This window comes from Dipodomys merriami, unplaced genomic scaffold, assembly GCF_024711535.1.
Source record: "Dipodomys merriami isolate MVZ:Mamm:240054 unplaced genomic scaffold, mDipMer1.0.p SCAF_403, whole genome shotgun sequence".
NCBI lineage: Eukaryota > Metazoa > Chordata > Mammalia > Rodentia > Heteromyidae > Dipodomys > Dipodomys merriami.
Genome location: NW_027205638.1, coordinates 1 through 72,089, shown reverse-complemented (window position 1 = coordinate 72,089; position 72,089 = coordinate 1). Strand labels below are relative to the sequence as shown.

At 37.1% G+C, this 72,089-nt stretch overlaps 1 protein-coding gene across 1 annotated transcript; it reads right to left on the bottom strand.

Annotated features, from left to right (window-relative positions):
- Positions 1-41,883: 41,883 nt before the first annotated feature.
- LOC138806660 (zinc finger protein 182-like) lies at positions 41,884-66,704 on the bottom strand. The gene is made up of 6 exons (XM_069992080.1): positions 66,602-66,704; positions 65,884-66,053; positions 64,342-64,443; positions 58,438-58,621; positions 46,017-46,106; positions 41,884-43,847 (listed from the first exon to the last, which is right to left on the bottom strand). Exons 1-6 carry the CDS (start codon positions 66,702-66,704, stop codon positions 41,884-41,886), a joined length of 2,613 nt encoding a protein of 870 aa, XP_069848181.1.
- Between the last annotated feature and the right edge of the window lie 5,385 nt (positions 66,705-72,089).

Here is a 72,089-nt window from a genome sequence, read left to right as displayed (position 1 = left end):
TTTTCTAGCTATTTGTCAAGTAAAGGACTATACTTTAAAAAAATTCAAAAAAAACTGAAAACTGAAGAAAAGAATCCAGTTTGTATCTGGACAAAATAAATGACCAGACAATTCTCAATGAAGCATATGTCGCCCATGGATGATTTTTGTTGTCGTTGTTGTTGTTGCTTTGTGTGTCCCTCCCCCTCGGTATAACCCCTGTTTTCACTGTAGTTGATGTTGATATAATTTGTGGAGGGGAAGGGAAAAAACAAATTGTTTAAATAGGAATACTGGTGGACCCATTTCAACAATGAAATGTACAAGACATTAAATTGAAAAATGATTTTTACAACTTGAGGGTGTGGGGGACTAGATGTGGTGGAGGAGGAATCGCGACAGGGATGGTAATGGGACAGAAAGGAGGAGGCAACACTGCTTGATAAGAAATGTCCTCATTACCTTGCTCATGTAATTGTAACCCTTCTGTACAGTATTTTCACAATAATAAAACTTAATAATAAAAAATAAAACTGTCCAAGCCACAAATAATTTTTAAAATATCTCTATGGAAACCTAACCATCTTTTTAATCCTTTCACAAGTTCTCTAAACTGAATGATGTATTTTAAATGTTACTCTGATACCCCTACATATATTTTATTGTCCTAAGGAAACTGTCTTTAGCACATAGTCTATTGATTGATATTTTGTGTGTCAAATTCCCAAAATATGTTCTGCTCTCATATCCAACTAAAAAACTCTCATCTTCATCTTCCTTTTTGAAAAGTAAACACCTGTCATTTAGATAAGAATCAATACATGATTGCATTCACCAGATATTCAAACTGTCATCTCAGTTGTCAGGAATAATAGAGTTCATTCTATATACTCATTTATTCTAGATCAAACTCTTTGATACATTCTCATGGCATTGATAACAAAACCAAGCATCAATATACATGACTTTATTTCATCTCATGTTCACTCTGGAATGTTTAGAAAATTGTCTCTTAAATGTACAGCCACAGAGTAGCTATATTTAGTTGATTAATAAATTATTTTATTTACTAATCTAATTATTCCAGTAATGGGGCTTGAACTCAGGGACTCAGTGCTATTGTTCCTTAGATTTTATGCTCGCAGCCATATCTCTATATGGTAGCCATATCTCTACTTCCTGATTTCATTTTTGTTACTGTTGTGTAACTGAAGATAAGAGTCTTACAGATTTACTTGCCTGTGTGGGAATCTGAGTTCTCAGCCTCCTGAGTAGCTAGGACTATAGGTATGATGCCCAGTTTCATACTTAGTTAATTTTAAATTATATTTACTCAGAAAGGCATCTAAGCAAAAATGCTATTTTTAATATTTTAAGATCCTAACAAACTCTATAGTCCTCTCCTCATTGTTGATGGACTCTTTTGTCCAGAGATGACTATTATATGGGTCCTTATAAGAAATTTATGACAATATGTGAAAAGAAACAAATTTGTAATTGTATACTGGAAAAGCAGAGTCTTATTTGCAGGACTACACCTGGTGAATACTCTCCAGCTGTGAACTCGTGAAAACTATAGACAAGGATGATCAAGAATGGCCTAATTAGGCTAGGATTCTAACCAGTGAATTTGAGGTGAGTAACCAGGGCAAATACAAGGCTTCATGGTTCAAATTTGATCATGAGACTCTAAGGGGAGCAACTGACAATCAGCCTCATCTAAAAGATTAGCTGGGAATGGGATTCTGGAGAAGAAAGTGTTGGTCATGAGTTTTTCCAACCTAATTGGGATTAAGATTTGTTTACACATGATTTCTCCAGGAGAGGTCACCATGACTGTCCATTCATTGAATTGTGTCACACTAAATAATGCCATTTCATCAAAAGTGATTTAGAATTACCGAGATCATCTTGGAAGACATTGAAGAAGATTCCTTTCTTTGTTCCTTCTGAAGAACTTTGATGGATGAAACTGGAAAGATGAAGGACAAAATTCACTCACTTTTGTGGCTGGGAAGGTGGCTCAGAGTGGAAGAGTGCTTGCATCGAATGCATGAGGCCCTGTGTTGGATTCCTCAGCACCACATAAACAGTTTAAAAAAATGCCAGAAGTGGCACTTTGTGTTCTAGCTCAGTAACAGTAACCAGGCCTAGAGTTCAAGCCCCACGACTGACAAAAAAAATAAATCACTTTTTTTTGTTATTATTCTTGTATGCCCGACAATGTTTTCTTCTCATAATAATTTTTTTGAATAACAAATTCTAAACTTGTCTGTTTCTGTTTTAGTTTTGCTCTATTTTGTTATGTCTTTCTTCCATACTTTAAATATTCTCCTCCATTTAATTGTTGCTTGCAAAAATTTAGAATATTTTGATAAAATCTTTATCTGTGTCCTTCTGAAGTAAGGCTCCACTGTGTGAAATTTTCTTTCTTTTTTAAATTTAATTTAATTTTATTGTAAAGGTGATGCACAGAGGCTTCATAGTTCCATAAGTAAGGTAGTGAGTTCATTTCTCGTCAAACCTTTTTACTGCTCCCTCATTTTTTCTTCCACTTCTCCTCTGACTCTCCCCAACTGAGAGACATTGTATTGGTACCAGACAGTCTTTCTTTGTCTCTTAAAAATAGATTTTATTGGGCTGGGAAGGTGGCTCAGTGGTAGAGTGCTTGCCTTGCATGCATGAGGCCCTGGGTTTGATTCCTCAGCAACACATAAGCAAAAAGAAAAAAGCCAGAAGTGGCGCTGTGGCTCATGTGGTAGAGCGCTAGACTTGAGCTGAAGAGCTGAGGGACAGCGGCCAGACCCACAGTTCAGGCCTCACAACTGGACCAAAAACAAAAAACAAAAAACAAAAAACCAAATAAAACCCCAAAAAACAAAAAAAATATATTTTATTATTTCTGTACAGCTAATACACAGATGTATTGTACAGGTAATGTTATAATTATGTAAGTCAGATAATAAATGTATTTCTTTTTCAACTCTGCCACCTTTTCCTTTGGTCTCTCCCAGTTTTTCTTTCCCATCCCTACTCACAGAATTAGTTTAATTTAAATTTAAATTTTATTGTCCAGGTTTTGTACCTAGGGGTTACAGTCACATAAGTAAGGTAGTGAGTACATTTCTTGCTAACTTTTTACCCCTGCCTTCATTTTTCTCCTGCTTTCTTTTCCCCCAAGTCCTCCCCCAAAGTTGTACAGAACATTTCCAACATATGGTTTTTTGAGTATCACTGTTGCATTGGTTCCCAACTTTGTCCTTTGACTCACCATTTTTTGTTACCCTTCCCTCCCCTAATTGAGATAATCATTTATACAAAACCCAGGGTACTAAAATCAAATACAGTGACAACAGGATACTATAGGGCAAAGAACATGCACAAAAACACATAGTACATAAAAACCACATAGTACATTAAAAAACACCACCAACAAAGAAAAACCTCTTGTGTCCATGTCTTGGGATTCATTTTTCTTAGCATGATCTTATATGATCATATATACATAGCTATTGAGCTATTCTGCTCATCTGCTAAGATTATCCTAGATGTATACTATTTATTACACATAAGGGAAAGGATGGGACCTATGTTTCTTTAGGTCTGGCTTACTTCACTTAATATGATTTTTTCCAAGTCCTTCCAAATGGGACAGTGTCATTCTTTCTGATAGAAGTATAGAATTCATATATATTTTTTTTTGGTCGGTCATGGGGTTTGAACTCTGGGCCTGAGCACTGTCCCTTAGTTCTTGAGCTGAAAGCTAGAGCTCTACCACTTGACCTACATGCCACTTCTGGTTTTTCTGGTGGTTTATTGGAGATAAGAGTGTCAAGTGCCCAGGCTGGCTTTGAACCACAATCCTCAAATCTCAGCTGAGTAGCTAGGATTATAGGCATGAGCCACTGGCACCCAGCATATATCACATTTTCTTGATCTATTCATCTACTGAGGGGCAGTTCATTTTCTATATACTGTCTAATGAATACCACTGCTGCATTTGTTCTCCCTTTGTCCCACCTTTTCTGTGCCCCCCCATCCTTCTAATGACAAATAACCTACCAAGAAACACTAAAGGAAAAAACAAAAACAGCAGCAGCAACAACAAAAATCTTATTTCCATCTCTTGGAGTTCATTTCTTTAAATATTATTTTATACGATCATATGCATGTAGCGATTGTTCCTTTTTGATCTGCTGCTATTAATATCTGCCTATAGTCTCACTGTGTGGTAGGTGACTTTTTTATTTCTGCTGTTGGTGTTCTGCCATTAAAATATGATTTTTTTAAACATTTTGCTTTGTTTTCTGTAAGCTTCTGGAATTTCATATAAATTTTGTTTAATTTTCCACTATTATCATTTGAACAGTTTTTCTGGCCTTTGTATTCTTGCTTCTCTGGTATTCATTATACATACATTATACCTTCAATAATTATCACATAGATGCTGTATATTATATTTATTTTAATTCATTCCTTTTCCCATCCCAATTTCAGGTTGGTAACTGTCTATTGAAAGGGCTTTAAGCTCACTGATTCTTCATATGTATTTTTTCCCACTACACTAATGAGTTCATCAAAGCCTTTTGTTTTCTATTTTATACTAATATCGTCAGTGATATTTTAAAAATTCTTTCTAATGTTGCTGTCTCTCTCCTTACCTGTATGTTTAATTCATGATGTCCAATTTGTTCACTACAGCACTCCATGAAGTAATTATGATTATATAATTCTTTGAAATTGTCAGTCTGATAATTGTTATATTGGATTAAAAATTCATACATATTTTCTGAACCTGGCTCTTAGTGTCTCTTAAATTTTTGTGAAAAGACAAATACATCAAGTACATAGAATACAAGTAAAAAATGCCAGTACTATGAGGATTTATATTTATCTGCCCAGGCATTAAGATCTATTTCAACTTTGCTGTACTTGTAGGAATTAAAAGTTCTTTACTTTTAATATTCTTCTTTTATTTATTCCGCCCTGCTGGATTTGGGGAAAATAAAACACCTTGCTGTTATATAGCATTTGTTATATCACCATCAATCACTTATACCCAAACCCTGTGGTAGGTTGGAAAGGTATCTGTGAAGATAATTGCTTTGTATTTTATACCTAAGTTTCTCTTGCTTTCCGTTTCCCTCTGTTTTCTCCATCTTGGGACCATCAGCCCAGTCTCTCTTTTTCTCTTTCTCTCTCTTCCTCTCTGTCTTCCTTTCTCCCTCTCCAAAATTTTTGGGCTTTGACTTTCCTAATACATGACAGAAAGGCAAGAAGAGGGTGGGGTTTCAAACAATCCTTCCCCTATTTCAAATCACACAATAGTGACACCGTTTTTCTTAACCAGAAGCCTATTGTTGCCAAGAACAAGATATTTTGGGACCATCTCTTTTCCTCGGATGTCAGAAATTATTAAACTCTGAACGTTATAATGGGAACTTGTTAAAACTCTTACAGGTAAATTTCATAGAAATATATCCTCATTACTCCCACTAAAGAAGGTTCTCACCAAGTTGTAACTGAACCTACTTCTCACCCAGTGTCTAGCAACTTAAAGATGTTATTGTGTGTGAGAGGAAACTGAGTGGATTTGAACATGGGTTACCCCAACCTATCTTTGTGTTAACAAAGATAGGCAGTCTCTCATTTTAAGTGATGTAAAAGAGGAGAAATTATTCTAGTGGAGAAATTGTAACTTGTCAAGAAGAGATAAAGTGGAGAATATCGATGCTAGTAACATTTTAAACTAGGAAAATCAGTAGGAAGTGAAAGGGATAAAAGGGATCAAAATGTTTCACTAAGATATTTTTGTTTTATTGTGAAAATATCCTATAGAGAGGTTACAATTACATGGGCAAGATAATGAGTACATTTCTTATCAAACATTGTTGCCTTCTCTTTGTTTCCCCTTCCCATCCCTGCCCATCTCCCTCCCCACCCGTCCACGCCCCCGCCAAAGTTGTAAAGTTCCTTTTTTGACAAAATGACTTGTACATATCATTGTTGCAATGGGTCCACCTGTATCCCTATTTAAATGATTTGTTTTTTCCCTTCCCCTCCACAAATTATACCAATATCAAATACTGTGAAAGCAGGAGTTATACCGTGGGGGAGGGACATAATCACTAAGATATTTTAAAGGAATGTTCAAGCTTCATTGACTTCAATTCCCACGAAGAATTTCTTAAGTGAAATAATACTTCTTTGACCAGATTGAGACAATATGTAGAACACTAACTAAAACTTCGTTATACATTACATCAAAAAAACATACCACTTTGAGCAAGACCCAGTACCTTAATTTCCTTCTGTAACACTCCTTGACCAACACATTCTGAACTGTAGGTAAAAACCAACGATGTCCTTTTCTGGTTGACTCAGACATATACTAGATATTGCAAAAAAGGGAAACCATGGGACCTATGTTAATTTGGGCCTTACTTCACTTAATATAATTTTTTCCAAGCCTTTCCATTTCCTAACAAATGGGGCAATGTCATTCTTTCTGATGGAGGCATAGAATTCCATTGTGTATATATATACCACATTCATCTGGGTTGGTTCCATATCTTAGCTATAGTAAATAATGCTGCAATAAACATAGTCGTGCTGGTAGCTTTAGTGTGGTCTTGTTTGTAAACATTTGGGTAATTGCCCAAAAGTGGGTCATAGAGGAGCTCTATGTGGAGTCTTTTGAGGAACCTCCATACTGCTTTCCAAAGTGGTTGAACAAGTTTACACTCGCACCAACAATGCAGTAAGGTTCCCTTCTCTCCACATCCCCCTAAGATATGTATTCAAAGGTTTTTTTTTTCTTTCATGTGATTGGTTCTAACACATTTATAAGATTATTTCTTTGTTTCTATGTATGTCCTTCCCCCACAGTATAACCCCTGCTTTCATTGTATTTGATGTCAGTATAATTTGTGGAGGGGAAGGGGAAAAACAAATGGTTTAAATAGGGATACAGGTGGACCCATTGCAACAATGAGGTGTACAAGTTGTTATGTCGGAAACAAGCTTTACAACATTGGTACCGGGGAGGGTGGAGGGAGGGCGGGGAGGATTGGGTGGAGGGGCAGGGGGAGAATGGGAAGGGATGGGAAGGGAAAATAAAGAAGGCTACAATGCTTAATAAGAAATGTACTAACTACAATGAGAAGTACAAGGTCATGTCGAAAACGAGCTTTACAACGTTGGTGGGGGTGGTGGGGGTTGGGAGGGGGAAGGTTTGGGTGGGGGGGAGTAGGGGGGAGGTAGGGCAGGGATGTGAAGGGTAAACAAAGGAGGAGGCTGCAATGCTTGATAAGGAATGTACGCATTATCCTGCCCATGTAATTGTAAACCCTCTGTACAGTATGTTCACACACAAAAAAAATTAAATTAAAAAAAAGAAATGTACTATCTTGCCCATGTAATTGTAACCCCTCTGTACACTATTTTCACAATAAAATAAAATAAAATAAAAACCCAGAGCTGTAAGGCTACTATCAGTATGTCCATAGGTGAAACATTTGAGAGATCATGTATTAGAATTAATACAGTGAAGAGGCTGAATAAATTAGTAAGAACAGTGATAGATACTTTCAGTTGTGACAATAATTCCTAATCCACAAACCACAGCCCCATGTCCCTTCTGAGAACTATGCTCTGTCTGATTCCTCAGGCAAGTTCATTTCCCCTCCTAGTAGTTACCATTAACCTTCCAACAGCACCTAGTGATTGGGACTGTTTAGAGGAATGAGTACAACCAGAGTCTTGTGATCTAGGAAGTAGAACGAATCTTTGCTTAAGGCAAGGAAGCTGAAAACATGTTGTTCTTCTTTGCCTTTCTGCCTCTGCTCTGTAGGGCTTGTCAGAGTTGACAAGGTATCCTCCTTCAAGCATTGCTACCCTTCATTGCTTAACAGAAAGAAAAAAAAACAGGACCATCACACACTACTGTAATATCTCATGTAGACCTGTTCCTAGAAAGGTCGTGTACAAACACATGTGAAGTAAAGGCAGGAGTGCTAAGAAATCTAACAAGGGAGGAACAGAACAGAAACACTTCTAGGTAAACAACACAGAAACCCAAAATACAAGTGTAATATAAATGGAGTCAAAGCAGGCCCACACTTCACAATTTCACTATAATTGTTACCATGCTCATTTTACACCTGGGGAAAGTTTAATAAACTCACATGGGTTAAGAGCATTGTTTCTTAGTCATGGAAATATAAAGGCATAGTTCCCTGTTTTTCCTATTCGGGAGAAATACCCAACTTGCTGTCAGAGCTTTGTGAGCCAGTTTCTGGCACCTGGAGGCAAAAGTGCTTTGGAAGCACAAACTCTTGAACCCTGAATAAATCATCAGTCCAATACTGGAGTAACATGTGTAGGATAGACTCCTTCTTGGGTTCTGCATCCAGCTCGCAGTTCCTACCTGACATTGGTTCTGCAGCCTGAGATCCCTTCATGTTACACCTCCCAAGCTCCACTGAAGAGAAAATTTCCAGCAGCAAGGCAACTGGAAAGGAACTGGAACTTGCAGGCTGAAAATACCCACAGGGGGTGGGGAGGTACATGCTCAGAAGGATCTTTACCTTGCTTTTTAAAAAGAAAAAAAGAAAAACTAAACAACAAACAAACAAACTAACTAACTCTTCACTTTCAAAGGATCTGTGCTGCAATGCAGTCTAAAATTTCCACAATGCACTGTGCCACTCTGGAAGAAGTGGGGTTCCACAAGTGCAAGACTCTAGGTCCCAGGATTGTGCTAATGCAAGGGGACTTTTCTCTCCCAACTGTGGGAACATAGGTGATGTTTTGTTTTGCTTTGTTTTGTTTTGTTTTTTTTTCATGAAAAGCACTGTGTGCCTCCTGAAACATTGTTAGACCACTCAAAAAACTGAAATATATTGGGAGCATGAGATAAGTTGGCTTTTTAATTCTTAGTTCTTTTAATATAATTGAGGGTTGTGAGATTTTCTTGTGTTAATTTTTAACAGATAAGTTCTGTTGAATATAAATTATGTCTGTTCTTTACATTTTGTAATGGCCCTCTGGTCATTATAAAAAAGTATTCACAGCCATTGAACGGATTCTTGAATAATTTTCCATACTCTAATATATACACAGCAATAAAGTTGCAGAGTTGCTTGATACATATACAGCATAATCCTTACACCAATTTAGATTTTTAAAAAATCTAAACATTTCCCAGAAATGCCCAAATCCCATCTCTGAAATCTTCAGGAGTTTTTGGCTATTTCCAAAGTTTTCCCTTTTAAAAAGTTTTTTCATTTCTTTTCGTTGTTGGTTGTGTGGCTTGAACTTGAGGTGTCAATATGACCTTTTCTCTAACAATATTTTCAGCTAAGTAGTGAAAAGGATCCTTTGGGTGGGAGGAGGTCTTAGAGCATATTATATCACCATCATTGCTGTTCAAAGACATGGTGGTTTGGGGAGATCCAGGGGAATGTGGGTGGTGTGCAAGATTGAAGTGAAGAGTAGGTCTATGTGAAGCTTGATGGCTTGCCATCTGTTTTGCATGCCCTACTTTGGTTTGAATTCCTACCTCCTCTCTGATCTCAAGAGTTCCTTGCAGTAACTCTAAGTTACCTCAGAGTTGTCTGCCCATGGGGTTGGAAGGTGGCTCAGTGGTAGAGCGCTTGCCTTGCATCCCTGAGGCCCTGGGTTCGATTCCTCAGCACCACATAAGCAAAAAGAAAAAAAAAGAGTTGTGTGCCCAGATGTTACCCATTAGACTTTTGATTAAATCTTTATTATCTCAGGTCCTGCGTGTGGTAGCATTCAGGGGCCACTTCTAGAAATCAGGGTTGTGCCATGACCTTTGGCATTTGCCTCACAGTCAGGAATAGACAGGCATCATTGGGACAATAGTGTTCCTTTACTGATAATGCAGCTTCAACAGAGAATTCCTAAATTCCTCATGAAAAGTTCTCTCAAAATAAATGTGTAAGTTTAATCTATAAAGGCACAGTGGTACACCTATAATCCAGCAACATGTAAGGCTGAGCAGGGAGGATCATTTAAGCTCAGGAGATGAAGGCCATTCTGGGTAACAGGAAGATTGAGTCTCAAAGCAACACAAGTGCATTTCTTTATCAGAGGCTCCTGGTTTGATCCCCAGTACTAGAAAAAAAAACTAACCCAATGCATAGCATTTTTCACTAATAATACATCACTTTTAACAATGAGTGTACAATTGCTAATTTTTCTTTCTAATGATCAAATGTGAATCTTCAATTTCATGAAACTGCTAAATGAATGTAGAGGAAGTACATGCTTCATTTCGTAGCTTTGGGTAGAACCATGGGAGTAGAAAACAATTTTCAGGCATTTCTTACCTCATTCCAATGACATCGAGAATATGTTGCCAGTGTTCATTGATCTTGGTAAGCTTGTCATCATCTTGACAAGTCTCATATTGCTGCTGGCCATACCAACTGCTATCCCATTTACTTCAACTGGGACTGGATTGTACTGAGGAAGATTCTTTCCTTCATGCAGTCTTGCAAGAAAAAGTTAAATCAGGAAACACCATTATTATCCCATTTACTGTTTTCTTTTTTTTTTTTTTCAATTCCAGCCCCCAAAGGCATTTCTTCTTTACGAAAAATATATGCATGCCTCTTAATATTTTTTGTAATTGAAAAATTCTCATCATATTGTGACTAATCTCAATTTTACAGGGAAAGGCTAAAAACTCAAGCAAGACCACCTAAGCATATTCACAAGTTTTGTTACTTGTCACTTTCTTAAGGCAACAGCCTCTCTAATTTCTCTACATTCTAACTTGAGATGCTACAGATGGATGGAATTCAGTTGGATTAACTATAGGAACAACAGTCTTGTTACTTACACCACATCTGGGGCCTAGTGACCACATAAAATTACCAAATTCCTTGAAATTGACCTCTGCCCTTTGGTAGTAACTAGAATCCGTCACAGGTCTGAGACAGCAAGATACTTCAGGAGACACAATTCCCCTGCTCCTACCAGATTTCCCAACCCAGAGAAAACAACTGCTCTCACTATGTGAATACCTACAAGGAGTTCACACTTTTCACCTCTTTGGACTCTTTTCTTTTCCCTCAGATAGATGAAAAGTAGTTCTAAAAATTCCTCAGTTGTTATAGGAAACAGCTATGTAACTGATTCTCACCAGTGGGAAGAGGGTTCTAACTATGTCCACCTGAGAATGCCTGCTGGCTCACCTTCTGAAATGTCACAACCTCTTCTTCAATGCTGAGGTCTGTTGTCTGTAGAACTGATTTCCATCAGGTATTCACATAGCTCCTCGTTTTCATCATTTAATTGAATCCATATATTGAGTCTGTCTTCAATCTCTACTTCCCTGATAGTCATCTGCTTATAAAGATGCATTTGGTTGCTAAACATACTCAACATACCATTCCCTCCTAAGAAAGGGCTGTGAATTTCATTCATTTTAGTCAGCATCATTAGGGATTTAAATACCTGTTTTTTCTGTCATGAGCCTTGAGCATTCTCAAGGATTGGTGATGTGATACCAGTAGCAGTGCAACAAAACTAACTTTTACTCATGGAAGATCTATTACCATCACGTTATATCAAACATGACAACAAGAAAGGCTGAATATATTAAATACCACATGAATTTCTTCTGTTTTCATTCCTTTGGATATTCAGTTATGAATGTTGATAATCTGCGAATTTAATTCTGACTCAAACCTTTCCCTTTTCCAAAACTATTCAAAAACTTACATTGTTAAAACCAATTTTCCTCTCATTTGATTTATGTATAATCCCCATCATGCTATATATAATCCATTTATAATACAGTGCACCAGGAATAATAAAGCCATAGTTAGAGCATTGAAAGAAAAGAATGAAAAAGCTAAACCAATGTCCACCAATCACTTGATCCCACACTTCACATGATACAGTATAGCTTTTGTTTGGAAATCATAGAAATGTCAACCTAATCTAGTCTACTCTACACAGGGAGATGCAAAATATCCTATGTGTCTTTGCTTACAAGCAATTCTAGCAAGCAGGCTTCAGCATAGAATCATTCTCCTCATAAGTTTAAATGGGTTACTGTAATAAATTTGAGAGTATATAATGCAAACCACCCTAGATAAAGGTACAAAGGAATTCTGAGGTCCTAAAAACCTTGAAATAACTTTTGTTAAAAAGGGGACACAGGAGGTCTCTCACAGGTAGTCGCACTATATGTCTCTGACCAAAAGAATATCTAGAGGCACAGCCACACTTTACCTGAAGAGATCCACTCCAATAAGACCCTAAATATGTTGACTTTTCCTACTACAAGAGGACTATTATAGCAGGCAAATAAGGAAAGCAAAACAAGATACAGTGAAGCGGAACCCTGTCGAGTTCCTGCACCAAAGGGCTCAGTGTGCCATGCCAGGAATTCCTAGCTTCATGCAGCCAGCCACAAGGCTGCCCACTGCCTCCCACTGTTTCTGCTGCAGACCAGCATGGACTACGCTGCCCACACCAGCCCACCAAAACAAGAGCCACCAATCCTCCCAACACCAGGACTTCCCATGCTGCAGAGGAGGCCCTTCAGCTGCTGCAGATACCACCCCCCAACCTGGACCTGCAAACACCCACACCCTCTGACAGAACCTGCCAATTCCATCCTGGCAGCCATAGCACAGGCTCTGTGGTCCAGTGCACTACCAGCTACAGACCTAGTGAGTTACCCAATTGGGTCCACTCCCTGGAGGTGGCAATTCTCTGTGGGATTCCAAAGGCCTCTGATTCAAGCCCCATTCCAAAATGGGGGATCACATCAGAGGCTAATATGGACATAGGGTCTGTTCCCAAGCCTCCCATGGCTACCTGGGAAAGCCTGAGAACATAGATCCACACCTGTGATAGCAGTCTAAAACCCTGAAACCCCCAAACTCCCTGCCACCAGGCCTGAGAGTAGGACTCTAGACAGTAGGCACACTCCCTCATCAAAAGGCCATCTTTTCACAACCAATACCCAAGGAAAGTGGACTATTGAAGGCAGACAGGTTCTATCAGGAAACAGTTTTGAGGACTACGTGGAGACTCAAGCTCCCACAAACAACCCGAAAAACTAACTTTTTAGGATTTTTCTTTGTTTTGTTTTGTGTTTTGTTTTTATGTCTTCTCATTTGCTGTTTGTTTTTATTTCTGTGCATTACTTTTGTGTATTCTGTTTTAGGATTTGCAATTTCACTTAAATCTTAGATTTTTCATTAGTATTTTATGGTTTTTTTTTCACTTTCCAATTTCCTAATTTGTATTTTTTCCTCTCACTCTCCTCTTTTTATTTCCCTCCAGATTATACTACTACTCCATCAGAACTACCCTGTTTAGTTCTATACACAAAGTAAGGTCTCCTTCTATGTGTGTAAACAATAATTAAAGGAGATATCTTAGAATAAGTGACTTTATAGTAATATCTGAATAAAACTTTTTCTAATGTCAGCAAATCTCTCAAATACACTTTTATGTAAGTTTTTTTCTTATCTTCATCTAGATCCCTAAGCTATTCTCTACATAACCTTTCTTTGAATTATTTGCTCCCTCTTACACTCGGAAACAAGGTCTCTATTCTCCTACTAATATAAATACCTCTCCTCCAAGCTGTTTTTACCCCACTACTATCATTATACTCAATTTCTCTTCTAAACTTAAATTTATATATCTCCAATCTTAGTCTTTCTCTTCTCCATGTGCTCCAGTCCATTGATCCCTGTTTAGATCTGATTCAACTTACAGTTGGTTCTTTTTAGACCATAAAACTGGTTCCAGTTGATTATTTTGAGTACAAGGGACCCATCTTGTTAACACTAAGGGCAAACCCAGATTGTCTCAAAAGTTACAATTAGGGCGCTGGGAAGGTGGCTCAGTGGTAGAGCGCTTGCTTTGCATGCATGAGGCCCTGGGTTCGATTCCTCAGCACCACATAAGGAAAAAAAACCAAAGCTGGAAGTGGCGTTGTGCCTCAATGTTAGAGCACTAGCCTTGAACTGAAGAGCTTAGGGACAGCTCCCAGGCCTAGAGTTCAGGTCCCATGACCAGACCAAAAGAAAAAAGTTACAATTAAACATAATCTCAACCCCTGAGCCACAACAGCCTTCTCCAAGGACAGAAAGAGAACTATATAGGAAAAAAACCTACACATAACTCTGAAATTTAAGATTTATACATCTACATGACACAGACACACAGTTGGCTCCAGTCCTAAAAGACTGACCTATTCTCTACCAGTGGGTCCTTGTCTCCAAATGGGTAGACATAACTGCAGAAACAAAAGAAACATTGCCAATCAACTAACCCCTACAACATCTCCACATCAACAAGCTACAGAGTAGTCCCAGAACAACCTAGAGGATAATGCTCAAGATACTTTAAAAACATGGCTGGTCTATATGCTGAATGAAAAATCGAACACCTTTCATAGGGCTATAAGAGAACATGATGAGGCCAACCAGAAGCTAATAGATGACTTCATGGCCTCCACAAATAAAAGGATAAAGTAACTCCAGAAGAGGGAAAAAATATAATGAAAAGATAGAAACCCAGATAAAGGAGTAGAAAGAGAAGTCTGAAAGCCAATTCCAGGAGGTAAGGCAATCTATCAAGAATTAAAAGAAAACAGTAAGAGCTAATCATCATTAAGAAATATCAGCAAGAAGGAAGGGAAATAAACAGTAAAGTAAAAAGCCTTAAAAGCAGAATGGAAAAGGCAGAAGAAAGACTCTCAGAGGCAAAAGATAGTTTTGATTCCATAGAGAATGAGGACACAGATATTCATAACAAAACCAAGAATCATGACAGATTATTGCAGGAAATACAGGATACATTCAGAAAGCCTAACTAGAGATAATTAGGTATACAAGTGGGCCTGGAGAAGGAAGCCAATGATCTAGGAAATATATTCAGCAGAATCTTAGCAGAGAACTTCCCAAATATACAAAAGAACAGGCCCATTCAGATACAAGAAGCTTTTAGGACCCCAAATAGAATAGACAAGAACAGGTCATCTCACCACCATATGATAATCTATACCAGATCAATATCAACTAAGGAAAGAATTCTTACAAATGCCAGAAAGAAAAGAATAATTACATATAAATGCAACTCAATCAGAATTACCTCAGACTTCTCAGCAGACACCATAAAAGCAAGGATGGCCTGGAAAGAGGTATGCCATGCCCTAAAGACAAATAACTACCAACCAAGAATAATCTACATAACTAAGTTTTCATGCACAGCAGAAGGACAATAAAAACCTTCCAGAGCAAGGAAAATCTGAAGCAATATTTTGCTACCAAATCAGCTCTACAAAAAATCCTCAAAGATGTTCTACACAAAGAAAACAAACAAGAACAGAAAACAGGCAATGAATCAGTACACAAACAGAAAGCTATATAATAACAACAAGATAAGCCAAGGCACAGCTCCCCCCCCCCAAATATTAATGGAAATAAATCTCCAATTAAATTACATAGATTGTCCAGTTGGATGAAAAATCAAGATCCTTCTATCTGCTGTCTTCAAGACACACACTTGTCCACAAAAATAAACATATTCTGAAAGTGAAAGGCTGAAAAAAAAATCTAACAAGCAAACAGCCCCTATAAACATGAGGGAGTTGCAATCCTAATATCAGGTGAAATAGACTTCAAATTGAAATCAATGAGAAGAGATAAATAAAGTCACTACATACTAATTAATAGATCTTTCCTTCAGGAGGATATTACGATTCTAAATATCTACTCACCATATAACAGAGCACCCAAATTTACCCAAGAAACACTACTTTTCCTCAAATCAAACAGAGATCCAAAAACGATCACTGTTGTGGATTTAAACACACCACTATCCCACTAGATAGATCAACCCAGCAAACCTCAACACAAAACCTCGGATCTTAACATCTGCATAAATCAAATAGACAATATTCTCCAAATATTTTACCCAGCAACATCATATTACACCTTCTTCTCAGCAGCACATGGAACTTTCTGCAAAATAGACCACATTCTAGGCCACAAAGCAAATTTGTCCAAATTCAGAAACATTGAAATTATGCCCTGCATTCTTTCAGACCACAGGGAATAAAATTAGAATTCAACACCAAAAGCCACCAAAGGAGATCCTTTCACACAAAGAGGCTGAATAACGCACTGTAGAACCACCAATGGGACATGGAAGAGATTAGAAAGAAAATTCAAATGTTCATGATACTTAACAAAAATGAACACACAAACACTCAGCTCCTCTGGGAAACAAAAAAGCAGTACTCAGAGGCAAGTTTATAGCTCTGAGTTCCTACGTTAAGAAATTGGAGAGATCTTAAACCAACAATTTAATGAGGCAATTAAAGCTCCTTGAAAAAGAGCAACAAGCTAAACCCCAACACAGTAGATGGAAACAAAGAATTAAAATTTAATCAGAATTAAATGAATTAGAATCCAAAATTACTCTATAAAAAGAATCAATAAAACAAAGAGTTGGTTCTTTGAAAAACTTAATAAAATTGAGAGACCCTTAGCAAATCTTACCAGAAAAAAGAGAACACACCCAAATAAATAAACTAAGAGATGAAAATAGAAATATCACTAGAGAAAAAACCACTATTCAGAATATAATAAGGAGATACTTCTCATAACTTTATGCTAAATGTTCAAGAATCTGAAAAATATGGACGATTTTTAGCATTTATTGACATGCCCAAATTAAACCAAGATGACTTAAACCAACTTAACAGACCCATATCAAGCATTGAAATAGAAACATCAATAAAACTCCTCCAACCCAAGAAAAGCCCAAGACCGGATGGATTTACAGTAGCATTCTACAAAGCCTTCAAAGCAGAGCTCACACAAATACCTTCAATTCAAAACATTATATCTCCCCCCAAAAAAAAAAATCCTTAAAGAAAAACTGTCCAATTAATAAGAGGGCTAAAGACTTAAAGAGAAACTTTTCTGAAGAGGAAATAAGAATGGCCAATAGACACATTAAGAAATGCACAACTTCTCTAGCCATAAAAGAAATGCAAATCTAAACAACATTGAGATTCCATCTCACCTCAGTTTGAATGGCTATAATCAAGAAATCTAGTCTGAGGATGTGCAAGACAACTATTAAGTCACATAAAGAAGAACGAAAGAGAGGAAAAGGTGAAAAGGATAAGAAAGGAAGAAAAAAGATCAGAAGTTCAATAGAGCTAAACAAAAAACAAAAAGATAATTAAAAAAGAAAAAAAAGAGAAAGAAAACAAAAAAAGAAAGAAAAACACACACTCACATATCACTAAAATAAAAATTATAAGAGGAAAAAAAGTTACTGGAAAACAATTTTTTTTCAAAAAAGGCAAAAATTAAAGATTAAAGAAAGTTTTAGAAAAGAAAAAAAATTTTATATAAGGTTCCAAAAAAAAAAAAAAAAGAAGAAGAAGAAGTTCTTTGACTTTTTGGGAGGGGTGGGAAAAATCCTGTATCTCCCTTGTGTCCGCAACTGCCCAATAAATAAGTGGGCTAAAGACTTAAAGAGAAACTTCTCTGAAGAAGAAAGAAGGATGGTCAATAGACACATGAAGAAATGCTCAACCTCTCTAGCCATAATAGAAATGCAAATCAAATCAACATTGAGATACCACCTCACAACAGTTAGAATGGCAAAAATCAAGAACTTTAACAACAACAGATGCTGGAGGGGATGTGGACAGAAAGGAACCTTACTTCATTGTTGGTGGGAGTGTAAACTTGTTCAACCACTTTGGAAAGCAATATGGAGGTTCCTCAAAAGACTTCACATAGAGCTCCCCTATGACCCAGCAATCCCACTTTTGGGCATTTACCCAAATGTTTACAAACAAGACCACACTAAAAGCTACCAGCACAACTATGTTTATTGCAGCATTATTTACCATAGTTAAGATATGGAACCAACCCAGATGCCCCTCAGTAGATGAATGGATCAAGAAAATATTGTGTATATATACACAATGGAATTCTATGCTTCCATCAGAAAAAATGACATTGCCCCATTTGTTAGGAAATGGAAAAACTTGGAAAAAAAATCTATTAAGTGAAGTTAGCCAGGCCCAAAGAAACATAGGTACCATGGTTTCCCTTATTTGCAATATCTCATATATGTATGAGTCAAGCAGAAAAGGTCAGATAATGTGATGTTAGGAAAATGAACACTTAGATATGTATGTTAATGTTTTTTTCTTTGATGCATTTGTTTCTAATGCATTTATAAGATTATTTCTTTGTTGCTTTGTATGTCCCTCCCCCACAGTATAACCCCTGCTTTCACTATATTTGATGTCAGTATAACTTGTGGAAGAGATGGGGAAAAGCAAGTCATTTGAGGATACAGGTGGACCTGTTGCAACAATGAGAAGTACAAGTTGTCATGTTGAAAAACGAGCTTTACAACGTTGGTGCTGGGGGTGGGGCGGATTGAGTGGGGAGGGGAAGGCTGGGAAGGGATGTGAAGGGTAAACAAAGGAGGAAGCTGCAATGCTTGATAAGAAATATACGCATTATCCTGCCCATGTAAATGTAACCCCTCTGTACAGTATGTTCACAATAAAATAAAATGGAAAAAAATTTAAGACCAGAGAATTTAAGAATAATTGGATAATTCCAAAATTAAAAATTCAAGATTAATAATACTCTTTCGAATTCAAATTGTAGTTTAATTGTACATCAGTAAACACAGAGAGAATTTTAAGGGCTCTGAGGGAAAGAGGATTTTATATCTCCAAATAAATACAGTAACTGAATGGATTTTCTCTTACTTTCTTTTTTCTATCTAAGAGCTGGAAGCTTTCTGAGCTCAGCATTTATTTACTCCTTTTTTGGCTTATAAAAATCCAATATTTTTACTCCAAGTGTATATTAATATAAGAAGGGAAACAATTGTTGGTTTCTATAAAGAAGGTATGTTGGAAATATTGATATATTTATTTCATTTAAAACTATGATTGGGGCAATGCCAATCTTTCTGATAAAGGCATAAAATTCCATTGTGTATATATAGCACATTTTCTTGATCCATTCATCTACTGAGGGGCATCTGGGTTGGTTCCCTATCTTAGCTATGGTAAATAAGGCTGCAATAAATATAGTCATATGGTAGCTTTAGTTTGGTCTTCTTTGTGATCATTTGTGTAAATGCTCAAAAGTGGGATTTCTGGGTCTTAGGGGAGCTCTATGTGGAGTCTTTTGAGGAAACTCCATAATGCTTTCCAAAATGGTTGAACAAGTTTACACTCCCACCAACAATGCAGTAGGATTCCCTTCTGTCCTCATCGCCTCCAGCATCTGTTGTTATTAAAGTATTTGATTATAGCCATTCGAACTGGGGTGAGGTGGTAATTTAATGCTGTTTTGATTTGCATTTCTTTTATGGCTAGGGAGGTTGAGCAAGTCTTCATGCGTCTATTGGCCTTCCTTTCTTCTTCAGAGAAGTTTGTCTTTAAGTCTTTAGCACACTTATATATTGGACAGTTGTTTCTTTGAAGATTTGTTTTTGGGGGATTTAATTTTTTGAGTTCCAGGTATATTTTAGATATGATACCCTTGTCTGTTATATGGCTAGTAAAGTTCTTCTCCCAATCCGTGGGCTTTTGATTCATCTTGCGAGCTATGTCCTTTGCTATGCAGAAGCTCTGTAATTTCATGCAATCCCATTTGTCCAACCTTTCTTTGATTTCTTGTGTTTCTGGATCTCTATTAAGAAAATTTTGGCCGGTGCTACCAAGACCTAGGGTTTCTCCTATTCTATCCTGTAATGTTTTCAGAGTGTCTGCTTTGACTCCGAGGTCTTTGATCCATTTAGAGTTGATTCTAGTACAGGGTGATATATAAAGACTAGCTTTAGTTTTCTACAAGTAGTTAACCAATTTTGCCAGCACCATTTACTGAAGAGGCTGTCTTTCTTCCAATATATATTTTTTACCTCCCGTATCGAAGATTAGATGGCTATAGGTCTGTAGGTTCATTTCTGGGTTTTCAAGCCTATTCCATTGTCCTGAGGTCTGTTCTTGTGCCAGTACCAAGCTCTTTTGATTATTATGGCATAAAATTTGGTATTGATATTTCTCCAGCACTGTTCTTTCTGTTGAGGATCGTTTTCGCTATTCGAGGTCTTTTATTGTTCCATATGAATTTTTGGATTGCCTCTTCTATTTCCTTGAAGAATGAGTTTGGAATATTGATAGGTATTGCATTGAATTTGTAGATAGCCTTGGGGAGTGTTGCCATTTTTATGATGTTGATCTTTCCAATCCAGGAGCATGGGAGTTTTTGCCACTTTCTATGTTCTGTTTTGATTTCCTTTTTCAGGTTGTTAAAGTTGTCATTATATAGGTCCTTCACTTCTTTGGTTAAGTTAATTCCTAGGTAGTTTATTTTTTGTGAGGCTATTATGAATGGAGTAGCTTTCCTAATTTCATCCACACTTTCTCATTGTTGGCATATAGAAAAGCCATTGATATTTTTAAATTTTAATTTTAATTTTTTGTGAACATACTGTGCAGAGGGGTTACAATTACATGGGCAAGATAATGAATACATATCTTATCTAGCATTGCAGCCTCCTCCTTTGTTTACCCTTCACATCCCTTCCCAGCCTACCCCCCTCCCCGCCACCCAATCCTCCCCCTCCCCCCGCACCAAATTTGTAAAGTTTATTTTCGACAAGACAAGTTGTACTTCTCATTGTTGCAACAGGTCCACCTGTATCCTTAAACGACTTGTTTTTCCCCATCTCCTCCACAAATTATACCGACATCAAATATAGTGAAAGCAGGGCTTATACTGTGGGGGAGAGACATACAAAGCAACAAAGAAATAATCTTATAAATGTGTTAGAAACAAATGCATGAAAGAAAAAAACATTAACATACATATCTAAGTGTTCATTTTCCTGACATCACATTATCTGACCTTTTCCGCTTTACTCATACATATACTAGATATTGCAAATAAGGGAAACCATGGGACATATGTTTCTTTGGGATTGGCTTACTTCGCTTAATAGAATTTTTTCCAAGCCTTTCCATTTCCTAACAAATGGGGCAATGTCATTCTTTCTGATGGAGGCATAGAATTCCATTGTGCATATATACCACATTTTCTTGATCCATTCATCTACTGAGGGGCATCTGGGTTGGTTTCATATCTTAGCTATGGTAAATAATGCTGCAATAAACTTAGTTGTGCTGGTAGCTTTAGTGTGGTCTTGTTTGTAAACATTGGGTAAATGCCCAAAAGTGGGATTGCTGGGTCATAGGGGAGCTCTATGTGAAGACTTTTGAGGAACCTCCATATTGCTTTCCAAAGTGGTTGAACAAGTTTACACTCCCACCAACAATGAAGTAAGGTTCCCTGCTGTCCACATCCCCTCCAGCATCTGTTGTTGTTAGAGTTCTTGATTTTTGCCATTCTAACTGTTGTGAGGTGGTATCTCAATGTTGTTCTGATTTGCATTTCTTTTATGGCTAGGGAGGTTGAGCATTTCTTCATGTGTCTATTGGCCATCCTTCTTTCTTCTTCAGAGAAGTTTCTCTTTAAGTCTTTAGCCCACTTATTTAATCGGCAGTTGTTTCTTTGAGCATTTGTTGTTGAGGGATTTAATTTTTTGAGTTCCAAGTATATTTTAGATATGAGATCCTTGTCTGTTATATGGCTAGTGAAGATCTTCTCCCAATCTGTGGGCTTTCTATTGAGCTTGCTAGCTATGTCCTTTGCCATGAAGAAGCTCTGCAACTTCATGCAATCCCATTTGTCCAACTTTTCTTTGATTTGTTGTGCTTCTGGGTCTCTGTTAAGAAAATTTCGGCCTATGCCAAGGAGACCTAGGGTTTCTCCTATTACATTCTGTAATGTTTTCAGAGTGTCTGCTTTGACTCCGAGGTCTTTGATCCATTTGGAGTTGATTCTGGTGCAGGGTGATATATAAGGTTCTAGCTTTAGTTTTCTACAAGTAGTTAACCAATTTTGCCAGCACCATTTACTGAAGAGGCTGTCTTTCTTCCAATATATATTTTTTACCTCCCGTATCAAAGATTAGATGGCTATAGGTCTGTAGGTTCATTTCTGGGTTTTCAAGTCTATTCCACTGGTCCTGAGGTTTGTTCTTATGCCAGTACCAAGCTCTTTTGATTACTGTGAAAACCATTGATTTTTGAGGGTTAATTTTATACCTTGTTACTTTGCCAAAGTTTTCATCACCTTCAGTAATTTGGGAGCAGAGTCCATGTGATTCTTTAAATACGAGATTATGTCCTCTGCAAATAGGTAGAGTTTTACTTCTTCTTTCCCTATTTGGATCCCCTTTTTGTTTGCATCTTGTCTTATTCCTGTAGCTAGGCATTCTCATACTAGATTGAAGAGCAGTGGAGAGAGTGGGCATCCTTGTCTCATTACCGAGTTTAGAGGAAATGGCTTTAGTTTTTCAACATTGAGTATAATAATGGCTGCAGGTTTGTCATATACAGCCTTTATAGTATTGAGGAAGGTTCCATGGATTCCTAGTTTTTCCAAAACCTTCATCATAAAGGGGTGTTGGATCTTGTCAAATGCTTTTTCTGCATCTATTGAGATAACCATGTGGTTCTTATCCTTGCTCTTATTGATGTGATGAATTATGTTAATTGATTTGTGTATATTGACCCAGCTTTGCATCACTGAAATGAATCCTGTTACATCGTGGTGTATGATTTTTTGGATGAATTGTTGAAGTCGATTGGCCAAAATTTTGAGAAGTTTTGCATTAATGTTCATCAAAGATATGGGTCTATAATTCTCTTTCTTTGATGAGTCCCTGCCTGGTTTTGGGATGAGGGTTATTATAGCTTCATAGAATGAATTTGGTAGTGAACTTTCTCTTTCAGTTCCATTAAGGGTTGAAGGACTATTAGTGTGAGTTCTGCTTTGAAGGCCTTGTAGGATTCCGCTGTAAAACCATCTGGTCCTGGGCTTTTCTTAGATGGGAGGTCTCTTATTGCTGTTTCTATTTCAATGCTTGGTATGGGCCTGTTAAGATGGTTTAACTCATCTTGGTTTACTTTCGGCGTGTCCATATTTGCTAGGAAAACATCCATTTCTGCCAAGTTTTCAAACTTATTAGCATAAAGGTTTGAGAAGTATTTCCTCATAATTTTCTGAATCTTTTTTGTTTCTGTGGTGATATTTCCATTCTCATCTCTGAATTTATTTATTTGGGTGTATTCTCTTCTTTTTCTGATAAGATTTGTTAAAGTTCTGTCTATTTTGTGTTTTGTTTTGAAGAACCTATTCTTTGCTTTGTTGATTCTTTCTATAGTTTTTTGGATTTAATTCATTTAATTCTGATTTAATTTTAATTATTTCTTTCTGCCTACTGGATTGGGGTTTATCTTGCTGCTCTTTTTCAAAGTGGCTCAGCTGTCTCATTAAATTGTTGGTTTCAGATCTGTCCAATTTGTTGATGTAGGAACTCAGAGCTATAAACTTGCCTCTGAGTACTACCTTTGCTGTTTCCCAGAGGAGCTGGTAGTTTGTTGCTCATTTTTGTTGAATATCGTGAACAATTGAATTTCATTTCTAATCTCTTCCATGACCCACTGGTGGTTCAAAAGTGTGTTGTTCAGCCTCCATGTGTTACAGGACTTTCTTTGGTTGCTTTTGGTGTTGAGTTCTAATTTTATTTCCTTGTGGTCTGAGAGAATGCAAGGTATAACATCAATGTTTCTGAATTTGGACATATTTGCTTTGTGACCAAACATGTGGTCTATTTTAAAAAATGTTCCATGTGCGGATGAAAAAAACATGTATTCAGATGCTGCTGGGTGAAGTATTTGGTAGATGTCTGTTAAATCTAGTTGATCTATGCAGGTGTTTAGGTCTGCGGTTTCTCTGTTGAGTTTTTGCCGAGTTGATCTATCTAGTGGCGAAAGTGGTGTGCTAAAGTCCCTGACAATTAATGTCTTTGGAGATATATGATATTTGAGAGAAAATAGTGTTTCTTGGATAAATTTGTGTGCTCTGTTTGGTGAATAGAGATTTAGAATTGTAATATCCTCCTGAAGGAGAGATCCCTTAATTAGTATGTAGCGACCATCTTTATCTCTTCTCATGAATTTTAATTTGAAGTCTATTTTATCTGATATTAGTATTGCAACGCCTGCCTGTTTATGGAGCTGTTTGCTTGGTAGATTTTGTTCCACCCTTTCACATTCAAAATGTGTTTGTTTTTATGGGCAAGTTGTGACTCTTGAAGGCAACATATAGAAGGATCCTACTTTTTAATCCATCTAGACAGTCTATGTCCCTTAATTAGACAGTTAAGCCTGTTAATGTTAAGAGATAAGACTGAGAGGTATTTGGGGGTTCCTGCCATTTTATCCACCTTCTTGAGGCTGCCTCAACTGGGGTCTTCCTATGGTTCTTGGATTCTCAATTTGGGTGCGTTTTCTTGGCCTTTATTGTGGTCTTGTTGGTTTTCTAAGTGTATGACATTGTGAAGTATCTTTTGTAGGGCTGGTTTGGTGGAGATATATTGTTTCAATTTTTCTTTGCTATGGAAGGTTTTCATTTGACCTTCGGTGATGAAGGAGAGTTTAGCTGTGTACAGTATTCTTGGTTGATAGTTGTTTGTCTTTAGGGAGTGTCATACATCATTCCTGGCTCTTGCTTTATTGTCTTTGCTGAGAAATCTGAGGTGATTCTAATTGGTTTCCCTTTATATGTGATTGATCGTTTCTCCTTGACAGCTTTAAGGATGTTTTCCTTGGTCTGAATTGATCCTGTGGGGATTATAATGTGACAGTAGGATGTCCTGTTCTGGTCTGGTCTTTTTGGAGTTCTAAAAGCTTCTTGTATCTGAATAAGCCTATCTTTTTGCATGTTTGGGAAGTTCTCTGCTAGGATCCTGTTAAACAAATTTCCTAGACCATTAACTTCTGTTTCTCTGTGCTCCTCTACACCCATTATCCTCAGATTAGGCCTTCTGATGGTGTCTTCCAGGTGTTGGATAGATGTATCATATTTCTTGGAGTTGTCTTGGATGGTTGTATGTTCTTTCTCTATAATATCCAGGCTGTCTTCAATCCCCGAGATTTGATCTTCCTCATGGTCTAACCTACTATCAAGACTTTCTACTTTGTTTTTATTTCTTTTCCTTCTAGTTGGTCAGCTTTGATGGCTTCAAATTCTTTGTTGGAGCTTTGTTTTAGATCTTGTATGAACTTCTTTACTTCCTTAATTTGGTGTTCAATGTTTATTCTCAAATCACTTACTTGATTGGACTCCCATTCCTTCTGTTGGTCTCCACTGAGCATTTTCTTTGCGATCTCCCTGATTTCTTTCAGCTCTCAGTTTATGTATTCCATGAATGCCTCCATTGATCTTTGTCTGTTCTCATCCCAATCTCTCAGTTCCTGTATTTCTCTTTGATTAGCATCCTCACATTCACGCATTTCCTGTATTTTTCTTTGAGTGTTCTCAGCCTGTTCACGCCATTCCTGACTTTTTCTTTGTCTGTTCAGCCAGCTCACGCAATCCCTGTCTATCTCTCTGACTGATCTCAACCTACTCACACAATTCCTTTATTTCTCTTTGAGTGTGCTCAATCTGCTCATGAAATTCCTGCATCAATCTTTGAGTAGCTTCCTCATGCTCATGAGACTCCTGTATTGATCTTTGGTTTGCCTCCTCCCTCTCCCTATCATGTTCACACTGAGACCTTTGCAGGTTTTCACTCTTTTCATTTACCTTGTTTACCTGTATTGTTTGTAGAGATTTTTGGGAACTCTCCTCTGGATTATTCATTATCTGTTCTGTCTTCTGATTGTCATAAGTGGGAGTTGAGATCCCCAGGCTTGCCATTTTTCTTGTGTTTTTCTGGCTTATTCTGCCCATTTGGGATGAGAATAACACCAGTTTTGCAGAACACTATTTTAAGGTAAGCATCAACCAAAGTCGGTAGTTGCACAGTCAAAACTCTGCAGATACAGTCTGGTTCAAGAGATAAAATCTATTGAACATCAAACAACTATGTCTTAATGGCCTAAGAACAGCAAAGGAGAATTTGGCAACCAGAAATTATTAGGTTTAGGGAAAATGTGGGGAAAAATAGGATTAGATGGATGTGGGAAGGTGAAGGAGAATGGAATTAACCATGTCCTAATCCCAAAGAGGGAAATGGATTGGACAAAATGATAGCAGAAAGAGAAAAAAAGAAAAAAAGAGACAAGAAAAAATGGAAAACAAAAATTAAAATTAAAAAGTGAAACCCTTAAAAACTGCAAGTTTGAAAGTGTTGTATTCAGAGAAGAATGGGTATGGAATGAGAAGAGAGGAGGGATAGAAAGGAGACATGAAAAACAAGAAAAATAAAAATGTTTTAAAATATTATATGAATATAAAGAGGTAATACTGCTATTAAGGAATTTAAGTCTAAGAGGTTTTGAATTGAGTAATAAATTTCTGGATTAGGTGTGTACAAAATGGAGGATAAGATCTAGTAATCAACGATGGGTATATTTGAGGGTGAGCAGAACAGCAATGAAGTCACACAGAAAAGAATGAAAAAGAAGAAGTGAAAAGAATGAGAAAAGAAAGAAAGAAAAGAAAAAAGGATCAAAAGTTCAGTAGATATAAACACACACACACACACACACACACACACACACACACACACACACACACACACACACACCTAAAATAAAAATAATACGAGGAAGAAAAGAAAAAATAATAGAAAAAAATTAAAAATTAAAAAAAATAGAAATAAGGTACCTAAAAAGAAAGTTCTTTGATTTATTTTGGGGGGGGGGGGGATGGGAGGATTCTGTATCTCCCTTGTGTCTGAAACCAGTGTTTTGGTGGAGTCTCTGGTCTGCTTGTGGTGTTTGGTTTTCCTGTGGCTTGATTGGTTAATTAAGTCAGTTTGTTTGGGCAAGCAGAAAAATGCTCTGTTTTACCCAGGATTTTGTGATCCTCTCCCAGGCTAGTTCAGTGGGAGAGGGATCTGTTTTGAATATTACAAAAGAGGGAGATGGCTGTTTTCTCTAGTTTGGAGATGATGAGATGAGGCTGGGTTCTGAGTAGAGTTGAGACCTTTCAGCAAACAGTAGCTTTTCCCTGAGGGGCTAGCTTCTGAGACACTAACAGAGCTCAGCCAGGAGCCTTTCTGAGGGTTTATGTTTACTGAATTTCAATTGATTGACTAGGCTGCTGTAGGGAGGGGCAGACTCTGGCTCTGTTTACCCAGTGAAGAAAGCCACTCCGGGGGCAGATTTTCCTCTGCCTGGGGTGCTTGACTTCTTCCTGGCTGGAATTGAGCCTGGCAGTTCTGGGCAGGTTCCTGTGACCTGCTAAATGACTGTCTGGTTTTCTCCCATGGCCGGAGTAGGAGCTGGCAGCTCACCTGGGCCTTTGTCAGTATCAACGATGGAGATCTCCAGTAGTGGGGTGGGGGATGGGTGCCTCCCCTCCTCTGCTCCCTGAGAAGGAGTGAGGATGTCAGGCTTCTACTCACACAGCTGCAGTCTTGGTTCCTGGGTCGTCTCTGGTCTGCAATCTGCAGGGTGAAGATATCTGCTCCTTGTCAGTTCTTGCTGGTGATGAGTAGAATATGCTCTCCTGCTGCAGCTGGTGCCTTTGTCCCAGACCCTCTCTGTTGCAAGTATGGCAGCTATGGTCTCCACCGCCGCTGCCACCACTGCTGCTGCCACTAACGCTACCAGCAAGTGCTCAGATCTGACTCTTTGCCTGGATTTTCCCTCTCTAGCCATACTCTCTGTACTGTGATGGCACACTTGGTGTAACTCTCTGGCCTAGGACTGTTCATTGGAACACTAAAACTGCTTTCTGTGGGAGAGGTTGTCTGTCCTCCAGCTTCTCCTCCACCATCTTCCTCCTCCAGATACTCCCTGTTATTTGTTTTTATCTTTTTTAAATAAGAATTCATCATTGAGGTGATGTATGGAGGGGTCACAGTTACACATGTCAGGTATTGAGTACATATCTTTTGAACAGTGATGCTTTCTGTTTTTTGTTCATTTTAGTTTTGCAGATTGGTTTCACTATGGTATTTCATAATGTATATATTTACTTTAAACAGATGATCCAACTCAGATGTCCTCTCTTCCCTTATCTATACCTTTCCCCACTTCTATTTCTCAACACCTTTCCATTAGTTTTTTTAATGCACTCTTTATACATATACACAATAGACATCATTATTATTCAATATTTGTCTTTCCCATTCCCTGTACTACTTCCCCTTGGTATCTCCATACAGACATACTATTAAAAAGTTGGTTTAAGAATAATATTAAACATATTGCATATGTAGGTATGCATTTGAATTTTTTGTGAAAATACTGTACAAAGGGGTTACAATTACATGAGCATGGTAATGAGTCCATTTCTTATCAAGCATTGTTGCTTCTTCCTTTATTTCCCGTTCCTATCCCTTCCCAATCCACCCACTCTCCCCTAACCCCCTCTCCCACAGCACCGAAGTTGTAAAGTTCATTTTTCGTCATAATGGCTTATACCTCTCATTGTTTCAGTGGGTCCACCGGTATCCCTATTTAAACAAACTCATTCACAAACTCCTCCAAAAACTACAAAAACAAACTCCTCCACAAACGACACCAACATCAAATACAGTGAAAACAAGAGTTATACTGTGAGGGAGGGACACACAAAGCAATAAAAACTTATAAATATGTTAGAAACAATAGCAATAAAGCAAAACCCTTTGAATCCTTATTGGAGTTCATTTTGCCTAACATCAATTATCTGACTGTTTCTGCTTGTCTCAGACATGCTAGTTATTGCAAATAAGGGAAACAATGGGATCTATGTTTCTTTGGGCCTGCCTTACTTCACTTAATATAAATTTTTCCAAGTCTTTCCATTTCCTAACAAATGGGACAATGTCATTCTTTCTGATGGAGGCATAGATTCCATTGTTTATATATATATATATATATATATATATATATATATATATATATATATATACCACATTTTCTTGACCCATTCATCTTCTGAGGGGCATCTGGATTGGTTCCATATCTTAGTTATGGTAAATAATGCTGCAATAAACATAGTTTTGCTGGTACCATTAGTATAGTATTCTTTGTGATCATTTAGGTGAATGCCCCAAAGTGGGATTGCCGAATCATAGGGGAGTCCTATATGAAGTCTTTTGAGGAGCCTCCATACTACTTTTCAAAGTGTTTGAACAAGTTCCCACTCTCACCAACAATGCAGTCGGGTTCCCTTCAGTCCACATCCCCACCAGCATCTGCTCTTATTAGAGTTCTTCATTATAGCCATTGTAATTGGGGTGAGGTGATATCTCAATGTTGTTTTGGTTTGCATTTCTTTTATGGCTAGGGAAGTTGAGCATTTCTTCATGTGTCTATTGGCCATGACCAATAAGCATGTGAATATTTTTAAGATTCAATTACTTAGAAGAGCAAAAACACATAACTGTTGCACATATAAACCTAATTTGTTTGAATTAAGAAGTTGATAGCCATTTGTAGACTTTTGACAATAAATGAAAAGTGTCTTTCTTATTTATAGCTGAATAAGGGTACACTAGGTATGTATGCCACGTTTTCTTTTTTTTTGTTTAATTTTCCTTAAGCAGTTGAATAAAAGAGTTGCTATTTAACAAATCAGTTAATGAATACAATGTAGTCAATATTCTCATAATCTTTCCTTTATGACCCTTCTCTTACTCTTCTTCACCTTGCAAGTTATACATTGGATTCCTGACTGTATTCACCGCCCTTTATTTCTCTTCATTTCTCCACCAATTTCCCCAGAACCCTACTTAACCCCTCTCAAGTATCCACTTCTTGGTGTTTTGAAAATATAATTTCCAATCTCCTGTGAATGTAGTCTCTAGTTTTTTCATTTCATCCTCCTGCCAACCAGGATGAGAATGACCACAAAACCATAATACCAACAAGGAAGTTGAGTTGTGATTCTTTCCATTCAAGTGACCAAGACAAGCAGAGATAGCCTAATCAGGAAATGTGCAACTCCTCAAGTTGTGTCAGAGGTAATTTCTCCAGGAGATATACCTTACATTCAGTAATAAAAATCTGCTCATTCATGGAACAAGCATACATGGATTGCCTGGAATTTTGTGAAATATTCTAGAGTTCTCAACCATTTCCACTTTTTAAAAATCTTCACATTCATCTCTGCTAATTGTATAGATTGCAGACATGTTGACTGTTTTTGTAACTCACTAACACTAGGCTCAGACATATTTCAAAACCCTTGGGCTCTGGTTTCTTCTATTTGATGGGAGACACACCGCATGCCTCTGTAACCTGGATATTGATACTAGTTCTGAAATCATATTATTGTTAGCAGAAGGAAAAAGATACAAGATATAAATTACCAGAATATGTTAGGTCTAAGCCCCATTTTCATTATTTACTCATCTATTGTTTCTAGACTCCTTCCAGATTGGCTATTAGGAGTAGTGCAGCAATACAAATAGTTACCTCTATTCTATCATTACATAAATTTTTTCACATGCATGGATAGTATTGCTGGATCCTCTGGGACTTCTATTTTTTTGATGTATGAGGGACTTCAATACCAGTTTTTTTCCCTAGTGGTTACACTAAATTATACTCACACAAACAGGAACCTTATGGTTCCTTTTCCTGCCATCCTCACTAGCAGTTGTTCTTGTTTACTTGCTGATTGTCACTCTGACTGGAATGAGATGAAATGTCAATGCCCTTTCGATTTCCATTTTCTTATGGCCAGGCATGCTGAGCATTGCTTCATCTACAGATGCTCTCATTTGTACTTCTTTTGGAGCTCAGTTCACTCTTGTCTCTTCCATTCTTTAGCTGGTTCATTAATTGGATGATTGGTTCTTTGAGAGTTTAGCCATTTGAGCTCTCTTTGTATCTAGGTTATTAGTCTATTTTCAGATATACAACAGGCAAAGGTGTTGTCCCATCCTGCAGTCTGTTAGACCATATTTTAATCCTACATTTAGTGGAATCTGTATAATAACATTCAAATAATTAAAGTCCTTATACTGTTACTGAACACATAAATGCTGGAGAATTTTCATGATACAAAAATCTGTACAAACTTTCCGTTGCAGATATCTTTTTTTTATTTACTTGGCTTTAATGGTAGGTTCTTTCCTCTTTTTTTTTTTTTTTAAACCAGTTTTGTGCTTGGTGAATTTCCTTGCTCATAACTAGCTCTCCAAGTCTTAACCCATGCCTCCTACTCATATTTTTGCTGGATAATTAGAACTAAAGTGGTGTAGGCTTTTCTATCTCAGCTTTCTCTATTCCTTGATCCTCACATGTCAGTTTCATGAGTATCTAGACTTAGAGGCAAAAGGCACTGTTAGCTATCTGTTTCTTTCTTTCATGTTTGTTGCAGTACAAAATAAGTTTAATTTTCAAATGCTACTTCTATTTGGACCAATATGTACTGAGAGAGAAAGAAGAAGATACTAAGCACAATCCTGGTTCACCGTGGCTGTGAACATTCTTTTCACGTACCTAGCAGTATATTATTTGTGTATATATGTAAGTGTGTATGCTTATATATGTGGATATATATATCTATATAAACATAAATATATACACACATCCATACACAAACTCAGAAACACACACATATAAAGAGAGAGACAAAATATTGATAGACAGTAGCTATAGATAGATAGATAGATAGATAGATAGATAGATAGATAGATAGATAGATAGATAGATAGATAATAGATAGATAGATGAAGAATTTCGAGGCAAAGCCTTAGTGTGTACCCTGAGTTGCTGTCAAACTAGGGAAATTCTTGTCTTCACCTCGTAAGTTATAATTTATAAGCCTTCTCAAACAAACTTGGCTTATTAAAGTTATTTAAAATGAGTTATCTGTTGTCCTCAAATCAAATGAAGTGGAATATTTAGCAAAAGATTTAAAGTGAGAAATACCTACATAGCCCCATCACAAAAATTTCATTTTTTGCATCTAAGAGCATTTATTAAAAGTGTACCTTTTGCACAACTATACACACTTACTACATCTGGTATACATGTGCATACATCACAGTTAAATATCTAATATGAGGGATTGAACTCATTCCCTGGGTGCTATTCCTGAGCTTCTTTTCCCATGTTTACTGCTCTATGACTTGAGCCACATCACAAATTCCATTTCCCACATTTTAATGATTAATTGTTGATAAGTTCACCTGGAATATTTTGTCCTGGCTGCCTTTAAAGCTCAATGCTCAGATATCAGGTTACAGGCATGAACCACCTGTGATCAACAGCTTTAGATATTTTTATTTACATGTATTGTTTTTTCTGGTACTTAGTAAGCATTTTTTTATGTTGATGCTGGTCCTGAGGCTTGAACTAAAGGCCTATGTGCTAGTCTGAGCTTTTTTGCTCAAGATGAGCACTCTAGCACTTGAGCCTCATTTCCTCCTCAGGCGTTTTCATGATGAATTAAAAAATTTATCTCAATGACCTCCCTATCTCAGGCTCACTTCTAACCATCAAACTCAGAACTCAGCTTCCAGAATAGATAGGAGGACAGGTTTGAACCATAGGTGTCTGGCCAAATACTATGTCCTGAGGCCTCCTTGAATACTTCACAATGACCAGCATTTTTTTCCATTTTGTGGGTTACATATTTGGAGTTTATAAGGGGGGAAGAAGAAGAGTAAGAGAACCAGGAGTCCTTGCTGAGGGTTCTGATATGTCAGAGAAACTATTCACATCAAGGTGAACTGTGTTTTTAGTTTTTGAATGAACTATATTCCTGTCTTTTTACTCCCCTTCTTTGTAGAGATCTTCATTTCTTCGTTTTTCAATCCCAAATAATTTAATAATCTTACTGATATCCTGTTTTTGGAAATGGATCTCACCACTTTTGTGTTTATGTTTAAGGCCCTGATATGGGCCTTGTGATCTGTTCCCTCATGGCTTCTTCTGAGATGAGCTTAGTCAGAAGGGCCAAAACTTGTGCAAAAGATCTGATAAGTTTACAGGTGTTATGACGGAGCCTGGGTGAATTCAATTAACTGGATGAGTTTGTATTGATTTGTACATAGCATTGATTTTTATATTTCAAATTATGTAAATGTAATCTTACAGTTAACCCCAAAGCAATATATGTGTGTGTTTATATACATATATGTGTGTGTCTATATATCTGTCTGTCTTTGAAATAACTGCAAACTTTTTATTTTAAAACTATATCAAACTCAAGAATAGTAATTGGTATGGCTGATAATTCAAATAAAGAAAGTAGATTTTTTGCCTCAGATCATCACTATTTATTGTGCATTTATAGTGTACTAGACACAATATAACATACAAAAAATATTGTCCCTGCTCTGGAAGAACTTACATTTTGTAAGAATAAAAACAGCTTTTTAAAATGGTCTTTTTCTTTGGTATTTCCTGTAAAGAACTTAGGAAATATTCTATAAGGTGAGATTTAGGTATAACAGCCTCATCATTAATGAAAGAAGAAAGATTTAAAGGCAAAAATGACAGACAGCCCATTCAGGATAGAATTTATAGGAGATACAAAATCGCATCAACTAAGGAGACCTGTGCCACAGTAGAGGATGTTAGAAATAGTTTGTGGGAGGCAAGCAAAGGAAGCAAGTGTAGAATGTGAGTAGAGCCAGAAAGTTCATGTGGCCTTTTCCCAAGTACATGGCCACCAAAGAGGAATGGTTGGTGACAAGACAGAAGGCTACAAAAAGGAAGGTAATCCTATGCACCTGACAAACAGAATTACCAAAATTGAAGGCAAACTGTATCAAGAAATTCTCAAAAACCAAAACTGACTTGGAAGCACAGAATTTACAGTTAATGCTATGCACTGTCATAATGGTCCAAGAACTTTGTGGGTTCTTAATTTAGAAAATGCCAGATACTTAAATTTTAACTTGAATATATCACTTTTCCAATCAGTTTTCCCCGCCCTAAAGGAAAAAAAAATGTTTTTTAGTTGGGGGAAGAGTTGGAATATGGGAAGTTGCCAGTAGTTAGATTTTTCTTTTAATGTTTTTCTGTTATGTTTATGTTATGTTTTGTAGTTATGATAAACTTTGCACTTTAACTTGGTAAAAGTCCAATGTCTCCCAAAAGGGACTAAGGAACAAATTTTTAATAATGTACAATTTCTTTAGAGGAGATTCAAAACCAAAAGATTGTTTATATGAAAAGTTGTAGAGAAAGTAGTTGAAAAAAGTCCATTCAAAAAAATTTTATTCCACTTACATGAACTTAATACATATGTTCTTAACAATTATGCTTGGATTGTTCATAAAAATTTCAAAAAATATTGAACAAAGCTAGCCATCATCTCAAGTTATTTCCCTGTTCACTACTTTTTTTTTAACAGTACGTGTATTTGAGGCACGTATCAGAAAAGAAAAAAATTATAAAAGCAAAAAAATTCGAAAAACCAATTTAATACATATAGGGTTTTTGTTTAATGCTCTGCTGGATATACATGAATAACGAATACCAAGGAGTTCATTTTTACTACACCTTTATTTCTACATTTGTTTTTAGGTTGGTTAAAACATTTATATACAAATAAAATGTGTAACAAAAATAATGAGAGCAAACAGCAGTTCACTTTACAAATGGAATGTGAGACATTTTTGCCCTTACCTGGAATTAATTGGGTCACAACTTTGTCTCAAAGAGCAGATCTGGTGCTGAAATCAAAGGTGTGAACACTGAGATAGACTCTTCCACAGAAATACATGATTCCAACATATAATATCCATGGAATATCTGTGAAGTGAGGCTAAGACTCTGTCCGTGGATCTCCCAGCTCACAGGCTCCTGCGGCTCTGCAGACATGGGGTTTCCTCCAATAAAATTTTATTGTTTTTACATGTCACCTATATCCTTAATTTACATTGAAATTTTCATAATCAGTGAAAGTATATTTTGATTGCTGCTCATTTTTTTGTCATTTTAAAATGATTGTATAATTAGACATTCTAGTACCATGAGATTGTGGGATTCACTTTTTGAAAAAATACTGTCTATGGAAGTGTGTATGGTATCAGGAGCTCAATGTCAACATTCTATGATGACCTTGTACCATGATGATGAGATGATGAATGAAGTTTTGCCTTCTACTCAAACTGTCACTCAGCGCCAAGAGGTTCATATTTGTGAACAGTTGGGATATGCTCAGCTGCAGGTCCAAAGTCCTGAGAATGGGAAATCTGAGCTTTGGTATGAAAATATGTTCATACAGATTTTTTTGAATGCTGCTTTTATACATGAGACTGCTCATTGTTACTTAATCTATATTCCTCATCTTTTAAAAAATTCTGCAATGTTTCACTTATTTTTAAATGTGCAACAAAATTCCATTAAATTACTAAGTTTTTATTTAAGGTTCTGCGATGAAACCATTTTTAAAACATTTTTATAGGGCTGGGAAGGTAGCTCAATGGTAGAGTGCTTGCCTCACATACATGAGGCCCTGGGTTTGATTCCTCAATGCTACATAAATACAAAAATCCAGAAGTGGTGCTGTGGCTCAGGTGTTAATGCACTAACCTTGAGATGAACAGCTGAGGGACAGAGCAGGCCCAGAGTTCATGCCCCACAATTGACAAAAATATATACATATATTTTTTTCTATATAAAATATCATAGTTATTCCAATGTAGTTTTTGTAAACATCTTGGAAGAATAAATATAACAGGGGGCACACTTCACTGCCTTTATTAGACAAGGGGACTCATGATACAATATAGAACAATGTCAGAATCTGATGTGTGGCATGAGTAGAGTGTCAAGCTTGAACATAAAAGCCAAGAATTAAAGCACCATGAGTTTAAAGTTAACTACCAACATAAACAAAAGGAAAGGTAAATATAGTGATAGAATTTCATGAAACCGAAATTATGCATCATCTTTTTATTTATGTAGATGTCCAAATAGAGAATATTAGCCATGGACATCCAGAAATTATAGATGGGTTTTCAGAGTACAGTGAGAGAGAAAGAGCATACTGATAATTTTTTCCCTTTGATTTGGAGGATCCTGGGGAAGTGGTCATAAGGAGTGGTGTCATCAAGACAATGAAGTGGACAAAGTGTGATGAAGGAAAAATATCTTGTGTGGTTCTCAGTGAGTTAGGGACTGTGGCAGGGACTGGGTTTCTATAAGGTGAAATGATCCTTCACATTCATCCCAGGGGACCACACATATGAAGGCAGGCACTGGATAAAGATTATTATAAGGTTTATTAAAGAAGCCATATTGTCCTGGGAGATGGAGCACATGGCATCTGTCCCTATCCAGGTAGAAGGTGGTTCTGTGGCAGGAAGTGAGGTAGGTGCTTAGATAGGTCTGGGCAGAGAGAGGGAAGGGACAGCTGTATGGTGGGAACTTCAGGGTTGGGAGGAACTCAGGTCTGGGTGGAGCTGAGGACCATAGGAAGGCATAATGCTTACATTCCCCAATTTGTTGTTTAATAAAAATAGGGGTACCAGACCAAGGGATATGGGTGGAGGTCGTTTCTTCTAGAGTGTCTTCCTCCTGTAAATGGGTAAAGTAGTAAGGGGTTCCTGCTTTATTGCTCGGCCAAATGATGTCTCGGATTGCTGTTATCCTGTTATCCTGTTAAAAGAGACTTTTGGAAAGATCAGGCAAACATTGACAAGGTAACAAGTTAACAAGGTAACAAGTTAAACGTTAACACAAATGGCATAGGAGAACACATATTGGCCATGGGCTGGAAAAGTTCCATTTGGAACATAAGCCCAGTTGTGGCCCATTACAGAGGAGGAGTAATACTCGGGGCAGAAATGCAGAAAGAGGGTGTCTAAGGTCTTTTGGGCAACCAGGTACCAGAGAACATAATGGACTGCTTGGAAGTACCAGTTAGAGGCTACTATAAATACAAATAGCAGGGAACAAAGTAAGACTGGAACTTCTGTCCACGAACAAGTTAGACAGGTATGGACATTAGGTGGGCAAGCAACTATTTCTCTTGATCTCCCTGCTCTGATTAATTTTGAAAGGGCAAGCATAAAGTAACTCCATTTAGGAAGTAATCTCCTCTTACTCCTCTCCATAGTTTTCCATTGTCTGGACTAAATTTGTCTTTGGGGGTCTCAATGTCTGTTGCTGGGATAGGTTGTCCTAGTTGACATTGACTGGGTTTGAACTCAAGGTCTGGGCACTTTTCCTGAGCACTTCTGCTCAAGGCTAATGCTCTACTACCTAAGAGTTCCTTGGAGGTGAGAGTCTCTTGAGCCATGTCTCCAGCCTGGCTCTTGGCTGATTAGCTGGGAAATGGAGTTTTAGACAGATCCTTTGTGCCCAGGATGGCTTTGAACTGTGGCAAAAAGAATCTTTGTCATAAAAGCCATTTATATTTCCAATTCAAGAAACAAGGAGATCAATGAGATAGAAGTTACCTATAACTTGTTAATAATTGACTAACAATTGCTTTACAGAATTTTGTAGTAAAACCCAGTAGATATTTTAAAGTACAACTGATTGACATTCTAAGTACTGCCCCTTGCCTCTGGGCAGCCTGTTTAAAGTCATACAACATTTAACCTTTAACAAATGTCAGACCCTTTCTTAGGCTATAGCAGTATATCTTGTTTAACAGTTTGGTTTGTAAATGCATTTTTCTGGTTAACTGAGAAGCCTGATCTGTAGTGGTTCTAAAAATGCCTGCCCTTGTAGGCCTTTAGACAAATCTCACTAGGGACCTAATCTCAGGTCACAACCACTTTTCCTTAATGGATAAGTTAATGTGGCTGGGCCAGCTCAAAAGTCATTGCCATTTAAGACTTTGAGCAGATACAGAGCGTTTGGGATTTCAATTATCCCTCACATTTTACAACTTTAGCTTTTATAACCCAGTACCATAGATGACTGGCAAGTCCCTGCCAAGTCAGACAGACATGGGTATTAGTCATGCCTACAAATTATCTTCCCATGACTTCTGGACTCTGATCAAGCTTTGAAGGGCCAAGCAGAAGTGACTCCAGGATCGGGTACCATCTCTGCCATCCAAAAAGCAGTGGCTTACTGCCTCTGCATGTTCCAACATTCCTGGGGTTCCAGGAATGCCTTTCTCCATGGTGGGATAAATACTTTTTTAGTAGTTTCCTTCATTGCATGCTGGACTTGAACTCAGGGTTTGAGTATTGTCCCTCAACTCTCCAGATCAAGACAGCCCTCTGCCACTTGGAACTCCAAACCAACTATGCTTTTGAGCACTCTGCTGGCACATTAGAGATGACAATCTCACAGGACCTTTGTCTGCCCAACCTGTCTTCACACTACTTTTCAGCTTAATGAGTCTTTACTTATAGCCACATTTACTCCAAGTAAAAGCAACAACGATGGGCACTGGAAGGAGATTTAAAAGCGTGGTTTTACCTTGAAATTATTCAGGGCCAACATTCCATCTAACAAACTTGTCATCTGTCCTTAATTGTGGGCCTTTAGGAAACTGTTATAAAGACCCTATAATGGCAAAGTAGGTTAAACAATCATTTTGGTAATCCTAATTTTTATTTTCCACGTTGAAATCAACCTTTAGGACAATTTTTCCTTTTAAACTTTCCTTTTTCTGGAAGGCCTGCCACTCCTAGAAACTTTACAAATTTCTGACATTGGAGAGGCCATTTTTAAATCTTTTTGAAAAGTCATTTTACTTTGCATTTAAATTCCTCATTGAAACACTGGGCAATACCCTTTACCTCTTGTCTGAAGGTTTAAACTGGCTATTTTTTCCTACAGTATGAGTTACATTTAGCAAATTAGCAGTTTATTTTAATGCAGTAGCTCTGTACCAAGAATCTAGACTTAGTATCTCTTTCCCTTTAGAGATAAGTCAACTTAGATTTTTTGCTCATACACCCCTTATGGTCTAACATGGTGGTGATTAACATTACAGAAACAAATATCTTTTTTTTCAACAGAAACAAATATCTTAATTGGCTTGTTTTTTATTCTCTTTTTACCGCAAATTCGCAGGCTTTTCATCATGTGTGATTTAGCAAGGCTAGAGTCTAGGCAAGGATGTGGCATCTCCCAGTGTGTATGGACTGTCGCATCTCTTGCTGGTTACCTGCAAAATTCTATATGCACTAGTTAAAGACCACTGGTGAAAGACCACACTGGCTTTTGCAGGCTGGTGTCACTGGTTTAGGCAGCTGTGACAACTTTGTTCTGTTACATGGGTATTTCCCATGCCTAGGAGCAAACTGCATCTTGACACACTGTGGTCCCTTGATTATAAAGGGAGTTGATCAGTGCACAACAGAGGAAACAGAATTAAAACCTTAGGCTTAGTTTACCAGTCATGGTCAGAGGTACAATATTTAATCTTAGCATAGATAGACATCAGAAATAACATAAATCACAGCCAACTTAATTACCAATTTCATTGACTTTGGAAAGGAAACCATCTTTTCTAAGTCCTTTCCCATGGCCTTTTAAAACTGCCTGTTTTTTTATTTGGCTTATAGTCAGGTCACAAAGCAATTCAGATTAAACGACAGCTTCCATTGACAAAGATTTTTAGCAAGCAGAATACTTGGTAACTTTGGAACCATTACTGTTTACATATATTACATATAGACAGACAGAGATGTTGGTGCACAGATTAGAGAGCACACTTGAATTCTAAAATTGGCCATTTAAAGTTTTGGAATTTTAGCAGTAATACTTTGCCTAATCATGGTAGAACCACATAGTCAGTTCAAAACAAAAAACTGCCAACAACAAGAAACTTTTTATTAAACAGGAGTCAAGACATGAACAGACATATAGCGTGACATAATGGCCCCTATCCTGGTCAGGTAAGGGGGGATGTTTATAGGACCCAAAAACATCCAAGGAAATTTATTGTGAAAGCCACCTTCACGCCCTCCCCCTCTTCACTGGGCTTCCCTCAGAGCACCTGGACCAGTTCCCTCCACCCAGGCACCCCTGTCATGTGACACCAGGCAGCCCACAAGGATCATTTTCGCCTGTATTTTACCCTACCAAATATCTAGCACAGTCTTACCTCTTTCTGCTTATCTCTATAAACCCATGGCTATCTATAAGTATTCTAGCTAGCTTTTGTCCATAATTTTTTCCATGAGTCTAGATTTTTAAATTGCTACAGAATTAAATTTAGCAAAACAATAACTTATAATTTGTTATAGAACTAGAAATTTGGAACTGGAAAAAGCAATATTGTCCTCTTGAGAAATTCACTTTCACCCTCCATAACAGTGAGAAAACACAGACTCTCCACAATATCCACACTAGTGTTTTATTACTCTGAAGAACAATAGCATGGTCTACAAGTTAAAAATTCATAACAGACTCATGAGTAGTAAATAGAAAACAGCATGTAGTAAAATCATTTTGGCATTACTCATCCAAACCCAAATGCTTAAGAATCATGTCTTAATTTTTTCACCAAAGAAACTAGAAATGGAACTGTGATTCTAGTGCTAGAATTTAGCCTTGAGAAAAAGTAGTTAAGGAATGTGGCTAGGCTTTGAGTTCAATCTACAAGACTTGTACCCACACACAAAGAAAATGTATTCCCAAATATGTATTCTTTCAGGTTTTCTGAATGTTTCATGAACTTGGGGATGAAAGATGATGAGACAGATTTTATTCTTGTGTACATTTTGTAATAAACAAGGAGTATTATCTTCCAACAGACCTTCCATTAAAGAAATGAATTGGAATAGTAATAGTGTTATAATGTATACATAGACCACACATATAGTGGAAGACTTTTGGGGAGCAGTGGAGAAATTGATGCTTTCATGTCCTTGGATTAAATCATGATAGTCCTTCCCCATCTATCACTACCAAACCAGCCTGGATGATTTGAGTTCAATCTCAAAGGTCCAGAGCTCCTATTCTGAGAAGTGTTTATTAAATTTCCTTGAACATCCATTCCTCAATATAAAAGACACAAATCAACGATTTCACTATCTTAATACTTTGTCAAGCCTGGAGGTAATTGATACCCATCCCTTTGGTCCAACCCTGAATAATATGAAGGGGCATCATCCCTACTCTACACAATGAGAGGATGAGAAATGTTGACTCAGTGAGTGGTTTCCCCTTACACCTAGCTTAATTCTACCATGCAGGATTTCTCTATAATTTATAGAGGTTTCTGCCAAAGGTTTCCGTATATTGGGTTTCTTTTTTGTGTGAGTGCTCTAATGCTGGCTGAAGGTTCATTTCTGCTTGAAAGACGTCCTCTAATGTTCACTTCACATTTTGTCTTGTCTCTAGGTCTCTGAAATATGTAGAGAAACCTCTGAAACTTCTGGCTAAATATTGGTCTACATTTATTATACTCACATTTTCTCTCCTTTTTATGTTCTTGGATGTAATGAGGACTGACTTCTATTAAAAATTGCATATTTTTTAGACCTGTTAGTTTTCTTTTCTCCTATGTGATTCAGTTCTCTGATGAACACTGGGCTATGCTGTCGAAGTGGGATTTTCTACATTGGTATTATTCATACCTTGTCTTTCTTGTCTGTGCTCTATAAACATCCCTGCATGATTACTAAGTGAAGGACTTTTTTGATACTTGTTTCGTTTTCTCCTGAGTGTTTTCTGATGAAAATTTAACTATGACTTCTCGAAAACTTTCCACATTTTTTTCATTCATAAGATTTTTCTCCTGTGTGCATTCAATTTGGAACCATGAGGTATGCCTTCTGGCTAAAAGGCTCCACATTTGCGACATTCACAAGGCTTCTATCCAGTTTTGGTTCTATCATGCAAACTTATTTTTCTTCCAGGTGAAACTTTCCATAGTTATCACATTCCTAAGGTTTCTCATGTGTGTGGATTTTCTTATGCTTCCTGAGGTATGAACTCCGGATGTAGGACTTTCCACATTTGTTACATTCATAAGGTTTCTCTCCTGTGTGTGTTCTCTGATGAATAGTAAGTTTTGACTTATGGTTGAAAGACTTTTCACACACATTACATTCATAAGGTTTCTCTCCTGTGTGTGTTCTCTGATGGCGAATAAGGTGAAACTGCTGTCTGAAATACTTTCCACATTTGTTACATTCATAAGGTTTCTCCCCTGTATGTGTTCTCTGATGGACAGTAAGGTGTGGTTTTAATCTGAAATACTTTCCACATTTGTTACATTCATAAGGTTTCTCTCCTGTGTGTGTTCTCTGATGAACAGTAAGGTATGACTTACGGGTGAAAGACTTTTCACACACATTACATTCATAAGGTTTCTCTCCTGTGTGTGTTCTCTGATGAACAGTAAGTTCTGACTTACGGATGAAAGACTTTTCACACACATTACATTCATAAGGTTTCTCTCCTGTGTGTGTTCTCTGATGAACAGTAAGTTCTGACTTACGGGTGAAAGACTTTTCACACACATTACATTCATAAGGTTTCTCTCCTGTGTGTGTTCTCTGATGAACAGTAAGTTCTGACTTACGGGTGAAAGACTTTTCACACACATTACATTCATAAGGTTTCTCTCCTGTGTGTGTTCTCTGATGAACAGTAAGTTCTGACTTACGGGTGAAAGACTTTTCACACACATTACATTCATAAGGTTTCTCCCCTGTGTGTGTTCTCTGATGGCGAATAAGGTGAAACTGCTGTCTGAAATACTTTCCACATTTGTTACATTCATAAGGTTTCTCCCCTGTATGTGTTCTCTGATGGACAGTAAGGTATGATTTTAATCTGAAATACTTTCCACATTTGTTACATTCATAAAGTTTCTCTCCTGTGTGTGTTCTCTGATGAACAGTAAGGTGTGACTTACAGGTGAAAGACTTTTCACACACATTACATTCATAAGGTTTTTCTCCTGTATGAGTTCTCTGATGAACAGTAAGGTCTGACTTCTGTCTGAAATAATTTCCACATTTGTCACATTCATAAGATTTCTCTTGTGTGTGTATTCTCTGAAACATATTGATGTATGACTTCATTCTACATGAATTTCCACATTTGTTACATTCATCAAACTTCTGTTCTTTGTCAGTTCTGTGATGCCTTCTGAGACCTGACTTTTGAGTGGAAATTTTCCTACATGCTTCATATTCATAGGGTTTCTCTTCTGGTGTTGTTTTAGGTTTGTCAGAACTTAGTTCTGACTTCTTAGAGATAGATTTTCCACATTGCTTAAACTCATCAGGCTTCTCTGGATATTTCCTCTCAGGTTTTGTAAGGTGTAAATCCTTACTGAATGATTTCTTACATTCACTACTTGTATAAGGATTCTCTCCTGTGTCTCTTTTCTGAGGCATAGTGACTGGAAACCTCCTTCCCTGACAAAGTTCTTGGGCAAGAAGAGCAGACTTATCATATTCTTCTCTATATTCATTATGGTTAGAGGTGGAATCTCTGACGCAAACCCAATTATGTGGAAAGAATATCATCTTTGAATTTAATATCTTCTCTCCTCCATATTCAAAATATGGACCATCATAATTTTGACTAAAAGCCTCTGAATATCTAAGCGATTGTTTAACTACAGGAGAAACACCAGGCATATATGCAGCCGGCATCTTATCAGGCTCACCGTAGGGGAGCATGTTCTGACACTGAATGAACTCATCCGTCATCATCCTTAAGGAGTTCTCATCAGTCCTATTCAGATCTGGCTTCTGTTTTGAGGTCAAGTTAGAAGTTGTCACTAATCTCACTCTTTGCTCTATTGTGTTAATATTTCTGACAGCTATGTCACACAGACATTCATCTGGACCTTCCTGGTAAGTCTTAATCACATGCTTCATTTTTTGAACATCTAAAATGAGTTATATAAAGAAGAAAAAATAAATAAATAAGATCCAAATACTCCTTAATATAAAGGTAAAGACATTTTTCCCATCTTAACTGTTACAAATTTTAAAATATTAAAGTAGGAATTGATTTATGAGAAATAAATTTCTTTCACCACAATGTATTGATTAAGAAAGTAATACTCTTCCTTACACCCTTTTTTGTCATGGGGCATGAACTCCAGGCCTGGTGTTGTCCTTCAGCTCTTCAGCTCAAAGCTAGCTCTCTACCATTTCAGCCACGGCAAGACTCCCAGGTTTTTCTGCTTATGTGGTGCTGAAGAATCGAACCCAGAGCCTTATGCATGCAAGGCAAGCACACTACCACTGAGCTACTATAATCAAGAACTCTGATAACAACAGATGCTGGAGGGGAAATGGACAGAAGGGAACGGTACTGCATTTTTGTTGGCAGTGTAAACCTGTTCAACCACTTTGGAAAACAGAATGGAGACTCCTCAAAAGACTCCACATAGAGCTCCCTTATGAATCAGCAATCCCACTTATGGGCATTTACCCAAATGATCACAAACAAGACCATACTAAGGGTACCAGCACAACTATGCTTATTGCAGCATTGTTTACCATAGCTAAGATAAGGAACAAACACAAATGCCCCTCAGTAGATGAATGGTTCAAGAAAATGTGGTATATATGCATAATGGAATTCCATGCATTCATCGGAAAGAATGATATGGCTCCATTCGTTAGGAAATGGAAAGACTTGGAAAAATTATATTGAGTGAAGTATGCCAGGCCCAAAGAAACAGGTCCCATGGTTCCCCTTATTTCAATAACTAGTATATGTCTGAGACAAGCAGAAACGGTCAATAAGTTGATGTTAGGCCAAACGAACCCCAAGATAAGGACTCATATTTTTTTCTTTCTTGCTATTGTTTCTAACATATATATATATATATATATATATATATATATATATATATATATATATATATGATATTTCTTTGTTGCTTTATATGTCCCTCCCCCATAGTATAACCCCTGTTTTTACTGTGTTTGATGTAGGTATAATTTGTGGAGGGGAAGGTGGACCCATTCCAACAATGAGATGTACAAGACGTTATGTCAAAAAATGAACTTTACAACTTTGGCTGGGGCGGGGGGCTGGAGGGGAATGATGGGAAGGGATGGTAACGGAAATCAAAGGAGGGGGCAACAATGCTTGATAAGAAATGTACTCATTACCTTTCCCATGTACTTGTAACCCCTCTGTAAATGATTTTCACAATAAAAAAAGAGTAACACTGACAGTTTATGATGGAAAATGTTTTTCTGTGTTTCAGGTATTTCTTTTGTTTATGTCAGAGGAATTATTTATACAAATTACTAAACTATTTACTGCTAGCTTTTTAACCTGTATAATTTAATATGTATCATTATTCATTTTTTCCCAAAAATTGATTTGTTTGATCTTAGGGGAATAGATGCTTTGTATTGTTTTATTTTCTTAAAATAATTTATATATTGTGCTACTTTACTTCTCAAACATTAGGAGAACAGTATTTTCTAACTTTGGAGATTGTACCATTTTTATACAAACCTTTGCTTTCACCTGAGAATAAAGTTTTATAACCACATTTCTTCAGTTATAAGTTCTCACTGTGAATTAAGTATCTTTAGAAATTTTAAATTTGTTTCCCTCCATCTTAGACAGAATCTCATCAGACTTTTAAACCCTCAGACTCATGAACTAAAGCCACATCAGCTCACCACCTAGTTAATCATTCTCTCTAGACTGAAAGCTTTGGTTCTGTATCCTGGCCTCTACCCTCCATATCCTTATCAGAGGATAGCAGCCTTGGCATAGTCATTTGCTATACCTGCCTAGTCCTAGTTTCAAAGAAAACTAAATCTCATTTTTCACATTTCTAATTTTCTTTTTTCAAAATAATTTCCACAAGAGAAAGAGTTGCTAACTTTACCATTACTGCCCTACACAGTTCAGTGTGCATCTACATGCATTTTTGATTCACAAGTCTAACACAAAGATCACCTAGTTCTCTGCTACACGTGGGACTCAAGGGAATTTGGAATATTATTGGTCAGTACATAGCAAGACAAATTTACCAATTTGGTTCTGGATCCAAGATCATACGCAAGATGCTTTAACTCACCTGAGAAATTCTTGTCTGAGGCTTCTCTCATATATGACTCTTCATCTTGCTCCAGCTTGACAATCAATTGAGGTTTAGGACCAGTGTGCCCTGTTAATAAGAGTGAAGACCTATTGCTCATGCTGTGTCAAAATTGTTCTAAGTTTTCAGATATCCTGTTAACAAGGTTGCTCCCAAATCTTCTTTCATTTCTCACTGGCTCCATGGTTGAATCTCCCTTAGGTTTGAATTAATTTTGCAGGTTGTGTGACTTGAATGCAATTCGTTTTCTCAAGGTTAGCATTCTATTAGTTTGAGTTCTAGCTCCACTTCCAGTTTAAAAGTGGTTATCTTGAGATAAGAGTCTCATGGAGACTTCACTGGCATTTTTTCTTCCAACTGAAAGCCTCAGATTTCAGACTCCTAAGAATTACAGGCATGAACCACTGCATCTAGTACTAGGTTTGGATTATAAATACTCCCTCTAATCTAGTGATTTCCAGTTCATGCTTCCAATAATGTTAAATAGGTATGTATGTATGTATGTATGTATGTATGTATGTATGTATGTATGTATGTATGTGTTTTCTAGATTGTATATCTACCCACAATAATCACCTCAAGTTTGGGAAGACAGTCTTCTCTTTACGGAAGACAGTTTGGAACTTTTGTCATACTGCTGATTTGGATTCTTGAACAATGAAAATAAAATTGCCTCTGAATGTATATAATTTACCTGTATATAATCTACCTTCATTCGAAACAAGTGACACTTCCCACAGACTGGAAACTTACATCCAAATAGCATTGAAAGTTCTATAAATATTCACATATCTACTAAAAACAAATCATTTTCCAGGCACCAGTGGTTCACACCTGTAATCCTAGTTACTCAGTAGGCTGAGATCTGAGGATTGCCATACAAAGCCAGCCCTAATAGGAAAGCTGTGAGATACTTATCTCCAATTTAACCATCACAAAGCTTGAAGAGGCGCTGTTGCTCAAGTGATAGAGTGCTCACCTTGAACTGAAGAGCTGAGGCACTGTACCAATGCCCAGAGGTCAAGCCCCACTTAACTTTTCAAGTTAATGTGATATTTTTGGCTTACCTAAGGACACCAGCATGCTATAGGTTTCCAGCATCACATCTCTATACAGGGTCCTCTGAGAAATATCCAATTCCTGCCACTCCTCCCAGCTGAATTCCACAGCCACATCATCAAATGACACCAGCTTCTGTAAGGGCAGATTCCATCAATCCCTGAGTCATGAGAACACCAAAGCTAGAATTTCATTCTGCTACATGTCTGCTTTTGTATTCAGAATGTGGTTGGAACTTTCTGTTATTTATAAAATGAGAGAAAATATAATCAAAGTAGAAATATTTGCCTCTATAGTAACTTGGTAATTATGCATACAAAATTTTTCTAATACATCAGAACCCATTTCTGGTTCCAGCAATAAAAACAAGAAAACAGTTCTACGAAGCTAATAACCTAGCAAAACAACAATAAGTATAAGTAGGAGTCTGAAAGTGTGTGTTTAGCTTATTTTGGTAATATTTACTACATATCTGGGTAACAATGAAGTAAACAAATATTTTCTGCATTTTCATATTCTGCCTCACTGACAATACTATTTAGATTTTCTATTAAATAGTGCACTCATAAACAGTCACAACATAGTCATTACATCATATGGAATACATAACACATTAGTAGATCTAAGAAAAGCACAGCATCCAGTGAATGTTAAAAGGAGTAAAATTACTCAAAAAATAGTAAATGAATGATTTGGCTCTCATAAGATTTGACTTAGTTTTCACAATAAAACATACGATGTTAATCATTTTTGTTATTAAATTTCTAGATATAAAAGAATGGTCATAGATAGCCATATGTTTCCTTCATATGTAAAAACGAATTGCCAGCATGAATCTTTGTGAACATTGACTACTTCCTACCACACCAAATACTTACTTATTACCAGAAAATGTTTCTTAATCAGCTTTGCATTTTAATAGGCTAAGGATGGATGTAAATGGATAGAGGTTTAAGGAATGCTCAAGATGATCTCCAAAAATGTGAAATATGACCACCACAAGAAGGATAGAGAATAAAAACTATGAATTGGGACATGATCTAAAAAATATAGTAGTTTTAAGAATTAGAATAAAATACAGCACTAATTTGTTGTACAGCATCTAAAAGGAATACAGTAATTCGTGACAATATCAGAGGTGAATGATAACTAACACACAAAAAGAAAATATATCTATAAAATGTTGAAAGAAAATAGACTTTAATACACAATCCATTGGGCAAAGGGCCTCTTCTAACAATATAGATTGAAGGTATTCCTAGGGAAAGATAATGCATTATTAACACATCTTCATTTTAAGTGCTATAAAAATTATTCTGTGGGGCTTGGAAGGTGGCTGGCTCAGTGGTAGAGCACTTGCTTTGCATGCCTGAGGCCCAGGGTTCGATTCCTCAGCACCACATAAGCAAAAAAGAAAAAAAGCCAGAAGTGGCGCTGTGGCTCAAGTGGTAGAACCCTAGCCTTGAGCTGAAGAGCTGAGAGACAGGGCCTAGAGCCAGAGATCAGGCCTAACAACCAGACCAAAAAAAAATTATTCTGTATCAAGAGAAAAATAAAAATAGCTAACATAGATCTACACAAAGGACAAAATTATTAAAAAGGTAAATGTGTAGGTAAAGGAATGGTACATGTGTAGGTAAAAGAATGTATAGAAAACATTGCATGCAATTTCTCTTGTGAAAAGAAAACTTATAGTACCATATTCATAATTCATAAGGAATTGAAATTCTATATACAAACACATAAGTGTTTTAAAAACAAAGATTGTGAAACCTGCACATGGATCAATTAATTTTGTACTTGCCTTGGAAATATGGGGGTCTGAGTTCAAAGAATTATTTCTACAAAAATGTAAAAGGAGAATAGAAAGGTTATAAATTCCATTCAATTCCATTGAAAAGTAACTATATTATGCTATATGCTACTACTATGATAATATTGTAAAGTTTAATGTTCCTAGTAAAAATGCATCCAGCAAGTTAATTTCCTTTGTGTTCCTACCAAAGAATCCCACAGGGTAGAAAGTTAATTTTCTTGCAGTACTATAGTATAACAATTTTCCTGCACATTTTACCTCTGCTGAAGCTCTATGCTTCAGCCTGAGAATGGCCTTTGTTCTTTACATGAAATGTCTGCTTATTTCTGTATGAAGAATATTAATAAGACCATTTTAAAAAAATCTTGCAGTCCTTGCATATTTTGAGTTGCACAAATTCAATGGAACATAGAAACAAATCTTTGAAAAAGTAGGGCACCTGTATTAAGCATACAGTCTTATTTTTATCCTATGAACAATGCAGTATAACAAGTATTTACATCAGATTTAATTTGTAATTGGTATCAGAGGTAATTCACAGTGTACAGGAGAATGCCTGCAGCTTATATGAGAGGTGATTTACAGTTAATTTGAGGTGTGTGCAGGTTACATAGAAGCAAAATAAGAAATAAATATGAGACAAACAAATATTAAATAGCAAAATGTTCATCGAAATAAGACCATATTTATATTGTAAAATATAGTAAATATATAAGGCACTGTCTGAAATGAACAGAAGAAAGAAAACGTAATGAGCAATCCAAAGTCATGGACTAGAGAGAAATAAAAATTTAAAAAAATATACAAAGATACCATGAGCAAAAGTTAATGATGAAAAATACAAATTGGGATAATATGTAGGAAATAAGCATCAGCCCCAAATGTATGACCACAGATACAGATAATTGCTAATAACAGACAGATTATACATTATGATAATAAAAATTTATGCTGAAAAGCAAAGTGTACAAAGACATGTTTAAAAGACCATGCAGTTTTAATACTTTAATGTACCATTACTATTGCAGAACTCATACTCCTCTTACTAACTGATATAACAACCAGACAAAAAATCAGCACTAACATACACATGGATGCCATTTTCTTAAACTTAAAAAAAAACACTATGGTGTTACATTTATCAAGACACATATTCCAAGATTAAAAGTAAATCAGAAGACAAATGATGTAGAAACCAATATGAAAAATTAAAGTTATGTTATAAATACATGAAAATTAAAAAATATATTTGCAGTATACTATGAATGAAATAAACACAGGGAAATTACAATGGATCTCAAAGAAATGTATTCCTTCATTGTGATTTATAGAATATTAAATGTAGCCTCTTTCTTACTTCACCTTTGAAATAAAAACAAATAGTTTGGGGCTGGGAAGATGGCTAAGTATTAGAGTACTTTCCTGCCATGCATGAAGCTCTAGGTTCCATTCCTCAGCACTACATAAACAGAAAAATTAAGAAATGGCACTGTGGCTCAGGTGGTAGAGTTGTAGACTTGAGCAAATCAAGATCAGGAATGGTGCCCAGGAAGGCTCCAAATTCAAGCTCTAAGTTTGGCAAAAAAAAAAAAAAAGGTTAAATATATATGGTGTATTCACATGGATATCTTCTGGAGAGTGGGGGAAAGCCAGAGAACTAGAAGGAAATGGGGTAAAAAGTGCATCTATGGAGGTCATTAGGCACTGATGAAAGTAAGCTATATAAATCATGAGTCAAGATGGAAGGGAAACATTGGGAGAGAGTGAGGGTATGGAAGACACAGCATGACAGGAAATGTACTCAATACCTGGCCCAAGAACTGGTAGTCTCTCCATACATCACCACTATAACAATAAATTCAATTTAAATTTGAAACAATTTCTTCATGGAGTTGTGTGAGCATAAAGTTAGTGAAGAAAATGTACCACAGTTAGAAGAACAGCTACAATTATTAGAAATAAAATACATCACTTAATTGATACATGAAATACTGGAGCTTAGGTTGAATTTTAAATATGCTGTTAACAATAATCTAACTTCATTGTAGTATCCAATTAACTGTTAATGATAAATATTCAGGTAAGTAAAAACAAAACAAAACAAGTGCTTCTGGCTCAAGATGCTTATCCTACCCTAGCTACTAAGGAGTCTGGAAGCCAGACAACTGGGTAGACAACTCAAATGAAGCAGCTAATCAACAGATTGGAGGAGGTGTGGCTCAAGAGATAGTACCAAAAAAGAAATTAAAGCACAACTTAGGAAGTGGAAAAACCTACCATGCTCCCGGAATGGGAGAATCAACATTGTGAAAATGACAATACTTCCAAAGGCTATCCACAAATTCAATGCAATACGTATCAATAGTCCAACCTCATTCTTCAATGAAATAGAAAAAGCAAGCCATAAATTTATATGGAACAATAAAAGACCCTAGATAGCAAAAACCATCCATACCAGAAAGAACAATGCTGGTAGAATATCACTACCAAATTTCAAACTGTACTACAAAGCCATAGTAATCAAAACAGCTTGGTAATTGCACAAGAACAAACTTGAGGATCAATGGAATACTGAAGTCCCAGAAATGAACACACAGACCTATATCCACCTAAACTTTGAGAAGGGAGCTAAAAAAATAGAATGGAGGAACGACAACTTCATCAGTAAAAGGTGGTGGCAAAGTTGGTTCATTACAAGAAGAAAACTAAAGCTACATCTCTATATATCACCCTGCACCAGAATCAACTCCAAAAGTAACAAAAACCTCACATTCAAAGAAAACACCCTGAAAAACATTACAGAAAAGAATAGGAGAAACTCTAGTGGTACTTGGCACCAGCCAAAATTTTCTTAATAGAGACCCAGAAACACAACAAATCAAAGAAAGATTGGACAAATGGGATTGCATGAAACCACAGAGCTTCTGCATGCAAAGGACATTGCTAACAAGATCAATACAAAGCACACAGATTGGGAAAAGATCTTCACTAGGCATAAAATGAACATTGGTCTCATAACTAAAATATACTTAGAACTCAAGAAATTAAATCCCCAACAACAAATCCTCAGAGAAACAACTGCCCAATAAATAAGTGGGCTAAAGACATAACAAGAATCTAATCTGAAGAAGAAAGAATGGCCAAAAGATATCTTTAAAAAAAATGCTCAACTTATAAATATGTTAGAAACAATTACAAGAAAGAAAATACATTTGAATCCTTAACGGGGTTCATTTCGCCTAAAATCAACTTATCTGATCGTTTCTGCTTGTCTCAGACATATACTAGTTATTTCAAGTAAGGGAAATCATGAAACCTATGTTTGTTTGGGCCTTGCTTATTTCACGTAGTATAATTTTTTTCCAAGTCTTTCCATTTCCTAACAAATGGAGCAATTTCATTCTTAAAAAAATACAAAAACAAAACAAGGCTCAATTCTCTAGTCAAAAAGAAATGCAAATTAAGACAACCCTGAAATTCCACCTCACCCCAGATAGATTGGCTATAATCAAGAACACTAATAACAACAGATGCTGGAGGGGATGCAGACAGAAAAGGGAACCCTACTGCATTGTTGGTGGGAGTGTAAACTTGTTCAATCACTTTGGAAAGTAGAATGGAGGTTCCTCAAAAGACTCTACATAGTGCTCCCCTATAACCCAGCAATCACACTTTAGGGTATTTACCCAAAGATCACAAACAAGGGTATACTAAAGCTACCAGCACACCTATGTTTATTGCAGCTTTATTTACCATAGCTAAGATATGGAACCAACCTCGATGCCCCTTAGTAGATGAGTGAATCAAGAAAATATGGTATATATATACATATATATATATATCCATATATACATAATATGCATTTATACATATATACGTGTGTGTATACACGCGCACACACACACACACACACACACACACACACACACACACACACACACACACACACACACACACACAATGCTTTTCTATGCCTCCATTAGAAAAATGGTATCACACCATTTATTAGGAAATGGAATGACTTGGAAAAACTTGTATTAAGTGATGTAAGCCAGGCCCAAAGAAACATAGGTCCCATGGTCTCCCTTATTTGAAATAACTAGTACATGTCTAGGACAAGCAGAAACGGTCAAAAGCTATGTACATATGACCATATAAGATGATATGAAGTGAAATGAGCCCTAAGACAGGAACCCAAGTGGTTTTTCTCTTTCGTGCCATTGTTTTTAATGCACTTTTATAATGTACTATGTTATTTTTTTTGTTCCTTTGGTATGTTCTTCCCCCAAGGTATAACCCCTGTTTTCACTGTATTTGTTTGCGGTACCCTGCATCTTGTATATACATTTTTCTAATTTGGGGATAGGAAAGGAAAAACCAAAAGGCTTAAATAGGGATACAAGCTGACTCATTGTAACAATGAGATGTACAAGGCACTAGGTTGAAAACCAACTTTGCCATTTGTGTGAGGGAGGGTGAGAGGGGTTGCAGATGTTAGGAGGAAAGAAATGGTAGGGAAAAAACAAAGGAGCAGGTAACAATGCTCCATAGGAAATATAATCACATAACTGTAACCCCTCTCTAAACTATTTTACAATGCAAAAAGATTTAAAAAAAAAAACAAGTAGTGCCAACACTGAAGGAGGAAGCTGACAGAATGTGAGGCCTGTGAGTTCCTGTTCCAACACTAGCACAAGAAAGGCACAGTGGAGAATGAGGTAGGTGTATCCCATCAGTTTTGAATTTAGACACCAAGCATGCAACACAACAAACCTTCATCTCAGACATAAAGATAAAAGGGGTAAGAATAATTTCAATTCAAAGAACCATGTCAGCAAAGGAAAATTGATCAGTAAAACAAACAAGTTCCCAGATACAGCATTTGAAAAATGGTGAGAGACAGATGGAGAGAGGGGGACTGAAAGAAAAGAAGACACAAGGAGGAAAATATATAAAAAGTGAGAGAAAGAGAGAAATGATGAAAGCTTATGAGTAGGAAACAGAATGAAGAGAGTAAATAGAGAAAAAAAATCTTGTGAGGACACCTTAGAAAAAATACAGAGGGCTTTCTAGGAAATATTATCAGGTTTTATGTAATCAAAGACCAGGAAGACCAGAAGTATGTATGGAGAGTAATTTAATTACATATATCTTACTAAATAATCTCTAACATTTGAAGTTGTGTGTATGACCACACTATTTCAGAAACTCCAGTAAAACCTCTTTAACATAATTCAACATTACTAATAAGGAGGTGATCTCTGACAAGTTGTCAGCAAATGTCCACTTTACATGACAAGTGACCCCCTCAATGGCATTGAATCACAAAACAAGTGTGACTACTTTATCTCATATCAGAAAACTCCAAGCAAGTCTGCCCTCAATAAGACAGATTGTAACATTTTATAATCTACTCATTCTAAAAACCATCTTTACCTGATTTAGGAGCAAGTTCTTGAAGCTGAATCTTTTTTTTGTTTTTGTTTTTAAATCTTGGATAAACTTAGCTTCCTAAAATGGAATGTAAAAAATGAGATATAAAAAGCAACTCACCAGAGATCCTCTCATTCTTTCTTGCTGTTGACAATGAAGAGAAGATTCTGGAAGCATGGCTTGGAGAAAAGGCAATTGACATAGTCAGGAAAGAACCTGTGTGATTATGCCCAGATTTTCCTGCTCAAAACATTATACATGGAGTGAAAAAGCACAAAGCCTTCTTATGGGCGAAGAATATTGGATGTCTCAAGTAGAGTATTAAATGCTCCACTGAAGATGACTCCACAGTCCATTAGTAGGTAGACAAACAGTATTCTAGGTTAATATACATACAGAATTCATAAAAACGCAGGTTCCTAAAAATAATTGAATAATTAAAACAAAAATCCACACCTTTAATACTACTAGTTATTAAGGAAATATATTTAGGGTTGTATGAATTATTTTTCTATTCATTAAAATGGATCCTAGGACTCCATTGAACTTTTTTAAAAAAATTATTGTGAACATACTGTACAGAGGAGTTACAATTACATGGGCAAAATAATGACTACACTTCTTATCCATCATTGTAGCCTCCTCCTTTGTTTCCCCTTCCCAACACCTCCTCCCCCGACCCCCTCCCACATCCTTTCCCCCCCACCAAAGTTGTAAAGTTCATTTTCGACATTACAACTGTACGTCTCATTGTTGCAATGGGCCCAACTGTATCCCTCTTTAAAGGATTTGTTTTTTCCCTTCCCCTCCACAAATTATGGCAACATCAAATACAATGAAAGCAGGTGTTATACCGTGGGGGAGGGACATACAAAACAACAAGGAAATAATCTCATAAATGTGTTAGAAACAATTGCATGAAAGAAAAAAAAAACATTTGAATACATATCTTAGGATTCATTTCCCTAACATCAACTTTACTGACCTTTTCTGCTTGACTCAGTCACATACTAGTTATTTCAAATGAGGGAAACCATGGGACCTATGTTTCTTTGGGCCTGGCTTACTTCACTTAATATAATTTTTTCCAAGCCTTTCCATTTTGTAACAAATGGAGCAATGTCATTCTTTCTGATGGAGGCATAGAATTCCATTGTGTATATATACCACATTTTCTTGATCCATTCATCTACTGAGGTGCATCTGGGTTGGTTCCATATCTTCGCTATGGTAAATAATGCTGCAATAATCATAGTCATGCAGGTAGCTTTAGTGTGGTCTTGTTTGTGAACATTTGGGTAAATGCCCAAAAGTAGGATTGCTGAGTCATAGGGGAGCTCTATGTGGAGTCTTTTGAAGAGCCTCCATACTACTTTTCAATGTGGTTGAACAAGTTTACACTCCCACCAACAATGCAGTAGGGTTCCCTTCTGTCCGTATCCCCTCCAGCATCTGTTATTAGACTTCTTGATTATAGCCATTCTAACTGGAGTGAGGTGGTATCTTTTGCACTCTGTCTTATTAATTTATATATTTAAACTCCATGGAGAGAATATACATTATAACTCAATATTAACTCACGCAAAATTGTACAGGAAAATGTATAATACATATTACTTGTATTATAATATTTCAATAATGGTTTTCAAATGGCATAGTTCTCTGCATCCAAATTCTTGGAGCACCCTTGAGCAATAACTTGAAATTTGTCATTTAGCCTACTTTATGTAATCAGTAAAGGTTATGTAAATGCAGGTTTGAGAAGTCCCTAATGGTCACTTTCCTAAACAATTCTGTGAAGAATTGTGGCCATTCTCTGGGAGATAAAGGGCTTAATAAAGATGAAACATGAAATATTAGTCATAGGAGTGACAGAACACCAACCACCCAATCACAGAAAGAACCAGAAGATTAAAATCTTATGTTGCACAAATAATACTAACACAAAATTCTAAGCTGAGGACACCCCAAAATACAGATTTATAAAACTAAAAAATGATTTAAATACCTATATGCTTTTTCTTATATTTATTGTTTGGCTTTTACACAGGAAATGCTACTATCCAGAGGATTTTTTTTACACAACTATATGGAAGAGAAACTCTTTATATAAAATAACAAACTTTACAGTGACATATGAAATATGAAAATCTACTCTGTAAACTTCAGTTAGGTCGTTTGTGCTAAGAAACAGTATGAATCACTAAAAAACAACATTTGTACATTCATTTTGGATTGTTCCACGTCACAAGAATGGTTTCTTACTTTTAAAAAGTTACAAGAATTTTCTGTAGGCTAATTATCCATATTCCATTACTCAAAACCACAAGTGTTGTAGATTTCAGGGTGGGATATTTTCTTTTTGTTTTGGGATTTAGAGTATCCTCCTTAAATTTAAAGTCTGCTATTTCATATTATTTCATTACAAACATAATCTATGTTTAAAAGAGTTTATTTTGTAACTGGGCTCTGGTGGCTCATGGTTGTAATCCTAGCTACTCAGAAGTTTGAGATCTGAGCACCACAGATTGAAGCCAGCTGGGGCAGGAAAGTCTAAGAGACTCTGATCTCCAATAAACTACTAAAATAACTAGAAGTGGAAATGTGGCTTAAGTGGTAGAACATTATGCTGGAACAAAAGGAGCTCAGGGTCAATGTCCAGTGCTTGAGTCCAAGAACCAGGTCTAGCACACAAAAAGAGCATTTTATTGTATTGTATTTAAATTCTATTGAACAATTGTTTTGGAATACATATTTAGGCAGTCTCTCATTTTAAATGATGTAAATTAGGCTTAATAATCTAGTGGAGAAATTGTAACTTGTCAAGGACAGATAAAGTGGAGAATATCCATGCCAGTAACATTTTAAGCTAGGAAAATCCATAGGAAGTGCAAAGCATAAAAGGGATCAACATGTTTCACTAACATATTTTAAAGGAATGTTCAAGCTTCATTGACTTCAATTTCCATGAAGAATTTCTTAAGTGAAATAATACTTCTTCAAGCAGATTGAGACAAAATAGAGAACACTACCTAAAACCTCATTATACGTTACATCTAAAAAACACACCACTTTGAGCAAGAAACAGTACTTTAATATCCTTCTGTAACACTTCATGACAAACACATTCTCAACTGCAGGTAAAAACCAACGCTATAACGCTACTATCATTATATCCACAGGTGAGACATTTGAGAGATCATATACAAGAATTGATAATGTGAACAGGCTGAATAAATTAGTAAGAACAGAGATAGATAGTTTCACTTGTGACAATAATTCCTCCACCACAAATCACAGCCCCATGTCCCTTCTGAGCACTAGGTTCTGACTGATTCCTCAGGCAAGTTCATTCCCCCTCCTACTAGTTAGTGTAAACCTTCCAACAGCATCAAGTGATTGGGAGAGTTAGAGGAAAGAGTACCACCTGAGTCTTGTGTTCTAGGAAGTAGAACCAATCTTTGCTAAGGCAAGGAACCTGAAAACATGTTGTCCTTCCTTTGCCTTTCTGCCTCTGCTCTGTAGGGCTTGTCAGAGTTGACAAGGTATCCTCCTTCAAACATTGCTAGGATTCATTGCTTAACTAAAAGAAAAAAAAACAGGACCATCACACACTACTGTAATATCTCATGTAGACCTGTTGCTTGAAAGGTCGTGTACAAACACGTGTGAACTAAAGCCAGCAGTACTAAGAGAGCTAACAATGCAGGAGAAGAGTGGAGACACCTCTAGGAGAAACAACACAGAAACCCAAAATACAACTGCAGTATAAATGGAGTCAAATCAGGCACACCCCTCACAATTTTACTGCAATTGTTACCATGCTCATCTTACACCTGGGCAAAGATAATAAAGTCACGTGTTAACAGCAGAATTTCACCGTCATGGAAATCTAAATGCACACTTTCTCCTATTCTGAAGAACCTCCCAACTAGCTGTCAGAACGTTGCAAGCCAGTTTCTGACACCTGGAGTCACAAGAGTTGTGGCAGCACAAACTCTTGAACCCTGAAGAAATCATTAGCCCCATGCTGGATGAACACATGGAGGATCAATTTCACCTTGTGTTTTGTATCCAGCTCGCAGTTCCTACCTGATATTGGTTCTGCAGCCTGAGATCCCTTCAAGTTACACCTCCCAAGCTCCACTGAAGAGAAACCTTCTCCACTGAAGAGAAACCTTCTAGCAGCAAGCCAACTGGAAAGGAACTGGAATTTGCAGGCTGGAAACACCCACAGTGGGTGGGGAGGCACATGCGCAGAAGGATCTTTGTCCTGCTTTAAAAAAAAATAGAGAATACAAACCCTGCACTTTCAAAGGATCTGTGCTGCAACATAGACTACAATTCCCACAATGCATGGTGCCACTCTGAGAGGAAGTATTTTCCATCAATGCTAGGCCCTTTGTCTTAGGACTGCAGGGATGCATAGGAAGGTTTTCTCCTGCTTGCACGAGCATAGGTGAGTTTTTTTTTTGTTTTTAAATGAAAATCACTATGTGTCTCCTGAAACATTGTTAGAATATCCGAGAAATGGACAAGTATTGGAAGCATGAAATAAGTTGGCTTTTTAATTCTTAGATCTACTAATGTAATTGAGGTTATGAGAGGTTAGCTTTTGAGTTCTGTTGAATGTAAATTACACCTGATTTCTTTACATTTTGGAATAGCTCCCTGTTCAATATAAATAGGTATTCGCAGGCACTAAACTGATTCTTGGTCATTTTTCATGCTCTAATGTATACACTGCAATAAACTAGCAGAATTGCTAGATTTACAGCATAATCCTTGCACCATGTAAATTTTTTTTAAAAATCTAATAATTTCCCAGAAATGCCCAAATTTCATTTTTGAAATCTTAAGTCGTTTCTGGCTCTTTCCAAATTTTTCCGTTATTTTAAGATTCTTTTCTTTTAATTTCTTTTCTTTTCTTTTCTTTGATGTTCATTGTTGCTCTTGTGGCTTGAACTCATGGTGTTCCCATTACCATTTCTTAAACAATTTGTTCAGCTAAATAGTGAAACGCATCCTGTGGGTGGGAGGAATGCTCTTAGAGCATGCACCTCACCACCATTGCTGTTCAAACAGATGGTGGTTTGGGGAGATCGGTGGAATGTGGGTGAGGTGCAAGTGTGAAGTGAAGGGTAGGTCTCTGTGATGCTTGATTGCTTGCCCCAAACCAGTGTGTTTTTGTCTTTGTTTGCATGCCCTATTTCAGTGTGAATTTCTCCCTCTTCTATGATCCTGAAAGTTCCTCTCAGTCACTCTAAGCTATCTCATATTGTCTTCCCAGGTGTTACCCATTAGACTTTGGAATAAATCTTTGTTATCCCAGGTCCTGAGTGTGGGAAGAGACAGGGGCCACTTCTAGAAACCAGGCTTGTGTCCTGACCTCTGACATTTGCCACACAGTCAGGAATAGTCAGGCATTATTTGGGACAACACAGTTCCTTTACTGATAATGCAGCATCACCAGAGAATTCCTAACTTCCTGGTGAAAGCTCCCTAGGAACTTGTCTCAAAATAAATGTGTAGGCCTAATCGTTCCAGGCCCAGTGATACACATATAGTCCAAGAACTTCTAAGGCTGAACAGGGAGAATCATTCAAGTTCAGGAGAAGAAGGCCATTCTAGGTAACATAGGAAGACTGAATCTCAAAGAAACACAAGTATAGCAGTTCTTTCCCAGAGACTCTGGGTTTGATTCCCAGTACTAGAAAAACAAAACTAGCCTAATGCACACCATTTTAAACTAATAATACATCTCTTTTATTGCTGAGTGCACAATTTCCAATTTTTCTTTCTAATCACCAAGCATGAAACTGCAATTTTATAAAACTGCTAGATGACTGTCGAGGAAGAACATACTTAGTTTCCTAGCTCTGTGAAGATCCATGAGAGTAGAAAGCAATATTAGGGCATTTCTTACCTCATTCCAATGACATCAAAGACATGTTGCTAGTGCTCATTGATTTGCTAAGCTGGTCATCCATCTTGACAGTGGTCATATTGCTGTTGGCCTTAGCAATTGCTACCCCATTTTCTTCAAGTGCAACTTGATTGCACTGAGCAGGATTCTTTCCTTCATGCAGTCCTGCATGAGGAATTAAAAACAGAAAGCTCCATTATTACCCCAATTCCTTTTAATTATTTTTTCAATTCCAGTCCCGCAAATGCATTTTGTCTTTACCAATGAATAGGTCCATGCCTTTTAATGATTTTTGTAATTAAAAAATTTTCATTGTCCTATGACAACACAATTTTCTAGGGAAAGGCTAAAAATTGAAGAAAGACCCTATAAGCATATTTACAATGTGTTAATTGTTACTTTCTTAATGCAACAGCCTCTCTAATTTCTTTCCATCCTAACTTACTTGAGAACCTACAAATGGATGGAACTCAGTTTAATTAACTATAAGAACATGAGTCTTGTTATTTATATTACATCTGGGGCCTAGTGACCACAAAAGGTCCTTTGGTAAACTATTAACACTCATTGCATAAATAGTGAAGCAAAAGAGATTTTTTTTGTTACATGAAAAACCTCCCCAAGTTTTTCAGAGAGAAGCAAAAGTACCAAATGTAGAACCAGGAATAATTACTGATGGTGCTGATATGTCAGAGAAACTATTCACATCAAGGTGAACTGTGTTTTTGGTTTATGACTGAACTAAATTCCTTTCGTTTTGGTCCCCTTCTTTGTAGAGATCTTGATTTCTTTGGTTTTCAATCCCAAATAATTTAATAATTTTACTGATATCCCATCTTTGAAAATGGATCTCACCTCTTTTGTGTGCCTGTTAAAGGCCCAGATATTGGTCTTGGGTTCTTTTCCATCATGGCTTCTTTTGAGATGAGATTAGTCAGAAGGGCTAACACTTGTGCAAAAGAGCTGAAAAGTTTACAGGTTTTATGAAGGAATCTGGGTGGATTCAATTGACTGGGTGAGTTTGTACTGATTTATATATAGCATTGATTTTATATTTTATGTTAGGCAAATGTAATCTTACTGCTTACACCAAAGCAATATATGTGTGTTTATATACATAAATGTATGTCTATATGTCTGACTGTCTTCGACATAACTGCAAACTTTTATTTTAAAACTATATCGAACTCAAGTAATTGGTATAGCTGGTATTTCAAATAAAGAAGGCAGATATTTTTTGCCTCAGACCATCAGTATTTATTGAGCATTTACAGTGTACTAGGCACAATAGAACATACAGAAAATATTGCCTGCTCTAGAGGATCTTACATTCTGTAAGAAAAAACAAATGCACCTTTTCAAATGGCATTTTTGTTTGCTGTTTTCTGTTATGTACCAAGGAAATATTCTGTAGGATGAGATTTAGGTATAACAGCCTCATCATTATTGCGAGAAGAAAGATTTAATGGCAAAAATGACAGACAGACCATTTGGGATAGAGTTTATAAGAGATACACAATCTCATCAACTAAGGTAAGATGTGCTGCAGTAGAGGATGTTGGAAATAGAGTATGGGATGCAAGCAAAGGAACAAGGGATCTTACAGAGTATGTAGAGCCAGAAAGATCATGTGGCCATTTCCCAAGTACACAGCCACTAAGACAAGTGACAAGGTAGAAGGCTTAAGAAAAGAAGGAAGTCCTATGCACCTGATAAACAGAATGACCAAAATCGAAGGCAAACTGTACCAAGAAATTCTGAAAAACCAAAACGGATTAGGAAGCATAGAATTTACAGTTAATGCTATCCAATGTCATATGGGCCAATTTTTCACTCCTCAAGGGAGAAAAAAACACTTTTGCTTTTGAGGTGAGGGGAGAATGGGGAATATGGGAGGTATTTGGTAGTTACATTAGTATTTTTGTTGTTATGATAAACTTTGCACTTTAACTCAGTAAAAGCCTATTACTTGCCAAAAGGGACTAAGAAACAATTTTCTAATAATGTACAATTTCCTTAGAGGAGATTCAAACTCAAAAGAAAGATTTACATGACAAATAATAGAGAAAGTAGTTGAAAAGTCCATTCAAAAATGTTTTATTCCACTTAAATGAACTTAATACATGTGTTCTTAACAATTATGCTTGATTGTTCATGAAAATTTCAAGACATTCAACAAAGCAGGCCATCATCTTATTTCCCCGTTAATTAGTTTTATTTTACAACACATGTGTTTGAGGCACACAGCAAAAATGAAAAAAAATCACAGAAGGAAAATTAATCTAAAAATAAGTTAAATACATAGGGTTTTTTTATTGTGAAAATACTGTACAAAGGGGTTCAATAACATGGACAAGATAATGAGTACATTTCTTATCAAGCATTGTAGCCTCCTCCTTTGTTTCCCCTTCCAATCCCTTCCCATCCTCCCCCCATCCCCCAACCCAATCCTGCTCCCCCCCCCACCAAAGTTGTAAAGTTCATTTTTCCACATAACATCTTCCACATATCATCTCATTGTTGCGATGGATCCACCTGTATCCCTATTTAGGCAATTTTTTTCCCTTCCCCTCCACAAATTATACCAACCTCAAATACAGTGAAAGCAGATGGTATACCATGGGGGAGGGACATACAAAGCAACAAAGAAATAATCTTATAAATTTGTTAGAAACAATCACCTGAAAGAAAAAAGCATTTGAATACATATCTTAGGGTTCATTTCCCTAACATCAACTTATCTGACCTTTTCTGCTTGACTCAGTCATATACTAGTTATTGCAAATAAGGGAAACCATGGGACCTAAGTTTCTTTGGGCCTGGCTTACTTCACTTAATATAATTTTTTCCAAGTCTTTCAATTTCCTAAACATAGGGTTTTTTGTTTATAGCTTTGCTGAATATACATGAATAGTCAATACCAAGCAGTTCATTTTTACTACACCTTTACTTTTACATCAGTTCTTAGGTTGTCTAAAACAATGAAATACAAATAAAATGTGTAGCAAAAATAATTTTTGAGCAAACAGCAGGTAACTTCACAAATATTGGAATGTGAACTGTTTCTGCCCTTATCCAGAGTTAATTGGGTCACAACTTTGTCTGAAAGAACACTTCTGGTACTGTAGTCAAAGGTGTGCTCACTGAAATAGACTCTTCCACAGAAATACATGATTCCAACTTGGAATAGCCATGGAATATTGTTTGAGCCACAGCCATACAAGGGCTCCAAAACTTCATAATACCCACAATAACTACAACTGTGACTGGAAACAATTTCCCTCTTATTTCCCACCAGTACAAACCAATATGTAGGAAGATTTCTTTGCTTAGACATGGAATCAGTTTCAACACTGGCCCTTGTGAAGTCACCATGAACCAAAGCACATGCCAAACATTTATAATATTTAAAAATTCCACATCATCATACTGGCCATCTCATGATGAAAACCGATAACTCACTAAATGTTAACAGGCTCTACTCTCCTAATATGAAACAAACAAACAAAAAACACATGGTAATACAGAAATTAAAATAGAAGTAACATAACCCACATAAAGTATAAAGTTCAGCAATGACTTCATCAAAAGCTGTGTTTTCAAGAAAGGAAACTTCCTCTCGGGAGTTCAGAATCTCATAATAGAACACTGAGAAGTTAAGGGCCAGACACAATCTGATAGGATGCACTGGTTGAATTTCCTTTTTGCTGATCTCAAAAACTTCTTGGTATGCTTGGTGTGACTGATTCACAATTCCTTTCTTGTCATCACCAGCAGCAAACCTCAGTCTTGGTAGCAGTCTTTCTTCATTCTCAAATAGGAGACTTTGCTCTCTGCTTGTGGAGCATTAGGGATCAAAAACTTTCCCAAAAGAGACAGTATATCATTGCAGATCTCTTAGCTTGTTCTCAATTCTTTCTGTGTTCTCAGACAATCTGCTGATTTTTTCAGCATCTTTTGCCTTTTGCTCAATACTTGAAACTACCCTCCAAGAGGACCTATGGGCTCCAATAAGCAGCTGAGAGAAGATTCCTTTCCTCATTAGGTAATTCAGCTTCTTGCTCACTTACAGACTTGATGCAGGCTGCCATGTCAGCATTTCGCTCAGCCTGCTTGGCCATTTCGGCCTTCTGCACCATGTCATTTCTTTCCATGACTGGATGTTCTGTGTCCTGAAGGTGGAGGAAAGACAAGGGGTCATTGGTCTCTGGACGGTGGCATAAGCAGAGGTGAGGCTGAGACTCTGTCCCTAGATCTCACAGCTCACAGGCTCCAGCAACTCTGCAGACATGGGGCTTCTTCAAATCCAATTTTATTGTTTTTCCATGTCACCAATATCCTTAATTCGCCCTGAAAATTTCACAACAGTTAAAGTCCATTTTGCTTGCTGCTCATTTTTTGTCATTTTAAAATGGTTTCATATCCAGGCCTACTAGTAGCGTGTGAATGTGGGATTTATTTTTTGAAACAATAAGGCCTATGGCAGTGTGTATGGTGCCAGGTGTTCATTCGAGGATGACCTCACACCATGATGATATGATGAATGAAATCCTCCCTTCTACACCAAGTGTCACTCAGAGCCAAGAAGTTCACAATTGTGAAGAGTTGGGACATGCTCAAGTTCCTGTCTAAAGTCCCAAGAAATGGGAAATCTGAACTATTTATATGGATCTAACTTCATACAGAGTTTCTGAACACTACTTTTACACATGAGATGCTCAATGTTAGTTAATCTATATTCCTCATCTTTTAAAAACATTCTGCAATATTTTTCTGTTGTTTAAATGTGCAAGAAAATTCCATTAAATTACTAAGTTTTTATTTAATGTTCTGTGATGAATCCACTTTTTAAAACATTTTTCTAGGGCTTGGAATGTGGTTCAGTGGTAGAGTGCTTGTCTCGCATGCATGAGGCCATGGGTTTGATTCCTCAACATCACATGAACAGAAAAAGCCAGAAGCAGTGCTGTGGATCAAATAGTAGAGCCCTAGCCTTGAGCTGAACAGCTGAAGGACAGCACCCAGGCCCAGAGTTCATGCCCCACGATCTACAAAAATATATATACATATTTTTATTTAAAATGTCATAGTTTTCCAATGTAGTTTTTATAAATATCTTGGAAGAGAAAATATAACAGGGGGCACCACTTTATTACCATTATCAGATGAGAGGACTCATGATACAAAATAAAACAATGTCAGAATCTGAAGTGTGGCATAAGGAGTAGATCATGAACATAAAAGCCAAGAATTAAAGCATCATGAGTTTAAAGCTAATTACCAACATAAACAAAAGCAAAGGTAAATATAGTAATAGAATTTCATGACACAGAAATAATGCATCATATTTTTGTGTTGAGGTCCACATAGAGAATGTTAGACATGGAAATCCAGAAATTTTAGGTGGGTTTTCAGAGTACAATGAGAGAGAAAGAGAGTACTGATAACTTTGTCCCTGTGATTTGGAGGATCCTGGGGAAGTGATCACAAGCAGTGTCATCAGGAGAGTGCAGTGGATAGTCGATGATGAAGGGAAAATAGCTTGTGTGGTTCTCAGTGAGTTAGGGACTATGGCAGAGACTGGGTATCTACAAGGTGAAAGGATCCTTCACATTCATCCCAGGGGACCACACATAGGAAGGCAGGCACAGGAGAAAGATTATTATAAGGTTTATTAAAGAGGCCATAATGTCCTGGTAGCGGGAGCACATGGTGTTTTTCCCTATGCAGATAGCAGGAGGGTCTGTGGCAGGAAGTGAGATAGGTGGGTATTCAGGTGGGTCTGGGAAGAGAGAAGAAGGGAGCAGCTGTATGGCTGGAAGCTCAGAGCTGGAAGGAGCCCAGGTCTGGGTGGAGCTGAAGACCAACGGCGGGCATAATGCTTACATTCCCCAATTTGCTGATTAATATACATAGGGGAACCAGGCCGGGGGATATGGAGGTTATTTCTTCTTGAGCAACTTCTGTAAAGGGGCAAAGTAGTCAGGGGCTCCTTCTTTATTGCCCACCCAGTTACCATCCAAGAAGCGTCTGCTTGACTGGTTGGTAAAGGTCTTTTTTTCCATGAAAATAGTTATCTAAAATTCAAGACACATTGAATAAAAAACAAAGTTGCTGTTCAGGCAAAAATTGCTCTTAGCAGCCCAAGAAAGAAACAAGCCAGGAAGGCTTGATTACCCGAAGACACAAAGCATGGTACCTGACTCCTGGGATCCTGGAGGGGGGAGATAAGACTTTTTCCACTTTAGGATTATAGTAGCCTGAGGAGGGAGGTAGCAGAGATATTTAAAGGTACCAGAGTCAACAGATGTCATGGGCTCTTTCGGCTACTTCCTGCTGGAGAAGTGAAGGAGTCACTGGAGCTGGGGTCATTAGAGTCCAGCAGGGCAATGTAAATGATGTCTCCAGTTGCCTGTAGTAACAGGATAGCCATGACTTGCTCCTAGGTGTTGCCCTGGGTGGGGGCTGTTATCCTGTTAAAGGAGACTTTTGGATACATCAGGCAAAAAGATGACAAGGTAACAAGGTCAATTAACATGAATGGCATAGAAGAACACATATTTGCCATGAAAAGTTATATTTGAAGCATTAGCCCATACTCAGGGCAGTAGGGAGAAAGGGGATGTCTAGTGTCTTTTGCACAACTAGGTAGGGGAGAAGATAATGGACTAGTTGGGAATACCAGTCAGAGGCTACTATAAATACAAATAGCAAGTAGCAAAAACAAGACTGGAACTTTCTGTCCAGTTAGAAGATAGACAGGTATGGACATTAGGTGGGCAAGCAACTATTTCTCTTGTTCATCCAGCTCTGATTAATTTTGAAATGGCAAGCCTAAAGTGACTTCATTTAGGATGTTATCTCCTCTTACTGCTCTCCATGGTTTTCCATTTTCAGGGCTAATTTTGTCCTAGATGGTGTGGGGTTGAGGGGAGGGAGGGGAAGAGAGGGGAGTGCGGTGTCTCAGTGTCTGTTGCTGGGAGAGCTTGTCCTAGTTGGCATTGATGGGTTTGAACTCAAGGTCTGGGTAGTCTCTCTGAGCACTTCTGCAAGGCTAGTGCTCTACCACCTAAGAGAGTTCCTTGGAGGTGAGATTCCTTGAGCCATGCCTCCAGACGTGCTTGGCTGATTAGCTGGGATACTGAGTTTTAGAGAGATTCTTTGTGCTCAGGATGGCTTTGAACTGTGGCAAAAGGAGTCTTTGTCACAAAAGCCCTTTTTATGTCCAATTAAAGCAACAAGGAAATCAATGAGATTGAGGTTACCTATAACTTGTAAACAATTAAGTAACAATTACTTGCCAGAGTTTTGTAGTAAATCTCAGTAGATGTTTTTAAACTGCATCTGATTGGCATTCTAAGTACCTCCACTTGCCTCTGGAAAGCATGTTTAAAGTCACTTATATACAACATTTAACCTTTAACAGATGTACAGACCCTTTCTTGCCTACAGCAGCACAGCTTGTTTAACATTTTGGGTTATAAAATCATTTTTCTGGCTGGCTCAGTAGCCTGATCTGTAGTGGTTGCAACAATGCCTGCCTCTGTAGGCAGTCAGATCTCAATAGGGACCTAATCTCAGGTCCACAACTCTCTTTTCTTAACAGATGAGATAATATGGCTGGGCCAGCTCAAAACTCACTGCCAATTGGAACTTTGAACAGATACAGGGGGATTGGGATTTAAATTATCCCTCATATTTTACAACTTTACCTTTTACTACACACTATCTTAGATGACTGGGAAGTCCATGCTGTGTTAGACAGACATGGGCATTAAGCATGCCTACAAACTATCTTCCCATGACCTCCAGGCTCTGATCAAGCTTTGAAGAGACAAGCACAAGTGACTCCAGGATCTGATACCATCTCTGCCATCCAAGGAGCAGTGTCTTACTGCCTCTGCATGTACCAACATTTTCAGGGTTCCAGGAATGCCTTTGTCTATGCTGGGATAAGTGCATCCTTGGCATGGTTGGTGGACTTGAACTCAGGGTTAGAGCATTGTCCCTCAGCTCTCCACATCAAGGCTAGTACTTTGCCACTTTGAACTCCAAACCAACTCTGCTTTTGAACACTCTGCTGGCAGATTAGAGATGACAATCTCACAGGGACCTTTCTTTGCCAAGCCTGGCTTGACACCAGTTTTCAGATCAATGAATCTTTACTTGTGGGCATATTTACTCCAACTAAAGGCAAATGATGGTCATTGGAAGTGGATTTATAACCATGGTCTTACCTGGAACTTATTAAGGGGCAAAATTACGTGTGTCAAACTTGTCCTCTGTTCTTTATTGTGGGCCTTTTGGAAACTGTTACAAAAAAACCTATAATGGCAAACTAGGTTAAGCAATCATTTTGGTGATCCTAATTTATCTTTTCTACTTTGAAATAAACTTTAGGATAATTTTCCCTTTTAAACTTTTCTTTGTCTGGGAGGCCTGCAACTATCCACAACTTCCCAAATTTTTACAAAGTGTAGGCCATTTTTAATCCCTTTTTAAAAGTTAGTTTAATTTGCATTTAAATGCTTCATTGAAACACTGGGCAACACCCTTTACCTCTTGGCTGAAAGTTTAAACTCTATGTATTTACCTATGCATTAGAAAGCCACAAGGATCATTTTTACCTGTATTTTACCCTGCAAAATATCTAGCAGAGTCCTATTTTTTCTTATCTCTATAATCCCATGGATATCTGTAAGTATTCTGCTAGCTCTTGTTCCTCATTTTTTTGAAAGTCTAGCTTTTTTAAATTGCTACAGAATTAAATTTAGCAAAACCATAACATAATTGTGATTTGTTACAGCCATCTTCATGGAACTGGAAAAAGCAATATTAATGAGGGTAGAGAGATATTCATACTCTTGAGAAATTCACTTTCAGCCTCCATAACAGTGAGAAAACACAGGCACTCCACATTATCTACACTAGTGTTTTATTATAACTCACTCAGAACAACATCATAATGAACTAAAAGTGAATTAGTCACAATTGACGTGTCCGCAGTAATTAATTAAATATAAAAAACAGTACTAAAGTCATTTTGGGGTTACTCATCCAAAGCCAAATGTTTCTGAATCATGTTTTCATTTACCCACCAAAGAAACTAGAAATAGAGATGTGATTCAAGTAGTACAATTTAGCCTTGAGCAAAAGTACTTAAGGAAAGTGCCTAGGCTTTGAGTTCACACTACAAGACTTCTACCCACCCACAAAGAAAATGTATTCCCAAATATGTGTTCTTTCATGTTTTCTTTCTTTTTTGGGGGCGGGGTCCGGTCGCGGGGCCTGAACTCTGGGCCTGGGCGCTGTCCCTCAGCTCTTCAGCTCAAGGTTAGTGCTCTACCACTTGAGCCACAGCACCACTTCTGTTTTTTTTTTCTTTTTGCTTATGTGGTGCTGAGGAATCAAACCCAGGGCCTCATGCATGCAAGGCAAGCACTCTACCACTGAGCCACCTTCCCAGCCCTTCTTTCATGTTCTCTGAATGTTTCATAAACTTGTGGATGAAAGATGATGAGACAGATTTTACTCCTGTACACATTTTGTAATAAACAAGGAGTGTTATCTTTCAACATATATTCCATTCAGAAACTCAACTGGAATAGTAATAGTGTTATAATGCATGGACCACACATATAGTGGAAGAGCAGTAGAGAAGTCAGTGCTCTCATGTCCTTGGCTTCAAGCATGATAGCCTTTCCCCATCTATCACTACCAAACCACTTTGGATGATCTCAGTCAAATCTCAAAGGTCCAGAGCTCTTATTTCTGAGAAGAGTTTGTTCAATTTCCTCCAACAACCATTCCTTAATGTAAATGATACAAGTCAACAACTTCAGTATCTTAATTATTTCTCAAGCCTGGAAGTAATTGATACCTATCACTTTTGTCCAACCTTTCAATATGAAGGTACATCATCCCTACTCAATACAATGAGAGGATGAGAAATGCTGGCTCAGTGGGTGGTTTTCCATTACACCTAGTTTAATTCTGCCATAAAGGGTTGCTCTATAAATCACAGAGGTTTCTGCCAAAAGTTTTCCTACATTGGGTTTCATTTTGTGTGAGTGCTCCAATGCTGACTGAAGGGTGATTTCTACTTGAAAGACCTCCTCTAATGTTCACTAGACATTCTGTCATGTCTCCAGGTCTCTGAAACCTGTAGAGACATGACTTCTGGCTAAATATTTGTCTACATTTATTATATTTACTTTTTCTTTCCTGTTTATATTCTTGGATGCACTGAGGACTGACTTCACAGTAAAAGTCATTGCATATTTGTTATATTTGTTAGTTTTCTTTTCTCTTATGGGACTCATTTCTCTGATGAACACTGAGGTATGACTTCGAAGTAAGATTTTCTACATTGGTATTATCCATAAGTTTTCATTCTTGTTTGTGCTCTATAAACACTCATCCATTCATGTCTTCTTAGTGAAGGACTTTTTGAATACTTGTTACATTCATAAGGTTTCTCTCCTGTGTATTTGCTGATGAAAATTTAAGTATGATTTCTTCTCAAAAAAATTCCACATATTTTATTCATAAGATTTTTCTCTGTGTGCCTCAATGTTGAACACTGAGGTATGCCTTCTGTGAGAAAGACTGCACATTTGCTATAATCACAAGTCATATATCCTGTTTGGGTTCTCTGATAAAAAGCTGATTTTTCTTCCAGGTGAAATATTTTCCATATTTATCAAATTCCTAAGGTTTCTCATCTGTGTGGATTCTTTTATGCCTGATGATCTGTGAACTCCATGTGAAGGACTTGCCACATTTCTTACATTCATATGTTTTCTCTCCTGTGTGTGTTCTCTGATGGACAGAAAGGTGTGTCTTACATAGGAAATACTTTCCACATTTGGTACATTCATAAGATTTCTCTCCTGTGTATATTCCCTGATGGACATTAAGATGTGCTTTCTGGGTGAAAGACTTTCCACATGCATTATATCCATAAGGTTTCTCCCCTGTGTGTGTACTCTGATGAACAGTAAGGTCTGATTTCTGGGTGAAAGTCTTTGCACACACATTTCATTTTTAACATTTCTCTCCTGTGTGTGTTCTCTGATGATAACAAAGGTGTGTCCTCTGAGTAAAACACTTTCCACATTTGTTACATTCATTAGGATTTTCTCCTGTGTGTATTCTTTGATGGGCAGTAAGTTATACCTTATGTCTGAAATACTTTCCACATTTTTTACATTCATATAGTTTCTCTCCTGTGTGTGTTCTCTGATGAACTGTAAGGTCTGAATTTTGGGTGAAAGACTTTGAACACGCATTACATTCATAAGTTTTCTCTTCTGTATGTGTTCTCTGATGGAGAGTTAGGTGTGACTTACATATGAAATACTTTCCACATTCATTACATTCGTAAGGTTTCTGTTCTGTGTCAGTTATCTGATGCTTTTTGGGACCTAACTTCAGAGTGGAAATTTTCCTACATTCTTCATATTCATAGAGTTTCTCTTCTCATGGTGTTTTAGGTTGACAAGTCAGTTCTGACTTCTTAGAGATAGATTTTGCACATTGCCCACACTCATCAGGCTTCTCTGGATATTTCCTCTGAGGTTTTGTAAGGTGTAAATCCTTACTGATTGAATTCTTAATTCACTACCTGTATAAGAATTCTCTCCTGTGTGTCTTTTCTGATTCATAGTGTCTGTACACCTTAAGTGGAATGTTTTTCCACATATAGTGCTTTCAGGTCTTTTGCTCCCTCCCTGACAAATTTCTTGGGCAAGAAGAGCAGACTTATCATATTCTTCTCTATATTCATTATGGTTATAAGCAGGATCTCTGACACAAA

Coding starts and splice junctions, on each gene's coding strand:
- LOC138806660 (XM_069992080.1), bottom strand. CDS start 66,704: ATGGCTATCCTGTTACTACAGGCAACTGGAGACATCATTTACATTGCC. Junction 64,444..65,883: donor TGTGGTCCCCTGGGATGAAT/GTGAAGGATCCT, acceptor CTCCACCTTCAG/GACACAGAACATCCAGTCAT. Junction 43,848..46,016: donor CTCAGACAAGAATTTCTCAG/GTGAGTTAAAGC, acceptor AACTCATTTTAG/ATGTTCAAAAAATGAAGCAT.